Genomic DNA, 72,089 nt, shown 5'->3' with positions numbered 1-72,089 from the left:
TTTAAGATAATCGTTAACAAGATCAGCATTTTATTCCAGATTGTTAAGTTACTGAATTTAAATTCCTTCGGCTGCTTTGACGGGATTGGAATTCAGTCTCTGCAGTGTTAGTTCAGCCCTTTGGATTACTAATCTAGCAACATTTACCACTGTGCTACCATCCACTCATCTTGTCATTTATCTCAATAGAGTTGCAATTCAGAAGTAGGGAAGTGATACTTCCCTGTACACGACTCCTGCTGGAGTATCGCATTCAATTGCTGCAGAGCATGGAACTACAGGAAAGTTACCTTGACATTGGATGGGCTATAGTACTGATTCACCAGAATGATAATAGGGCTTAAAGGGTTAAATTATGTGGACAGTTTGTATAAAATTGATCTACCCCCTCGAGTTTAGCAAGCCATAAGGGGATTTAATTGGGGTATTTAAGATGGTTAAAGATAAATAATGGTAGAATTATCTCCTCTCTTGGGCTGGGAGGGGGAGGGTGATGTGGGGGCAGTGGCAGGGAATCCAGATGAGGTCATGATCTTAAAATTAGAGATATACATTTAAGAGTGAAAACGGGAAGTATTTTTCCATACAAAATGTAGTGGAAATCTAGAACCACTCACCCAAAAAATCTGTGAATCCTGAATCTTTCAAGGGTGAATTCAATTGAATGTTGTTCATAGAATTCTACAGTGTAGAAGGAGGCCGGTTGGCCTATCCAGTCTGCATCGACCACAATCCCACCCAGGCCCTATCCCCATAACCCCATGCATTTACCTTAGCTCGTCCCCCTGATACTAAGGAGCAATTTAGCATGGCCAATCCACCTAACCCGCACATCTTTGGACTGTGGGATGAAACCGGAGTACCCGGAGGAAACCCACGCAGACACGGGGAGAATGTGCAAACTCCACAGAGACAGTGACCCAAGCCGGGAATCGAACCCCGGTCTCTGGTGCTGTGAGGCAGCAGTGCTAACCATTGTGCCACCTTGCCACCCAATGGTGTTTGTGGACAAGAGCATCAGGGGATCAGGCAAATGGAGTTCAGGTACAGATCAGCCATCATCTAACTGAATGTGGAAGCATCTTCAAGGGCCTGAATCCTATGCTTCTATGGTGTAAAGTGAAATGCCTCTCAATTGTCAAGTAGTTACTCCATAAGTGAGATTTAGCTCAATATTTTCTTAACTTTTAATCATGTCTCCTGGTTCTATAGTGATAACTTCTCTGTACTGACCTCGCTAATTAGCTTCATGGTTTTGAAACATATGTTTAGTTTTTAATTCCCCCAAAAGAACAAATTTATGCTACGACAAAAACAGAAAATTCTGGAGGAACTCAGCAGGCCTGACAGCATCTGTGGAGAGAGAGAATAGAGCCAACATTTCCAGTCTGGACGATCCATCGTCAAGCTCTGTACATGGATTGTCAATAAATTTTTGATAATATGTTGTTTATTGCAGTAGCTGATGAAAAATTTAAAGCATATGATTTTGAAGGGATTGTGGAAACTTGGATAAAAGTCAGATAAATGATCAGGACTTCGGGATAGTGACCTAGATATCGAAATTTGTATCGGACAGTAGGCTAACATGAATGTGAATCGATTGATTGATTGATTCATTCATTATTGTCTAAGAGGCGTGAGAAAAGGGCATTCACTGAAACGAATAGATGGTCATTCCAGAGAGCTAGCACAAGTTGTATGGGCCAAATGATTTCTGACTGTGCTGTTAAATTGTCTGAATCCATATAATGGGAAAACAAAATTAACATCCCGAAAATGAACAAATAACAGAAAAAATGATATTTCTCACTGATTAGTAGAACAGACTTTCAGTAAAACAGTTAACACTGCATGGATTAATCGCTTTAAATGAACTTGCAACAATATCTGATTAATAATGGAGGTGAAGATTAAAAGGATATTGTTAATATATGTGTCAGACTTGGCTCAGTACTCTCGCTGCTGAGTCATAAGGTTGTGCGTTGAAATCCCACTCTAGAAACCTGAGCACATAATCTTGGCTGGCAATTTAGCACAGTATTCAGGGAATGCTCCACTTGGATGAAGGAATGTGGAACCATATATCCAGGTTTGTTGATGACAACAAGTCAGTTGGCACCGAAAATAGGATAGATGGCAGCCGAAATTTGCAAAGCAACATTGGCAGATGAAGAGAGCGGGCAAAACTGCTGTAGGCGGAAGTCAATGTGGGAAAATATGAGAACATTCATTTTGGACGTAAGAAACCTAGGGTGGCATGGTGGCAGCGGTTATCACTGCTGCCTCACAGCTCCAGGGCCCCAGGTTCAATTCCAGCATTGTGTGACTGTCTGTGTGGAGTTTGCACATTCTCCCCATGTCTGCATGGGTTTCCTCCGGGTGCTCCGGTTTGCCTCCCACGCTCCAAAGATGTGCAGGTTAGGTGGATTGGTGGTGCTAAAATTGCCCGTTAGTGTCCCAAGATATGTAGGTTAGATGGATTGGTCATGGTAAATGTGTGGGGTTACAGGGATAGGGCGGGGGAGAGGGCCTGGGTAAGATATTCTGTCAGAGAGTCGATGCAGACTCGGTGGGCCGAATTGCCTCTTCTACACTATAGGGATCCTATGATAGGCTAGATCGGAACATTTACTGAATGGTTAGATGCTGGGAACTGTGGAGAAGTAGAGAGATGTAGGAGTTTAGGTTCAGAAATCAGTAAAAGTTAATGGATAGGTTCAAAAGAAAATTCTAAAAGCTCAAGGAATGTTGACCTTTATTTCAGTGAGGTTGGAATACAAAGGGGTGAAAGTTGTATTTAGTTATGCAAAGTTCTGGTTGGACTCCACTTAGAATACTGGGTTCAGTTCTGGGCATTGTACCGCAGGAAGAATTTATTGGTCTTTGAGGGGGTGCTTGTGAATTCACCAGAATGATACAGTTACGAAGGTAGGCTACATAGACTTGTATTCCTGGGAATACTGAAAACCAAGAGATGAGCTAACAGAAATGAAAAAAAAATGTAAAAGTTTATTTATTAGTCACAAGTAGGCTTACATTCACACTGCAATGAAGTTACTGTGAAAATCCACTAGTCGCCGCACTCCGGCGCCTGTTTGGGTACTAAAGGAGACTTTAGCATGGCCAATCCACCTAACCTGCACATCTTTGGACGGTGGGAAGAAACCAGAGCATTCGGAGGAAATCCACGCAGACATGGGGAGAACATGCAAACTCCACACAGACAGTGACCCAAGCCGGGAATCGAACCCGGGTCCCTGGCACTGTGAGACACCAATGTTAACCACTATGCTACTGTGCCAATGTTTAAGGTAATTGAAGAATTTGATTCCATTGATAGAGAGAAACTTTTTCTTCTGGCTTGAAGAGGTCAGAACAAAGAGGCATAACCTTAAGATTAGGTTCAGAGGTGTTCTCGCAAAGCACTTCCAAGCACAATGGGTCGCGCAAATCACAAAAGTTCAGGTGGGGCCAGGTGAACTGAAATTGAGAATTTCAAACTGAGACTCATAGATATTTGTTTGTTAAAGACATTAAAGTGCAGATTACCTTATGTTACAAGCCAGCCATGAGATAAACGAATGGCAGAATGGGCATGAGGGACTGAATAGCCTACTCTTATTCCTAAATTCTATGGTCAGAAGTGTTTTCTTTAGATGAGACATTAAACCAAAGCCCAAACTGTCCTATAAGGTGGGCATGAAAAACCCTTGCTACTATTATTGTTTCTATTTCATGGGATGTGGGCACCGCTAATCAGACCAGCATTTGGTTCCTGTCCCCAATTGCCCTTAAGCAGGTGGTGGTGAGCCACCTTTTTGAACTGCTGCAGACCACGTGGTGTAGGCACATCCACAATGCTGTTAGGGAGAGAGCTCCAAGGTTTTGACTCAGCGACAGTGAAGGGACGGTGATATATTGCCAAGTCAAGATTTAATGTGACTAGGAGGGGAACTTGCAAGTGGTGGTGTTCCCATGTGCTAACTGCCCTTGTTTCCATAGGTGGTAAAGGTTGCAGGTTCAGAAGATTTTGCCAAAAGAGACTTGACAATTTACTGCAGTGTATTTTGTAGATAGGATACACTGCTGCCACATTGTGTATAGAGGGAGTCAATATTTAAGGTGATGGATAGGGTGCCACTTAAGCAGTCTGTTTTGTCCTGGATGGTGTTGGCTTCCTTCACTGTTGTTGGAACTGCTCATCCAAGCAATTGGAGCATATTTTGTCATCCTTCTGACCTGTGCTTTGTAGATCGTGGGAAAGTTGATGGGAATCAGGTATGTCACTCCCTCAGAATATCTAGGCCAGGATTTATAGGAAGGTGGTATTTCCCTTCCTGAGGATGGTGGGATTTCCTTTTCTGTCATTCGAAGAGTCACCACCAAACACATCCCTGCCAGTACTGGTTGCCCTGCAGACATTTTGCATTCCAACAAACGTCAACTGACTGAAGATAGAAGTTCCACCCCGGACTTGAGAGCAAGTTCCGCCTCAGAGATCCACTAGGCATTCTGATTGGTTGGCAACTCTCAAGCCTCAGCAGCATCAGACGTTGCATTGGACAGGACTGGGACTGCATGCAGACCCCAGAATCCTGGTGGATCCAGCATTAGGTAGTTGCAGGAGAGGCCAGTAGGGGGGTGTGGGGAGCACTTTTGGGGGCAAGACCTAGCAGTGGGTGGGTGTACCTCATGTTGAAAGGAGGCTGCTAATGGAAGTGCCCGCTCCCTTCCCAAGGCTCTAGATTGGTCTCACCAATGCCCTGTACAACTGTAGCAATCCTTGCAATAAGCAACAACAATCCATTTGCCTTCTTAATCACTTGCTGTACCTGCACACCAACTTTGCCTAATTCATGCACCAGGACACCCAGATCCCTCTGTACCTCAGAGTTGTGCAATCTCTTTCTCCATTTGAAGAATATGCTGCTTTTTCATTCTTCCTGCCAAACTGGACAAGTTTACATTGGCCAATGTTAAACTTCATCTGCCAAATCTTTGCCCACTCACTTAGTCTATCTATGTCCCTCTGCAGATTCATTATATCCTCTTCACAACTTACTTTCTTACCCATCAGGGAGCACCTGACATTTGGCCAAATTGAGGCCCTTGTAAGGAGCTCAGCTTGTTGCCTATGGTATTTTACCAGTGACGGGTGGAGTGTGGAAGGGTGTTGCACGCTACCTGGCGAGGTCACCATGAGAAACCTAATAGCTTTGTTGCTGGCTAGTCAGAGTCTCTCTATTCAGGCACCCTGTGCCCAAAGGAGGCCCCACCCCAGCCCCCACAAGGTACTCCCCTGCCACCCCATCCCCCTTGAAACCTCTAACTTTGCACTGGCTCCATGGCTCCTCGGCATGGTGGACTGCCTGCCGTACTGGCAGCGGGTAATGCTCCCTTACTGCTGAAACTGGAGAGCTTCTGATCATCTGATTAACCGATAGTCATGGGGCCCTCTTCCCAGATTGCTCAGTGCAAAATTCAGCCCCATAAGTTGCTGCATGCAGGCACGGACTGGTTCATTATCTGAGGAGTTGTGGATTGAGCTACATCCTACTTCTAACTTTATGATGAAGGAAAAGCCATTGATGAATCAGTTGGAGATGATTGGGCCTAGGACGCTGCTGTGGGCAATTCCTATTGTGATGTCCTGGAGCTGAGGTGATTGGCTTCCAACAACTGCAACCATCTTCCTCTGTGGAGAGTTTTTCCCACAATTCCCTCGATGCTTCACTGGGTCAAATGCTGCCTTGGTGTAATCTTTAGATTACAGCTCTTTTATCCATGGTTAGACCATGTAATAGGTCTGAGGGCAACCGGAACTCAAACTGAGCATCATTGAGCAAGTTATTTGTGAGTGAGTGCCTATTGATAGCACTGTTGCTGGAACCTTCCATTTACTTTGCTTTTCATTGTGAGTAGATTGATGGGGTGGTAATTGGTTGGATAGGATTTGTGGACAGGAAACACCTGGGATCTTTTCAACTTTGTTGGGAAATGCAATTTTTGCAGTTGGATTGGGACAGCTAACGTACAAACATGCGAATTGGGAGTGTTAGGTTATTCAGCCCCTCATGTCTGCTCCACCATTCAATAAGATCATGGCTGATCTGACTGTAACCTCAATTCCACATTCCCACCTACCCATGATAACCTTTCACTGCCCTGCTTCTTCAGAATCTATAACGTCTACCTTAAAAATATTCAAAGACTGTGCTTCCACCCCCTTTTGAGGAAGACAGTTCCAAAAACTCATGACTTTCTGACAGATAAAAATCCTCCTCATCTCTGTCTTAATGGGTGACCCTTTATTTTTAATCAGTGACCCCTTCTACTAGATTCTCCTACAAGAGGAACAACCTCTCCTCATCCACCCCATCAGTTACCCCTCAGGGACTTATTATTTTCTTCCAAATCCTTTTGCTCTTCTAAACTCCAGTAGATGCAAGCCCAGCATTTCTTCATAAGAGAACCCGCCCATTCCAGTAGTCCAATAAACCTTCTCTGAACTGCTTCCAATGTGTTATATTCTTCCATAAGTAAGGAGACCTATACTGTACACAATACTCCACAAATGGTCTCTCCTGTACTTGGTATAACTGTAGTATAACCTCCCTACTTTTGTATTCAATTCCCCTCACAATAAATTTTAACATTTTGTTAGCTGTCCTAATAACTTGCTGTACCTGCATTGCTAACCTCTGTGATTCATGCACTAGGACACCTAGATCCCTCTGCAGCTCAGAATTCTGCAATCTCTCACCAGTTAGATAATAAGCTTCTTTTTTATTCTTCCTGCGAAAATGGATAATTTCACTTAGAACATAGAACAGTACAGGCCCTTCGGCCCTCGATGTTGTGCCGAGCTTTGTCCGAAACCAAGATCAAGCTATCCCACTCCCTATCATTCTGGTGTGCTCCATGTGCCTATCCAATAACCGCTTGAAAGTTCCTAAAGTGTCCGACTCCACTATCACAGCAGGCAGTCCATTCCACACCCCAACCACTCTCTGAGTAAAGAACCTACCTCGGACATCCCTCCTATATCTCCCACCATGAACCTTATAGTTATGCCCCCTAGTAACAACTACATCCACCCGAGGAAATAGTCTCTGAACATCCACTCTATCTATCCCCCTTATCATCTTATAAACCTCTAATAAATCTCCTTTGCACTCTTTCCAATGCTTCCACGTCCTTCTTATAATGAGGTGACCAGAACTGCACACAATACTCCAAATGTGGTCTGACCAAGGTCCTGTACAGTTGCAGCATAACCCCACGGCTCTTAAACTCAAACCCCCTGTTAATAAACGCTAACACACTATAGGCCTTTTTCACGGCTCTATTCACTTGAGTGGCAACCTTCAGAGATCTGTGGATATGAACCCCAAGATCTCTCTGTTCCTCCACATTCCTCAGAACCCTGCCATTGACCCTGTAATCCGCATTCAAATTTGTCCTACCAAAATGAATCACCTCGCACTTACCAGGGTTAAACTCCATCTGCCATTTTTAGGTCCAGCTCTGCATCCTATCAATGTCTCTTTGCAGCCTACAACAGCCCTCCACCTCATCCACTACTCCACCAATCTTGGTGTCATCAACAAATTTACTGACCCACCCTTCAGCCCCCTCCTCCAAGTCATTGATAAAAATCACAAATAGCAGAGGACCCAGCACTGATCCTTGTGGTACACCGCTGGTAACTGGTCTCCAGTCTGAAAATTTTCCATCCACCACCACCCTCTGTCTTCTATGAGATACAGTAAGAGTTTTAACAACACCAGGTTAAAGTCCAACAGGTTTATTTGGTAACAAATTCTATGAGATAGCCAGTTACTTATCCAATCGGCCAAATTTCCCTCTATCCCACACCTCCTTACTTTTATGAGCCGACCATGGGGAACCTTATCAAACGCCTTATTAAAATCCATGTATACGACATCAACTGCTCTACCTCCATCTACACACTTAGTTACCTCCTCAAAGAATTCAATCAAATTTGTGAGGCAAGACTTACCCTTCACGAATCCGTGTTGACTATCCCGGATTAAGCTGCATCTTTCCAAATGGTCATAAATCCTATCCCTCAGGACCTTTTCCATGAACTTACCGACCACCGAAATAAGATTAACTGGCCTATAATTGCCAGGGTCATTCCTATTTCCTTTCTTGAACAGAGGAACAACATTCGCCACTCTCCAGTCCTCTGGCACTATCCCCATGGACAGTGAGGACCCAAAGATCAAAGCCAAAGGTTCTGCACCTCATCCCTTGCCTCCCAAAGAATCCTAGGATATATCCCATCTGACCCAAGGGACTTATCGACCCTCAGGTTTTTCAAAATTGTTAATACATCTTCCCTCAGAACATTTACCTCCTCCAGCCTATCAGCCTGTATCTCACATTCATCCTCAAAAACATGGCCCCTCTCCTTGGTGAACACTGAAGAAAAGTATTCATTCATCGCCTCTCCTATCTCTTCTGACTCCATGCACAAGTTCCCACTACTGTCCTAGACCGGCCCTAACCTCACCCTGGTCATTCTTTTATTTCTCACATAAGAGTAAAAAGCCTTGGGGTTTTCCTTGATCCAACCTGCCAAGGACTTCTCATGCCCCCTCCTAGCTCTCCTAAGCCCTTTTTTCAGCTCATTCCTTGCTACCTTGTACCCCACAAGCGACCCAACTGAACCTTGTTTTCTCATCCTTACATACGCTTCCTTTTTCCTCTTGACAAGACATTCAACCTCTTTTGTGAACCATGGTTCCCTCACTCGGCCATTTCCTCCCTGCCTGACAGGGACATACTTATCACGTAGTATTTGTTCCTTGAACAAGCTCCACTTTTCATTTGTGCCTTTCCCTGACAGTTTCTGTTCCCATCTTATGCTCCCGAATTCCTGCCTAATCACGTCATAATTACCCCTCCCCCAATTATAAACCTTGCCCTGCCGTATGGCCCTATCCCTCTCCATTGCAATAATGAAAGACACCGAATTGTGGTCACTCTCTCCAAAGTGCTCTCCCACAAACAAATCTAACACTTGGCCCGGTTCATTACATGTTCCCACATTATATTCCATTTGCCAGATCTTTGCCCAATGACTTAACCAAGCTACATCCCTTTGTAGCCTCCTATGTCCACTTCATATCTTACTTTCCTACCTATCTTTGTGTAATCAGCAAATTTAGCAACTATACCTTTGGCCCATTCATCCAAGTCATTTATATAAATTGTAAAAAGTTGAGCCTCCAGTACTGATGCCTGTGGCACACCATTCCTTACACCTTGCCATCCAGAAAATAACCTGTTTATGCCTACTCTCTGTCTCCTGTTAGCTACCCAATCTTTAGCCCATGCCAATCGATTGGCCCCTACACCATGAGCTTTTATTTTCACAATAATCTTTGATGTGGCACTTTATCAAATGCCTTCTGGAAATTTAAGTACAGCATATCCATTCATTCCCCTTCATTCACAGCACGTGACTTCTTCAATAAATTGGTTAAACATTATTTCCCATGCACAAAACCATGCTGACTCTGCCTAATTACCTTGAATTTTTTAAGTGCCCACAGACAGATGTTATGTATTTTCTGCCTCTCTCTCTTTTAGAATAAAAGGAATTACATTTGTCATTTTCCAATCTAATGGAACCTTCCCCAAATTTAGGGAATTTTGCAAAACTACGATCAAATGCATCAACTATTTCAATAGTCACTTCCTTTAAGACCCTAGCATGAAATCCATCAGGACCTGGGGACTTATCAGCCTGCAGTTCCAACAATTTGTTAACTTTTCTTATTTAGATATCTATATAAACTCTTACTATCTGTCTTTATATTTCTAGCTCTCTTTCTCCCGTGCTCTATTTTTTTCCCTTCTTATTAATCTTTGAGTCATTCTTTGTTGTTTATATTCTTTCCAATCTTCTGGCTTGCCACCAGTCTTTGTGCAGTGTATGCTTTTTTCTTTAAGTTTGATACTCTAAACTTATTAGTTAATTAAGAATAGTGGGTTCTCCCTTTGGAATTGTTCTTTCTCTTTGGAATGTACCTATTCAGTGTATCCTGAAGAATCCCCTTAAATGTTTGCGATTCTACCTCTATTGATCTATCCCTTAACCTAATTTGCCAGTTCACCTTAGCTAGCTCTACTGTCATGCCTTCATAAGTGCCCTGATTTAAGTTTAAAATATTAGTCTTAAACACACTCATTTCTCCCTCAAACTGAATGTAAAACTCAATTATATTGATTGCTGCCACCTAGGCGTACCTTTACTATGTTGTCATTAATTCATCCTATCCTGTTGCACAATCGAGCTTGCCTTTGTCATGTCTCATGGCTGAGTTATGTCATGTGATCCTTCTATTTTATTTTTCTAATTAGAGATTTTTGTGATATAATTTGCTGGGACAATGAAAAGTCAACCAGATCACAGTGGGTAGGAGTCACATTTTGGCCAACTATGTTTGAGGATGGTAGATTTCCTGTCCGAAAGGACATCAATGAACCAAATGCGTTTTTACAATAAATCATTAGTTTCATGGTCACCATTGCCAATGCTAGCTTTTTATTCCAGCTTTTGTTTAATTGACTGAATTGAAACTTTCTGGCACGCTGGTGGAATTTGAATTCATACCACTAGATAGTTTAAAATGAGATTTCTTTAATAAAAAATGGAAAATGCTGGAAATATTCAGCAAGTAAAGTTGAGAGTTAATGTTTCAGATCAATGATATTTCATCAGAAACTCTAGATTGCTTTCATTGACTGTAAAAGGACACCCTGGGGTTACGGAAAGCACTATATTAACGCAAATTCTTCAATGACCAAATAAGATACCAAGCAAGTTTGTTCCAGTCCTTATGTGGCTATGGAAATATCACTAGTGGAAGACAAGCAGTAAAAGTTCAATAATCTTAATTTCGATTAGATTAATATAAAAACTCTGTTTTTTCCTCAATGACTTTTGTAACAGAGCCAGAGTAGAATAGACATTCACAGCCAAACAAACTGAGTCAGAGAACAGATTCAGTGTCAAAGACTCACATTTATACAAATTTGCAAAGTCATATACTCACCGTCACAAACTCAGAGTCATAGACATAGAACAGTACAGCACAGAACAGGCCCTTCGGCCCACGATGTTGTGCCGAGCTTTATCTGAAACCAAGATCAAGCTATCCCACTCCCTATCATCCTGGTGTGCTCCATGTGCCTATCCAATAACCGCTTAAATGTTTCTAAAGTGTCTGACTCCACTATCACTGCAGGCAGTCCATTCCACACCCCAACCACTCTGTGTCACAGACACAACGTCACAGTCACTGTCACAGATTCACAGACAAAGAGTCACAGACAGTGTCACAGACACAGAGTCACATTCACTGTGTCACAGACACAGAGTCACAGAGTCACGGACACAGAGTCACAGACACAGAGTCACAGTCACTGCCACAGAGTCGCAGACACAGAGTCACAGACACAGTGTCACAGAGTCACAGACACAGTGTCACAAACACAGAGTCACAGACAGAGTCACATTCATCGTGTCACAGACACAGTGTCACAGACAGTGTCACAGACACAGAGTCACGGATAAAGTGTCACAGTCACTGCCACAGAGTCGCAGACACAGAGTCACAGACACAGTGTCACAGAGTCACAGACACAGTGTCACAGAGTCACAGACACAGTGTCACAAACACAGAGTCACAGACAGAGTCACATTCATCGTGTCACAGACACAGTGTCACAGACAGTGTCACAGACACAGAGTCACAGACACAGTGTCACACAGTGTCACAGACACAGAGTCACAGACAGTGTCACAGACACAGAGTCACAGAGTCACAGACACAGAGTCACCCAGTGTCACAGAGTCACAGACACAGTGTCACAAACACAGAGTCACAGACAGAGTCACATTCATCGTGTCACAGACACAGTGTCACAGACACAAAGTCACACATTGTCACAGGGTCGCAGACACAGAATCACAGAGTCACAGGCACAGTGTCACAGACAGTGTCACAGAGTCACAGGCACAGTGTCACAAACACAGAGTCACAGACAGAGTCACATTCATCGTGTCACAGACACAGTGACACAGACAGTGTCACAGACAGTGTCACAGACACAGAGTCACACAGTGTCACAGACACAGAGTCACACAGTGTCACAGACACAGAGTCACAGACACAGAGTCACAGACACAAAATCACAGACACATTGTCACAGAATCACAGACACAGAATCACAGAAACAGAGTCACAGACACAAAATCACAGACACATTGTCACAGAATCACAGACACAGAATCACAGAAACAGAGTCACAGACACAGAGTCACAGATACAGAATCACAGACATAGAGTTACAGTCACAGTGTCACAGACACATTGTCACAGGGTCGCAGACACAGAATCACAGAGCCACAGACACAGAGTTACAGACACAAAGTCACAATCACAGAGTCACAGCGTCACAGATACAGTCACAGAGTCAGTCACAGTGTCACAAACACAGAGTCACAGAATCATAGACACAGTCACAGAGTCACAGACATAGTGTCACAAACATACTCACAGACACAGTATCAAAGAGTCACAGACACAGAGTCACAGACACAGAGACACAGAATGACATAGTTACAGTGTCATTTAGAGTCAGATTCACAGTCTCAAAGTCAGAGAGTCACGGTCACGTACTCACAATCATATAAATAGAAACCTTGCACTGCCATGGCCTCTCTCAGAACCATTGACACAGTCACATACAGAATCATATGCAGATTCTGCTGTGGCCCAGTTGTTTGCATTCTTGCCCTGGGGGGCACAAGGTTCTGGGTTCACCACCGAACACAGAAAACTGCAGGCTAGCCTTCCAGGGCAGTATAGAAGCAGCAATGCCAGTGACACAGTGCTGCCTTCATCATTGGGATGGATACCCCATCTGCCTGTTCAGGTGGGTGTAGAAGATCCCACATTGGAATAGTTAAACCCTGTGCCCTGACCAGCATCTGCCCCTCACTCAAAAAATCACCAGAAACAGGCTGATGTGGCCATTCACTCATCGCACCCTCACATCTCACAGTTCAGCACATTGGGAATGTACGGATGTTAGACCAGTCTGTGTGATACCAACACAACCCAAAGTAGAGGACTCACACCCAGAGTCTGGCATGAACACACAACAGTCCATTTCACTGCAGCTTCCATTGGTTTGAGTCTAAAACAAACCAGAAACATCGCAAGGCGCTGATGGTTCCGCATTCCGGGCTGGTCGAGCGAATTACACGGAATGTTTGGAAGTGTGAAAAGGTAAAACCTTGGGACAGGCGACAAGAGCCGGAGCCTCACCGGGACAAGATGTGAAGTTGCCACTTTGCGTGGTTTACAGAGACTCGGGCTTTACTTACGGCTACCAGCGACTCGAGCGGAAGGGATCCCAGGTTCGTTCGGCAGCGAGTCCGGTTAATGATTCACCGGGCAGGGAAATGAAAACAACGCCTTCAAATCAGAGTTTGTCTGTTTCAACACTTGAGTGTTTCCCCTTCGTGTCTTCCCAAACACTCTTATAGGACTAACAATACACAGCTCAAGCTTTGTTTTAAACTCGCAGACCCTGACTCAAACAAGCAAGGACAAAGATACCTTTTTGGAGAGGGAGCAAGCTTCCTCCGAAACAGGTGAAATGTCCAGACATAAACAACTCGAGGAACTTTGCTGAGTTTACTGTGGATAGCTTGTTGTCTCACCATTACAGGTGTCCAGTGCAAAGGTAACTTGATAAGTCTTTCCGTGACGCCTGTGTGTCGGAGGTTATAAAGAATTTGATGAACAAATATTTCCTCTCGGCGTACTCGAACAAACTCCAAATCCACCGCTTTAGTGTGAACACAATCACCAAGAATAAGGCAGCCCCCTGAACAGAGGTACGAGCAAGATAGACCACGCTCTCCATACTGTTACTCAATGCAATCATGGCTGATCTTAGGTCCCCAACTATTTCCATATCCCTTCATTCCGTTACTGTTGAAGACTCTATTCATCTCAGTCTTGGATAGATTCGTCCACTGAGACAGTGATTCACAATTCTCTGAGTGAACAAATTCTTCCTAATTCCAGTCCCAAACAGGCAACCCCTTATCCTAAGAGCCTAAGTTCAGGATTCTCTTGCCAAGGTAAAACCGCTTCTCCGGATCTAGCCTCTTAAGCGCACAAAGAGTGTAATACAAATTTTAACTGCCCTTATAAGTGACAAAATGGTTCACTGGTAGGGCGGCACAGTGGTTAGCACTGCTGCCTCACAACACCAGGGACCCAGGTTCGATTCTGGCCTTGGGTGACTGTAGTGTTTGCACGTTCTCCTTGTGTCCACGTGAGTTTCCTTCGGGTGCTCTGGTTTCCTCCCACTCTCCAAAGATGTGCAGGTTAGGTGGATTGGCCATGCTAATCCTTAGTGTCCCAAGATATGTAGATTAGTGGGATAAATAAGTGGGATTATAAGGATAGGGCCTGGGTAAATGGTCTGTTGGCGAGTTGGTGCAAACTCGATGGGCTGAATGGCCTCCTTCTGCACTGTAGGGATTCTATGAAATCCCTGACCTAGTGATCTTTGGGGGAGGGGCAGCAGAATCAGATCTTCCCTTTCACTGTTTTCAGAATGTTTCCTTCACCCACTTTGGAACACCTGCATCGAAAATCTCCGTCCTCATTCGCAGCTGGGATCTTCCCCTGTTCACTGAAAGTGAATGGAGTTTTGGCTGGAATGCCAAATTCAATGTTCTCACTCACAGCAGCGTGGCCACGGATGAGACCGGATGAATCCCAGCCCTGATGTCATGTAGAGGTGGACATGTATTCTACATCTGTAGTCAGCACTATGTAAAAACAAATGGAAGGAAGTAACAGACTAGTAATACCAATTCAATGAAGCCCACACAAGGAGCAAGCATAGCCCCGATTTTACCATTGTGTTGTGCCTGCTTTTGGGTGCGCAAACTTGGTAAAGTCGGGCGTGAGGCTAGTAGCGCGATCCGCGCCCACCTCCGCGCCAGTTCTCCCTTTACCAAGGCCTGAAAATGGCCGCAATCGGGGCTGTGCCCAAAATGGGCGCGACGTCCATTTAAATGCATTTGCATTTGCTCCATGTAAGTCCGATGTGCAAATGCACATGCTCCATATAAGTCTGAATCGGGTACTCCATCGGTGAGGGTTAGTGAGGAGGTAAGTGCCAAGTGTCCGTCAGCCTCTCTGCTTGGGATCAGTGGGGGTGAAAGGTGGGTCCGCTGCCACTCTGCCTGAGATCAGTGAGGGGGAAGGGAGATCCGCTGCCACTCTGCCTGAGATCAGTGGGGGTGAAGGGGGGGTCCACTCCACTCTGCCTGAGATCAGTGGGGGGGAAGGTGGGGTGTCTGCTGCCACTCTGCCTGAGATCAGTGGGGGTGAAAGGGAGTCTGCTGCCACTCTGCCTGTGATCAGTGGGGGTGAAAGGGGGTCCGCTGCCACCCTGCCTGAGATCAGTGAGGAGGAAGGGGGGGTCCGCTGCTACTCTGTCTGAGATCAGTGGGGGTGAAAGGGAGTCTGCTGCCACCCTGCCTGAGATCAGTGGGGTGAAAGGGGGTCTGCTGCCACCCTGCCTGAGATCAGTGAGGAGGAAGGGGGGGTCCGCTGCCACTCTGCCTGAGATCAGTGGGGGGGAAGGGGGGAGGGGGCCGTGATTAGTCTGGGTGGCGGGGATGGGGGGGATAAGTGGGTCAGTAGTGTTGTGGGGGTTGGGCAATGTCTGTGGGGGCTAGGGGGAGGCATTATCCGGCCCGGGAGGGGAGCAGCATTCTATCACTTTTTTTCTGCGCATGTGCAAATGGCAGCGCCGATCGGAGCTGCAGGATTTTGGGCATGTTAAGCCCCGCCCACAGGCTTGTGCAGCGCGATTCAGAGTCGCTGATATTTTTGCAGGCAGAGTGCGTACGGGGGCGCCTGAGAACGGGTCTAAAAGTCGGATCTTTGAAGCACTCCCAGTTTCAAGTCTGCCCAGCACTTAGATTCAAAATGGTAAAATAGAGCGCAACACCTTAGAAACTATTTGCACCGTGTATAACACAATAACATGGGTGAGCACATAACGATATTCCAAACGATTCTGAACCCAAATGAATCTAATACCATGAAAATCATAACAAGGGACAAGTAATGCAGAACAGTACAAACCAAGACTCAATATTTATTTAAAATCGTGTTTTTTGTATATGGGTAATTCCTTCATGAAGATCACTTCGTATGATGGTTACTTTAAAGAAGAAAAGATTTGCATTTATACAGCATGTTTCATGACCTTGAGACACCCCCAAGCACTTTACCACCTGTTAAGTTTTTGAGTATTGCCCCTCTTGGAAATACAGCAGATTAAGTTGCACACAGAGTGCCCTGGCAAAGCAATATACTTATGGTCGGGTAATCTGGTGGTTTTAGTGGTGTTGGTCGTGGGAGTAATATTGACCAGAACACCAGGGTAACTCACATGCTCATCTTCAAGTAATGGCATGGGATCTTTTATATCCACCTCAGAATGTGGACAGAGCTTTGCTTTAACTGCTCATCACTTCCAACAGCACTCCCTCAGTAATGCAACAGAGTGTCAGTCTAGATCATTGATGGGCAACCTAGGCTGGTGTGTGAGCCACATGAGTGGCCCTCCTTCCTCTGAGTGGGCCAAAAGATTGAAATCAGGCTTGTTCACTAACCATGAATAAGGTTAAAATATTTAATACATGCTGAATATTCCATAATGAGTTAGAGAAAATGTTTAATCATTCAAATATTAATAAAACTATCAACTTCAATTGGAAAACACAAAAAAATTACAAATTGAATGGATGCAGAGCTCTCACAGTCAATGTTGCTCCTCCTGCACCTCACCTCATACGCCCTCGCTTTACGTGCATATCATTGTAGTCATACTGTTAGGAAAAAAAACTACGCAAATGGAAATCAGCAGAGTTTGGCAAACCCTGCGCTTGGGCAATAAAATGTCTTATGGGCCACACTCAGAACTCTGATAGGCTGCATATGGCTGCAGGTTGCCCACTATTGGTCTAGATTGTGCTCAAGTCTCCAATATGCAAGGCCATATCATAGAATCATAGAATCCCTACAGTGCAGAACGAGGCCATTTGGCCCATCGAGTCTGCACCGACCACAGTCCCACCCAGGCCCTATTCATTAATAAAGCCAAACTTATTTCACTGTGGCAAGCCTGTCATCACTGCACTCTCATGATATGATATTCTCTAGATGCATAGGGGAAGTTGCTGAGAGTGCCAGAGGAGGTGGCATGCCACAGTAACCCCAGGTGGAGGACCAGCATTTCTTGCATGGTGATTTCTCACTTTGGCTTTATTAATGAAGCAGAAACTTCTTCATGGGAGGGGTGTCAAAAGAATTGAAGGAAAGCTACCAAGAAACCATTCACATGCTTACCCTAACACCTGGGTCTAGAATGGCAGAGATGCTGTGTGGGAAGTTTAGTCCTGAGAAGGTGAGGGGGCTTCTGAGCAGGTGGTAATTTACAACAGCAGAGATAAAAATATACTTTATTCACAAAATGTCTGCAAGAACATTACACACATTCTAAATCGGCCATCACACAAAGTACAATAATATTCAGGTTCTCTACATACGTTAAGTAACACTCTGAGATGCTTCAATACAGTCAAGGAAGCATTACAGACATTTTACAATGGTCCTTAAAAATGGTGATTAGCATGGCATTGACAGGGTCAATTTAGCATGGTCAATCAACCTAACCCGCACACCTTTGGACTGTGGGAGGAAACCGGAGCACCCGGAGGAAACCCATGCAGACACGGGGAGCAAGGGGAGAGGGCTGCGATCGGTCTGGGTGACAGGGGATGGGGGGATAAGGGGGTCAGTAATGTTGTGGGCATTGGGCAATGGCTGCGGGGGCCAGGGGAAGGCGTTATCCTGCCCGGGAGGGTTGTGGCAGGGGAGCAGCATTCTATCTTTTTTCTGCGCATGCGCAGTTGGAGGCACCGATCGGTGCTGCAGGGTTTCGGACGCGTTAAGCTCCGCCCACAGGCTTGTGCAGTGCAATTCGGACTCGCTGATATTTTTGCAGGAAGAGTGTGTGTGGGGGGCGCCTGAGAACGGGTCTAAAAGTCGGATCTGAAACACTCACAGTTTCAAGTTCACTCAGCACTTAGAATCAAAATGGGAAAATAGAGCGCAACACCTTAGAAACTTTGCACCGTGTATAACACAATAACGTGGGTTAGCACATAATGATATTCCAAACTATTCTCAACCCAAATTAATCTAATACCATGAAAATCATAACAAGGGACAAGTAATGCAGAACAGTACAAACTAAGAGTCAATATTTATTTAAAAATCGTGTTTTTTGTATATGGGTAATTCCTTCATGAGGATCACTTCACATGATGGTTACTTTAAAACGTCTTATGGGCCACACTCAGAACCCTGATAGGCCGCATATGGCTGCGGATTCCCCACTATTGGTCTAGATTGTGCTCAAGTCTCTAATATGCAAGGCCATTCTTTATACACATCTATTATTTAGATTATTATTCTATAATCGCATGGCTAAGATCAGGAAATCGCCTTTGGATAGGGAGAGATTTTCTCTCAGGTTAAGGAGGCAGCCATTTTGGACTGAGGTAAGGACAAATCTCTTGACTGTTGTCATTCTGTGGAGCTCTCTACCCTGGGGTGGGGTTTCAAAATGCTCTGTCTTTGAGTATTTTCAAGGCAGAGAAGTTTGGACCCTGAGGCAACCAAGGGACATGGAAATTGGACAGGAATCAAGGCGAGGGGTTGTAGTTGAGCACCAGCCATGATCTTCTTAAATGGTGAAGCAAGCTTGGGAGGAGACACATGGCCTATTACTGCTCCCATCTCTTAGTGTCCAAAGAGAATAAGCACCTTATTCGCAATTCTGCATGTAAAGGGATTTCTTTCCATATTTGGGAAGTAATGAGCATAAATAATGGGCCTCTATTCTCTGTGGCATGCCACGCTACAAACACTAGGGATAGTATTTTCTGGAAGTATAAGGTTACTAAAGAACTTATATATTTATTTATGTGGACATTATGGGAGCAGAAGGAACAATTGTTTGTAAAGAAGTTTAGTTTGCATCAAATAAAAAATCTAAAATGTTATATTGGTTTTTTTGGGGACTATGGGGAAAGTTAACCAGAATCAAAGGGCTAAATACTTAACTCCTAACCGAGACAACTTAAAAAGATACCTTTTCTCGATAACAGTAGGCCGATCAAACTACAGCCTGGAATGACTAATATCTCCACTGCAAAGGTAAGTTTTGTAATCCTATCCACCTTCATGTGAAACCAGAGAGATCAAACCAGTACTTCTGTTTCTCTGTTGTTAAAGGGATAATTTTCCGACTGAAAAACACTGGTCTTTTATGTTAAGTTTACTTCAGTGTTTGGCTGTGTATGTTGACAGGTTTGTCATCTAACCTTCCTCACAGTACCGCAGTATTACTGCTTTGGGTTATGAAGCCTGGTTTCATTTTTTTAGCGACAGATTATCCAGGTACAGCCAGCGACATGGGATAATGGTGCACATGTGTCCTGTATCTAAAAGCAGAAGTTTAATCCGGACAAATGCGAGGCGATGCATTTTAGAGGATCAAATTTAGGTGTGATTTAAACTGTAAATGGCAGAACCCTTAGGAACATTAACATACAGAGGGATCTGGGCGTGTAGGTCTACAGTACCTTAAAAGCGGCAACACAGGTGGCCAAGGTGATTAAGAAGGCATATGGCATGCTTTCCTTCATTGACTGGGGCATTGAGTACAAGAGTTGGTCAATCATGTTGCAGCTGTATAAAACCTTGGTTAGGCCGCATTTGGAGTATTGCGTTCAGTTCTGATCGCCACACTACCAGAAGGATGTGGAGGCTTTGGAGAGAGTGCAAAGAAGGTTCACCAGGATGTTGCCTGGTCTCGAGGGCATTGGCTATGAAGAGAGGTTGAATAAACTAGGATTGTTTTCACTGGAAAGACGAAGGCTGAGGGGAGACCTGATAGAGGTCTACAAAATTATAAGAGGCATAGACAGCATGGATAGTCAGAGGCTTTTACCCAGGGTGGAAGTGTCAATTACAAGGGGGCACAGGTTGAAGGTGAGAGGGGGAAAGTTTAAGGGAGATGCATAGGGGAAGTTGCTGAGAGTGCCAGAGGAGGTGGTGGAAGCAAGCACATTAGCAACATTTAAGAGGCATCTGGAAGGGTACATGAATAGGGAGGGAATAGAGGGATACAGTCCGAGTAAGGGTAGAAAGTTTTTTTAGTTTAGTTTAGGACATTACGATCGACACGGGCTTGGAGGGCCGAAGGACCTGTTCCTGTGCTGTACTTTTACTTGTTCAGAAAATATTCTTGTCCTTCCTCCTCTTGTTTCCCTGACAACCCCCTGCCCTGCGTAGACTGAGCTCCAGATCCCACCTCAACCATCTGAAAAAGTACCGAGAGAGAGTGCAGTGATGACAGGCTTGCCACGGTGAAATAAGTTGAAGATGAGGACCAGCATTTCCTGCATGGTGATTTCTCACTTTGGCTTTATTAATGAAGCAGAAACTTCTTCATGGGAGGGGTGTCAAAAAAATTGAAGGAAAGCTACCAAGAAACCATTCTCATGCTTACCCTAACACCTGGGTCTAGAATGGCAGAGATGCTGTGTGGGAAGTTTAGTCCTGAGAAGGTGAGGGGGCTTCTGAGCAGGTGGTAATTTACAACAGCAGAGATAAAAATATACTTTATTCATAAAATGTCTGCAAGAACATTACACACATTTTAAACCGGCCATCACACAAAGTACAATAATATTCAGGTCCTCTACATAAGTTAAGTAACACTCTGAGATGCTTCAATACAGTCAAGGAAACATTACAGACATTTTACAATGGTCCTTAAAAATGGTGCAAAGGTATTAAAAAGTTGTCTACTTAGAACAAGTTGCACTCCAAGGTCCTTCAATACAACTGAGAAACATGTAATATTCACTGTATACATTCAGTGAATCTTTCAGCCCGAGGGGGTTCTGCTCCCCTCAGTTCACTGTGGTTAAAAGGTCTTAGACAGTGACCTCCCCCATTGTACCTCTGCGGCTGCTGTTCCAAACTTTATCATGTCCCACAGCACGTAGCCCTGGGCTTTGGACTGTACCAGTCTGCAACACTCAGTTGGGGATGACTCGTTGTACCAGAAGACCAAACGTTTCGAGCAGACCGAAGATGTCTTTTGATGAGTTGATGATCCTCCAGCAACATCTGATGTTTGTCACAGAGTGCATCCCTGGAAACAGCCCACAGAGCACAGAGTCCTGCGTCACAGAGCTGCTCGGGGTGAACCTCAAAAAACAATACCTTATCTCCAGACCTTTCTTGCAAAGGCACATTCCACAAGGAGGGGAACAATGATCTCTTGCCCACTACAGTCACCTCGAGGGCAATGTGCATAAGACCATAGGACATAGGAGCAGAATTAGGCCACTCGGCCCATCGAGTCCTCTCCACCTTTCAATCAGGGCTGGGTTTTTTTCTCATCCCCGTTCTCCTGCCTTTTCCCCATAAGCCCTGATCCCCTTATTAATCAAGAACCTATCTCTGTCTTAAAGACACTCAGTGACCTGGCCTCCACAGCCTTCTGTGGCAAAGAGTTCCACAGATTCATCACCATCCGGCTGAAGAAATTCCTCCTCATTTCTGTTTTAAAGGATCATCCCTTTAGCCTGAGGTTGTGTCCTCTGGTTCGAGTTTTTCCTACTAGTGGAAGCATCCTCTCCACGTCCACTCTATCCAGGTCTCACAGTATCCTGTAAGTTTCAATAAGATCCCCCCTCATCCTGCTAAACTCCAACGCGTACAGACCCAGAGTCCTCAACCATTCCTCATACGACAAGCCCTTCATTCCAGGGATCATTCCTGTGAACCTCCTCTGGACCCTTTCCAAGGCCAGCAGATTCTTCCTTAGATATGGGGCCCAAAACTGGTCACAATACTCCAAATGGGGTCTGACCTTATACAGCCTCAGAAGTACATCCCTGCTCTTGTATTCTAGCCCTCTCGACATGAATGCTAACATTGCATTTGCCTTCCTAACTGCCGACTGAACCTGCACGTTAACCTTAAGAGAATCTTGAACAATGACTCCCAAGTCCTTTTGTGTTTCTGATTTCCTAAGCATCTTCCCATTTAGAAAATAGTCTCTGCCCCCATTCCTCCTTCCAAAGTGCATAACCTCACACTTTTCCACATTGTATTCCATCTGCCACTCCTTTGCCCACTCTCCTAACCTGTCCAAGTCCTTCTGCAGCCCCCCTGCTTCCTCAATACTACCTGTCCCTCTACATATCTTTGTATCATCTGCAAACTTAGCAACAGTGCCTTCAGTTCCTTCCTCCAAATTGTTAATGTATATTGTGAAATGTTGTGGTCCCAGCACTGACCCCTGAGGCACACCACTAGTCACCGTCTGCCATCCTGAGAAAGACCCCTTTATCCCCACTCTCAGCCTCCTGCCAGTCAGCCAATCCTCTATCCATGCCAGGATCTTATCCTTAACACCATGGGCACTTAACTTATTAAACAGTCTCCTGTGCGGCACCTTGTCAAAGGCCTTCTGGAAATCTAAATAAATCACATCCACTGGTTCTCCTTTATCTAACTTCCTTGTTACCTCCTCAAAGAACTCTAACAGATTTGTCAGACATGACCTCCTCTTGACAAAGCCGTGCTGATTCAGTCCTACTTTATCATGCACTTTCATGTACTCTGCGATCTCATCTTTAATAATGGACTCTAAAATCTTGCCAATGACCGAAGTCAGGCTAACCGGCCTATAATTTCCCGTCTGCTGCCTCCTTCCCTTCTTAAACAGCGGTGTTACATTAGCTACTTTCCAGTCCTCTGGTATCCTCCCTGCCTGAAAGATCACCACCAATGCCTCCACAATTTCCTCAGCTATCTCTTTTAGAACCTTGGGGTGTAGTCCATCTGGTCCAGGTGATTTATCCACCTTGAGACCTTTCAGTTCCCCCAAAACCTTCTCCTTAGTGATGGCCACTACACTCACTTGTGCCCCCTGACTCTCCTGGAGCTCTGGCATCCCACTGGTGTCTTCCACCGTGAAGATTGATGCAAAGTAACTATTCAGTTCCTCTGCCACTGCTTTGTTTCCCATCATTACTTCTCCAGCCTCATTTTCCAGTGGTCCAATGGCTATTTTTGCCTCTCTCTTTTCTTTTATATATTGAAAAAACTCTTCCTATCTTCTTTATTACTAGCTAGCTTACACTCATATTTCATCTTCTTCCCCCTTATTCCTTTTTTAGTTGTCCTCTGCTTGCTTTTAAAGGCTTCCCAATCCTCTGGCTTCCCACTAATCCTCGGAACTTTGTATGCTTTTTCTTTTGCTTTTATGCTGTCCTTGACTTCCCTCATCAGCCATGGATGCCTCGTCCTCCCCTTGGCATGTTTCCTCCTCCTTGGGATGAATTTCTGTTGTGCTTCCTGAATAACTCTCAAAAACTCCTGCCATTGCTGTTCCACTGTCTTCCCTGCTAGGCTCCCTTTCCAATCAACTCTGGCCAGCTCCTCCCTCATGTCTTTGTAGTTACCTTTATTTAATTGTAATACCATTACATCTGATTCCAGCTTCTCCCTCTCAAACTGCAGGGTAAATTCTATCATATTGTAGTCACTGCTCCCTAAGGGTTCCTTCACCTTAAATTCCCGAATCAAGTCTGCCTCATTACACATCACCAAATCCAGAATTGCCTGTTCCCAAGGAGACTCTGTCACAAGCTGCTTCAAAAAACTATCTCTTAGACATTCCACAAATTCCTTTTCTTGGGATCCATTACCTACCTGATTTTCCCAGTCCACCTGCATATTGAAGTCCCCCATAATTATTGTAATATATGCCTTTTTTATTTTCCTTATCTGCAGATGGGGTGAGACTCCGAGCACGTAGGGAGGATCTGTCGGGGAAGGGCCTTTCTCACCACCAGCCAAGCTAGACCTTGGTGCTTCTTTGAAAGTACTGCTGATGAGGCCTTCTGCCAAATGACTCTGACGGTCGGCTCAGCGAACCATCCGACTGGACCTACCATCTCCTTTTCCCATAGGGCCTCTGGGACGTTATGTGTAGACCACTGCTTGATGGACTTGTAGTCAAACTGCATAAACTTCTGCATAAGCTTTTCACAAGGGACTGGTGGTACAGCATGATCCAACTACTTGGAGTGTTCCATGGCGGCATGGCCAGACTCATCCTTCACAACACTGGGGACAGGTAGAGCATCAGTACTAAGAAACCAGAAACTTTAAAAAAAATTTCAATCAATTCTCAGAGTGGACCCGGCAAACCCAAATCCATTCCTTGCTTGCTCCAAAAACCAAATTCAAAATCCAAGTGAATCCAATTCTTGGTCCCCATAAGGCAGGCAAATAAACAATATCCAAGCTAACAAGATAAGGCATTGCACTCCAACTTGGGCTTGATCTGATGCTTGATCCTAGCCAAAAGGCCAAGACATAACACCAGAAACATCTGGTGTGTCGTACTGGCTTCTGTCATTAAACTGCCTATGATCTGTTAGTGGAAAACCCCTTTTGGGACAGGCTGTTCAGTGATTTGAATATGTAAATTGCTCATTAGCTGTTTCTTTAACAGTTTAGACTAACTGTGAGCACACATGTTTACTGGAACTTGAGAGGAAAACATGAGAGGACAATCAGATTCAATGAGGCTGAGCAGGTGAACTGGCAAGGAATATTTTAAATACTGAGATCCCATAGAATCCCTACAGTACAGAAGGAGGTCATTCAGCCCATCGAGTCTGCACCGATCATAATCCCACCCAGGCACCCACGCCATACCACGTATTTACCCTGTTAATCTCCCTGACACTAGGGGCAATTTAGCATGACCAATCCACCTAACCCGCACATCTTTGGACTGTGGGAGGAAACCAGAGCACCCAGAGGAAACCCACGCAGACACGGTGAGAATGTGTAAACTCCACACAGACAGTGGCCCAAGGTCAGAATTGAACCTGGATCCCTGGCGCTGTGAGGCAGCAGTGCTAACCCACTGTGCCTTGGAGATCTGGCATTTGCTTCCTTGTCCAAATGAAAGACTTGCTCACAGAACTTTGTGTCGCAGATCTCCTCCTGTCCATGCGGATCAGTCTCCACCTGCCCTTCCACCCCATCATCCTCAGGGATGTATTACTGAACCATGGTGTTGCCTTGCTACATTGAATCTCAATTTCTGCAGTTTCTTTCTCTATCTACAAATCTCTACCATTCTTCAACTCTGACCCTTGCAGCATCCTTTTAAATAGAGGAGTTTCAACAGTCTGATGAGGAATCGTCACTCTAACTCACACCATTTGGTTGAGATAGCTGCATGTAAACCCAGTGGCTGAATACAATCATAGAACCCTACAGTGCAGAAAGAGGCCATTCGGCCCATCAAGTCTGCACCGACCAATCCCACCCAGGCCCTACCCCCATATCCCTACATATTTTACCCGCTAATCCCTCTAACCTACGCATCTCAGAACACTAAGGGGCAATTTTAGCATGGCCAATCAACCTAACCCGCTCATCTTTGGACAAACTCATGACAAACAATGACAAACTCATATCAATTGGCAAGGCTTCTGAGGAAATCCATTAATCAGATGAGGCAGTTCTAAAGGTCTCAGATGATATATCTTGGTTCATAGTTCATAAGAAATAAAAGTTTGGACTAAACTTTCCTCCCAGGGCATTGATATTCATGGTAAGATTGTTTCAGTCTGCTGAAAAGTAAAAGAAAGTTAAAAATCTGAATATAAGTAACAAAGATAAACTTGAAGGGTGTCAACTAGGCAGTTCTTTGACAGCTGGACAGCTCTTTTACAGCATGACAGATCCTATGAGTTTGTGCATTGAAAATGCATGATTATGAACACTTTTAATAATCCTCAAAGGCTGCCTTACCTCTTACAAAGAATGCCTTACCTCTCCCACAGGTGTACCGGGACCCTATTCAAAGGGCACGTTACACCTACAAAAGGGGTACCCTAGCTACCCAAATGAATCTACCAAGTTCAGACATCCTCTTACCTGTTTTAATCTCCTCGCTCCAGTCTTTCCAAAATCCCACTTCAGTGGAGGCAACTGTTTAAATGGTCAGTTGACTCCACAAATTGCACATGTACAAACCTTAGCCCAACTTCATCCTGGCTCCAGCGAAGATGAAAAATGCTGAGTTCAAGGGAGCGACTTAGAATTTTTAGCTATTTTCCAGATTTGTACCACAACAGAGAGCTTCTCTAGTGTGGAAAAAAATCCAAGCCTTTTGTGTGTGCATATGCGTGCATGCATGTGGCTGAATATGTGATGTTGCAAGAAAAGAATGAGAGAATAAATAACCTTTATTTTAAACTCACAAAAACTTGCTGCTGAATTATTTAATTGGAATGCACAACCCAAAAGCAAGAAAAGACAGTTCTTTCCACACAAAACATACTGAATACTGGCAGTAAGGGAGCAAATACATTCTGTCAGTGACACTTCACAATATTACAAAACACCAGTTGAAACGGATTTCTCCTTTACCCAGCAGAGAAGCAATATTTTCTTTAAAGTTTATTTATTAGTGTCACAAGTAGGCTTACATTAACACTGCAATGAAGTTACTGCGAAAATCCCCTAGTCACCACAGTCCGGCGCCTGTTCGGGTACACTGAGGGAGAATTTAGAATGGCCAATGCACCTAACCAGTGCGTTTTTCGGACTGTGGGAGGAAACTGGAGCACCTGGAGGAAACCCACGCAAAGATGGGGAGAACATGCAGACTCCGCACAGACAGTGACCCAAGCTGTGAATCGAACCCAGGTCTCTGGCGCTGTAAGGCAGCAGTGCTTAACCACTGTGGCACCATGCCATCCTTTTGGAGAAAGAGCTGCAGTTATTAGAAGAGTAACATAAAACAGAGCTCACTTTTACAGAAAAGGACACATTCTCAATATGGTTATGATCTTCAGTGGCTGAATCCTTTCTGTACTTCTATCTTTTAAACATGGGGACATTTATATGTTTATAAACATAAATAGATAACTTCCTTAAATAATGTACTTCAGTAGGGGAAGATTTATATCTTAAACAAGGGCAGGTGTTCATTACCCCTTGCATTCCTGTTACAGTGATGGCGTTGATAGAGCCCGGTATCCTTTCAATTTAATGAGACACCTGCAAGCAGCTTGGATTCTGTTCAGCTCCACTAACTCCTTTCAAATGCCACACTGATGTCACCTCAGTGTCCACAGAGCAGGCAGAGGCCCCCGCCAGGGAATAATGCAATGAAATATTCAACATGGTAACCTTAAAGCTCTACTTAGGAAAATTACTGCCTACCACGACCTCCCAGACTCTTGGCCTATTTTTAAACTAACACCCAAATAATGGAGCCATTCAGTCTTACAATTATTTTTCCCCCTGTCGCAATTGCATTAGCACAGGTCTTATGTGGTATAAAAGCAGATAATCACACGGGGTTTGAATAAAGTATCTTAAGGATGACATTGCATTAGGTTACAAACGCTTACATTGTGATCATCATTATTTGAAGAAATCCACGTGCAAGAACACGTATTATACTTTGTTGATAGTATCAGAATAAAACGGCAGCAGGTCAGAACGGAAGCATTACAAATCAAAAGCCGTGAAAGAGGCTAGAAAATTGTCAATGAGAAGTTACTACAGACTTAAAGTCCTGAATGTCCAGTCAGGGGAACCTGACTAAAACAGAAAGGGGGTGTTACAATCACTTCACAAAACAGGAAGAAAATGGAGGGGTGGGGAAGGTGCCAAATGCAAGCCTCATTAAAGCCCAGATTTCTTCTAAACTATATAAAAGAGAACATGGTATCATAGTATGGATTTATACTATATTTATAATGGCTCGGTTTCTCTCTTCAGCAACCTTTGAAATGATAGCAAAGGAAGCCCTGTGTGCGCAGACGGAATAGCTCAGTAATTTTCCTTTACTCCCAGTTCTTATAGTACAGTTTTAGTACATTGCTGTTGCTTAGAGATCTTTTTTGAGTTTTCATTTTTAAAGAAACATTACAGAAAATTTTGATGGGTTATTTTTTTTCCATCCCTGAAGGTAAAAAGTCAGTTTCCAAATGCAATACCTGTGGTTTAGCAAAAGGAGGATACTAACTAGATCAGCAAAATCCAGGCCAGATCTACAGACCTTGATGCAGCCACTAGCCAATGCCTGAAAAGATTTGTTTCCCCTTCTGGGAGATGGGTAGGTGTAAACTGCAGACTCTTATTTTTCCAGAGCAAATATACTTACAGGCAAATTGCAACATAGGGAAAGTGTTACACTCAGCTGTTCTGCTTTATTGTTGACTGGCACTGCAATGTCAGCTGATCACAAGTCAAACTGGTGCCTGATGCAAGAGTTAGCATGGCCTGCACTTTCACCTCTTGTAATTAACACAGTTGTCCCATGTTGTTGCACTGCTGTATTTCCCAAAGTAGAAGAGGCCATTATGGCAACTGTCTGCACTGCTTGAATTGTTTACTGGGAGTCAGGAAGTGGCAATGTTTGTGGTTGCAGTGTTTTGATGAGTAAAACACTTAGAAACTATGCAGTGTTCGGAAAACAAAGGTAGTTGTGAGACTTCATACTGCGCTCACCCCAGTCCAATGCCGGCATCTCCACTTCATGGATTTTAACTGTTGAAATGAATTAGTTTTGAATGAGTTAAAATCAGGCACAACACATTAAAAAATGGCTTTCTGGAATATTTTTCTCCCTCAGCTTGACTGCTAAATTTAAGTAGTTTCATAGTTCCAGAAGTTCTTAAGTGTCATAACCATAATGTGGTGTACACTGTACTGCAACTCTGTGTGCACCATGCACTACATACTGGAAACGCTACAACGAAACTTAAATTAGTTGACCTTTCATCTTCTTACTAGAACACCAATTGCTTTCAATATGTGCACATGGTACCTAATAAGCAGCAATCCTACTGCTACCACAGAGCATTGTGTTCTTGGTACCATAATCTATAATGATGATGGAAAATATTCTTTGAAAATTCAGGCAATGGGTGGCACAGTGACATACCATATTGAGAATTCAGCAGACAGCACCATGTCAATGTACAAAGGTTAAAGGCTTGGCCATGCAATGTAGAGTTAAATGAGAGGTGATATACATATAAGTCAGTGTTGAAAGAGTACAAGCGGTGAGTACAATTGGAGTAGATTATATAAGTAAAATAGGGTAAGGTCCATTGAGGGATTTGCAAACAAGGCCAAACCTTTGAATCAATAAATCCATTTTAATCTTATTCGCCGAGCAGAAACCACACAGGTGGACAAGAAAGTTACCAAGTTTATTCATTCATTCGTTCACTAAACTGCCCAGAATATACTGATAAAGTTTTTAAAACACAAGTTTCTGAATGAGTGAGGTCTAGCTTTAAATATGGAGATAACAAGGGGGTATCATAGCAGCAGTTTTGATTTGATTTGATTTATCATTGTCAGATGTATTAACATACAGTGAAAAGTATTGTTTCTTGCGCGCTATGCAGACAAAACATACCCTTCATAGAGAAGGAAACGAGAGAGTGCAGAATGTAGTGTTACAGTCACAGCTAGGGTGTAGAGAAAGATCAATTTAATGCAAAACTTTCATTCAAAAGTCTGACAGCAGCCGGGAAGAAGCTGTTCTTGAGTCGGTTGGTACACGGCCTCAGACTTTAGTATCTTTTTCCTGAAGGAAGAAGGTGGAAGAGAGAATGTCTGGGGTGCGTGGGGTCCTTAATTATGCTGGCTCCTTTGCCGAGGCAGCGGGAAGTTAGACAGAATCAATGGATGGGAGGCTGGTTTGCGTGATGGATTAGGCTACATTCACGACCTTTTGTAGTTCCTTGCAGTCTTGGGCAGAGCAGGAGCTACACCAAGCTGTGATACAACCAGAAAGAATGCTTTCTATGGCGCATCTGTAAAAGTTGGTGAGAGTCATAGCTGATATGCCAAATTTCCTTCGTCTTCTGAGAAAGTAGAGGCGTTGGTGGGCTTTCTCAACTATAGTGTCGGCATGGGGGGACCGGGACAGGTTGTTGGTGATCTGGACACCTATAAACTTGAAGCTCTTGACCCTTTCTACTTCGTCCCCATTGATGTAGACAGGGACATGTTCTCCTTTACACTGGGGGGTGGAGTACAAATCTGCAGGAGAAGATCACTTTATAATTGCAGTGATTAGCCTCTAATTGGTGACAAAGAAACCACGAACTCTTCATACTTACTATTGAAATGAGGATGGTTGGGGCACAGAGAGGATCAAAGGAAGCTGTTTGGGTGGAGTGGAGGTTTGGGGATTCTGGAATGATTTTGTGTAGAAGAGACCAAGCCAACTCTGATGGTATCCAACCAGGTTAATCTCATACCATGTGCTCAGGCCGGCAGCCGATTTAACAATGACAAAATGAGAGTTTTATAAAAACAAAGAGTCGGGGCGTGGATTCATTTGAGATGGAATCTCTTGCTGACAGCAGAAAGAAAGGAGATGTGAAGCAGCACGAGAAAAGAAGATGGAAGGTATTATTCATTTTCGGGAGGTGGGCATCGTTGGCTAGGCCAGCATTTATTGCCCATCCCTAATTGCCCTTCAGAAGGCGGTGGAGCTGCCATCTTCAACTGCTGCAGTTCCTGTGGTGCAGGTACACCCACGGTGCTGTTATGGAGAGGAGTTCCAGGATTGCTACACAGCAACAGTGAAGGAACGGCAATATATTTTCAAGTCAGGATGGTGAGCGACTTGGAGGGGAACTTCCAGATGGTGGTGTTCCTATGTGTCTGCTGACCTTATCCTTCCAGATGGTAGCCATCATGGATTTGGATGGAGCTGCCTAAGGGGGATCTAGTAATTAGGCTCCCATGACGGAACCGGAGTAGTGGGCTGGGGGGTGGAGTGGGGGGGTGGCGGCGAGGGGGGGGGGGGGGGGGGGGGAGTTATTTTCCAGCATAACAATTCTCAGGGCAGGATTTTCCACATGCCAGGTTGCCTGTGCTGTCTGTTCATTTTCTAGTCCCACCATTGTCAACGGGGTTTCCTACTGCTCAAACCGTCTTCCACCAGGTAACCCACAGTGAAGGGGGGTGGGGGGGGTGGGGGGGGGGGGGGGGGGGTTGGCATCAGTGGGGCTGGAAGAACCCACACACAGGCACAGTCAGATAAATCTCAGCCTCAGTACTCTTTTTAAAGATGGCCAGTACAACAATATGTTAAATTCTGATTTCAGACATGCTTTGTACCAGGATTGAAGAAATCTGTTCCTTTACAATCAAAAAGCCGTCAGAATGCATCCAAGTACGTTAGTTTTGTTGACAATTGCAACAAGAAGTTGCATTTAAATATTATCTTTAATAAGACATCATAGGTGGCTTCACAAGATAGGCATGGGGAAAGCAGATGCTGGAAGGGAAACATTAGAAAAGGTGGCAAAAGCTTAGTTGTATAGAAACATAATAACATAGAAAATAGATGCAGAAGTAGGCCATTTGGCCCATCGAGCCTGCTCCACCATTCATTTTGATCATGGCTGATCATCAAATTCAATATCCTGATCCCCCCTTCCTCCCATATCCCTGGATCCCTTTAGCCCCAAGAGTTGTATCTAATTTCTTCACACAATGTTTTGGCCTCAATTATTTTCTGTGGTAGTGAATTCCACACATTCACCACCCTCTGGGTGAATAAATTTCTCCTCATCTCAGTCCTAAAGGGTTTACCTCTTATCCTCAAACTATGACCCCTAGTTCTGGACTTCCCCCCATCGGGAACATTCTTTCTGAATCTACCCTATCTAATCCTATTAGAATTTTATATGAGATCCCCTCTCACTCTTCTAAACTCCAATGAATATAATCCTTACTGACTTAAGTCTCTCCTCATACGAAAGACCTTCATTCCCTTAACTGAAGAAGGTGATTTTTAAAAAAAAGTTTTTGAAGAGGAGGAGAGAAGGTTTAGGGCAGGAATTGCAAAGCCAGCTGAAGGCTACGTGAATAGTGTGTAATGATATTAAGTTTATTTTCCTTTTGTAACTTTGCCAATGGACACTTCCTTCATTACGTGCACATCTCATGTTCTTTTTTAGAATTGAATCCCAAATATTGAATGGACCAAACACCTTTCTAGTGTTCATTATAAATTCCCTAAATTAATATTTAAATGGTGCGTGGTTCATGCCGGCTGTTTATCTACAGTTTCCCGAAAGCTTTGTGAAAGCACACAGTCTCATGCAACGCCAGTTATGTATTTCACAGGATTTGAGTTCATGTTGCTTCCAAACATCATTAATCACCTGTCAAGAAGTATGACGCAGCTTTTCAAAATGCTCTCTTAATGCTTTTCCACTGGATTTTTAAAACAAAAATCAGAAATAATTTGGGACAGGCTATTTTATTCATCTTTACTGAACTGGAAATGAAATTTTCAACACCAAAACTAGATCAAAAAGGCATTTTGTTTCACTTTACCATAACTGGATACTTACAGAAACACACAGACCAGTCACTTTGAAACCGAAATAGAAGTTTCAAATCCAAACTTTAAAAAAAAAAGCCCCATCATTGTTCGAACTTGTAAAGTCACCATCCCTTTAACGGGTTTGAATAGTATCAATGCACTCCCATCTCCACCCCAGAATGTTCAAACAGAAGCTAATGGATTAAGCAGAGCAGTACATACCTGGAGTATCAGGTGAGCGTACTGCCCATTCATCAAGGAATCTAATTGACGTGCGTTCCAGAAAGGTTTATTCAGCAGCCCGAATGGAAATAGCCTTGTTTGGAAGTATAATTAACTCAAGAAACATTGTAAATAGGAAAGGTGTGACAATCGACCTTGGATTGGAAAACATTTCTAAGCTTTCCTTGGGCACTGGTCCAGATGATGAGAAAGGCTGAAATTTGTGCCCTACCCAAATTGGCAAAGGTGCAGCTTACAATCTGATATTCAAACACAGGCTTGGCATCCAACAGGATATGCAAAAGTTGTGGTGAACGTGAATAAATTTAAATAGTTTACCAATTCATAATAATGTGGAAAACTGGAAATCTACAATCTAAAATTGACAAATACAGAGTAGATTTGACAGGCAGATCAATGAAGTGTCTCCACATGAAACTTGCAATGGAAACTAATAGTGTGCGAGTCCTTCAGCGAAGTAAACGTAGAATTAAAACCTACCTACAATGAAGAAATTGTAAACACAGACACTAGCAATTCTGTAGATGCTTTGCTGAAAAAGAAAACCTGTTTGGAAACCAATCTAAAATGTGGGGAGCTGTGCTCAGAGGTAATGTTGTTTACAGACAAGACTGTCCCCAAACGTCAGGGTTTTTAGGAGAAATTCACTGGGTGGGGGGGGGGGGGGACAATTGCTCATGTGTAAACAATAAGAGAAAAAAACGTATTACACACATTCTCCAACCTGTCCTCCCTACGAATGTGTCTGGCTACTGGGAACACAAGATTTACGCCAGCAATTTTGATTGGGCGGACGGGTGCAAAAGCACGTGAAATCATGCAAAAAGATGTGAGCATGCATCCCGACATCATCACACACACGCACACTATTTCGGGTAGCGATGCGTGTGAGAATCAGAAGAGTGCTCACCGACAATCAAGCAGGAAATTTAAGGAGAAAGTGCTGGAAAATCTCAGCAGAGTCTGGCTGAGATACAGATGCAGCCAGACCTGCTGAGATTTTCCAGCATTTTCTCTTTTGGTTTCAGATTCCAGCATCCGCAGTAATTTGCTTTTATTTAAGCAGGAAATTTAGCTCCTTAAGGGGCCAACCGGGTGCTATTTTACATGGCCTATCTGCTTTAATGGTTGGCAGGCAGGCCGACTAGCCAGGCGGCCTTTACATTTTAGTTTCAAGGGCGGGATGAACTGTCCAGGCAGGAATAAAATTTAAAATGGTCTCTGGGGACCGAGGTTTGTGTTTGAATGTGCTACATCATTGAATCATAGAATCCCTACAGTGCAGAAGAAGGCTATTCGGCCCATCGAGTCTGCACCGACCACAATTCCACCCAGCCTCTATACCCACAACCCCACATATTTACCCTAGCTAGTCTCCCTGACACTAAGGAGCAATTTAGCATGGCCGATCCACCTAACCCGCACATCTTTGGACACTGGGAGGAAATCGGAGGAAACCTACACAGACACAGGGAGAATATGCAGACTCCACACAGACAGTGACCCGAGGCCAGAATCGAACCCGGGTCGCTGGTGCTGTGAGGCAGCAGTGCTAACCACAGTGCCACCGTGCCACCATAGACAAGCTTTGTATAGTTTTTCCCTACTGCAATGTAATTATTTATTTTTATGGGTCTGCAGCTCCCTGAGACAGCACTGCAGTAGCTTTCCCCAATAGAGCACATTAGAAATGCCCATCCCACATCCTCCCTTTTCTCAGCGCCTGCCCTCTTCCCTCTGACCCTTACCCAGCACACATTTCACGCTGGCTGCCACTGAGCTAACCAGTGTGAAATCACACTCCAGTGCGTTTTGCACCCACTTTCAGGCCCGCTGAGTGTACCTGCTCGACCGACAAAGAATTCAGGCCTTAGTCTGAAGAGAGAGGATGACTTTGCCAAATAAAAGCTTGGCTACAAACTGCTTCCTCGGATATGTTTATATATTTACGACTGTCAGGTGTCCATTTCATTTAGGAAGGAGAGCGATCATCCTGTGATCCCGAAGTACCATAGAAACCATAGAAACCCTACAGTGTAGAAAGAGGCCATTCGGCCCATCGAGTCTACACCGACCACAATCCCACCCAGGCCCTACCCCCATATCCCTACATATTTACCCGCTAATCCCTCTAACCTACACATCCCAGGACACTAAGGGGCAATTTTTTTAGCACAGCCAATCAACCTAACCCGCACATCTTTGGACTGTGGGAGGAAACCGGAGCACCCGGAGGAAACCCACGCAGACAATGTGCAAACTCCACACAGACAGTGACCCGAGCCGGGAATCGAACCCAGGTCCCTGGAGCTGTGAAGCAGCAGTGCTAACCACTGTGCTACCGTGCTGCCCCAGTATCTTCTTAGTGTTGGGAGTTGCACTCTCTAACCTTATTGAAAGCCACCCACCCTATATTTCTTAAGGTTAACTTCATTAAATTAAAATGACCCTTGAAGTTTTTTTTAGTCCCCCAAGGAATTTTTGTAGAATAAATTTCTATTTGTTTTCTAGGGTTTCATCCGCTCACATAACATTCCCTGACTAGCCAATCAAGACAATGGAGATTGTCCACACAGAGATTCTGTTTGTTTATTTACAATTAAACATTCATTATGAAGAACTATGATAGTCCATAATGTGTTAAATGCCTGCTTTCTTGCACAACAATTTGCTGTCTAATGAAACTTCCTACCCCAACAAACTGTATCACTGAAGCTGACGGCAGGATTTTCCGGCCACGCTCACCCCAAGACCGGAAAATCTCGCCCAAGGTCAATGGACTTTTGCATGGTCCGTGTCCCGCTCGCTACGATTCCCGTGGCGGGTGGGATGGGAAAATTCCGCCCCGAGAGTACTTTGATCTTTTTGTCTTTCAACACTAGAATGTTGAGAACTCCAAACAGGTTTCAAATTCTTAGCATTCAAAGTCCATAGGGTAGGTGTGGAGCGGATGTTGCCCCTTGTTGGAGGTTCTAGAATGAGAGGCCATAGTTTTAGACTAAGGAGTGACAGATTTAAAACAGAAATGAGGAGAATTTACTTCATTCAAAGGGTCATGAATCTGTGGAATTCTTTACCCCAGAGTGCGGTGGATGCCAGAACATTGAATAATTCAAGGAGATAGAAAGGTTTTTAATTAGTAAGAGGGATGAAGGGTTATGGGGCAAGAAGTGGAGATGAGGCCAAGGTGAGATCAGCCAAGATCATATTGAATGGCAGAGAAGGCTTGAGGGGTTGAATTGCCCACTCCTGCTCCTAGATTTTATGTTATGTCCTGGTGCGCTTCACTAACTTTTTTCACTTATTGCAGGATGACCAATTATCCTGTATTTTTATGGGATTGTCTTGTTGTTTCACTCTTTGTTTCCTGCTCCATTCTTTGGCTCACTGCGTTGCCATTGTTTTGCCGAGAGACAGTTGGGGAGTTTCCCCTTGCCACTATCCCTGTGTCTTAGCTGGAGGAAACGTGCACTGTACACATTCTGCCGTTGGCCTAAATCAGCCAGAGCTGGAGACACAACAAGATTGGGGGAGAGATTGGAATCTGAAAAGAAACATTTCACTTTTTAAAAAGAACAATTCTCCTGGAGTTCTGTATAATTCCACAGGTTAAAAAGAAGCCTTCCTCCTGCATACATCTACTCTCCGTTCTGCCAAACCACAGCTTTCCTGTACCCCACACCAGAAAGCCTGGTCCCCACCTTGTCTCTGTCTCCCAACCCCACAGCTATGACCGCAAACCCACCTCTGTCTCACCATAAAGTCCAGGCCAGCTTCAAACCTCCCTCTACCTACTGCTCCTTTACTGGGCTCCAGCAGATCTTCAAACAAACTTATCCCTTCTCCACCTGCTTTTCTCCCTCATCTTAGCCTCTTAATTGTATGACATCTCTGGCCTAAACCGCCAAACGCAGAACTTTTGCTACATATGATTGGAGCGGTGAATGGAGCGGTAACTAGGGGGCATAACTATAGGGTTCATGGTGGGAGATGTAGGAAGGATGTCCGAGGTAGGTTTTTTACTCAGAGAGTGGTTGGGGTGTGGAATGGACTGCCTGCAGGGATAGTGGAGTCAGAAACTTTAGGAACATTTAAGAAGCTATTGGATAGGCACATGGAGTACTTCGGGATGATAGGGAGGAAATAGCTTGATCTGGGTTTCAGACAAAGCTCAGCACAACATCATGGGCCGAAGGGCCTGTTCTGTGCTGTACTGTTCTATGTTCTATGATTATTACATTAAACCTGGGCAGCACAGTGGCACAGTGGTTGTTACTGATGCCTCAGCACCAGGGACCTGGGTTCAGTTCTGGCCTTGGGTGATTGCCTGTGTGGAGTTTGCACATTCTCCCTGTGTCTGCATGGGTTTCCTCTGGGTGCTCTGGTTTCCTCCCAGAGTCCAAAGGTGTGCAGGTTAGGTGGATTGGCCATGTTAAATTGATCCTGTCCAAAGATGTGCCGGTTAGATGGATTAGCCATGGGAAATGTGAGGGGTTACAGGGATAAGGCGAGGGAGGAGGCTTGGGTAAGACACTCTGTCAGAGAGTTGGTGCAGATTCAATGGGCCGAATGGCCTCGTTCTGCACTGCAGGGATTCTATGATTAAACACTTGTGGACCTAGATGGAGCTCACACAGCACAAAGAATTATAGAAACCTGCTTGTGGAGCTACACCCACAATTGACATGTTCCAAACAAACAAGCCTAATTAGACAAGTGTGAACAAGATCTTCATCGAGGAATATCAGTTCTTTTGGTCACAGGAGGTTCCTGTTAATTAAAAATCAATTAATAAAAACAGCTCAAGGACGCTGTTTGATCTTTAAGTAAAACAACCAATTCACACTTCGCGACAGAAGGTAAGGAGATTTCCGTGACGAGGGATGATGCCCTCATCCTTTGGCATAATGAATCCTTAAAAATCAGGAAAGAGAATTAAAAATAGTAAAAGACTTAAAATACAAGAAGGATGGTCAGATGTGGAACATAATCTGACGAGTAACTTCGTCAAGACTAAACCCACAAACCTGAAGAATGCTTTCCAGGAGACCAGTTTTTTTTAAAATCAGGAAATTAATCATTGAGAATTATTGAATGGGATTATTTGGACATTTGGGGCAGAACTTTAACTGAAAAGGTGGGGGTGGAGGGGATGTTAGCATCCAGAAAAGTGAACTTCCTTGTCCGGCTTTCACAGACCTGGGTTTGGAGGGAAGCTGTCACATTTTCCCCCATCTCCACACCGCCCCCCCTTCCCCCCACCATGGATCTGCTGGGCAAATTAGTTAACATTTGATTCGGCAACTGATTCATTCAGCCAGGATAAAGGTTTCCCAAGCTGTACAGAACTCAGCAGGTTCAGCCAGGTGAGAACTTTTTTTTAATACTTTTCCAATTCAATCAAATCAAATCCAATTCAGAGTCTCAACAAGTTGAGACATTTCCGATCCAGGCTGACAAGACAGGGCAGGCGACCAAACCACCCTGTCCTGGGCCCGATCTACATGAGCCAAGCTGATTGGAGAAGGGGGAGGTTCCTCCTCCAAGACTTGGGCTCATTTGCATCTTAGCCAAAAGGCCGAGATGCCGCTTTTAAAAATTGCTTCATATGGCCAGGTGAGAACTCAGCAAGTTCAGCCAGGTGAGAACTCAGTAGGTTCAGCCAGGTGAGAACACAGCAGGGAGCCATTGCTCTTTGAAATGGACAGGCATCAAACCAGTGATAGGCAACCTAGGCGAGGGAGTGGGCTGCACGAGTGTCCCTCCTTTATCTCAGTGAGCCGTAAGATTGTAATTAGGCTTGTTCACTAACCATAACCCCATGAATAAGACTGAATACATTTAATACATGCCGAATATTTCATAACGAGTTATAAAAAATGATCATTCTTGTATCAATAAGACAATTCAAAATGGTAAAGACAAAATAAATGTTTACTCTTTTCAATGGATGCAGAGGGAGTGCACGGCTCTCGGTCAATGTTGTGCGTACATCTCGATTCACAATCTCGATTCACAATCCCTTGCTTTATGTCCATATCACTTTAGTTATATTGATAGGGGAAAAAAACTATGTGTGGAGAGGAACCAGCCAAATGTGGTAACCCTGTACATGGGAAAGAGTCAACAAAATATCTCATGAGCTGCACTCAGAGACCTGATGGACCACATGCGGTGCTGGGGCTGCAGGTTGCCCACCACTGTTTCAAACAGTGAACCTGTGAGCTGTAGCCCTGCCTAGATGAGAGGCTGGTGCTCAAAGTACTTCTGAGGAGGTACTTTCACTGCTTGACAGATGAATTCCAATTTCTTGAAAGTCATGTCACCGGTCTTGAACTGGCCTTGATCTGCACTTTCCTGCTGTCAGCCTTCACTGTGGCATGCTAGCAGCTTACGCAGCTCTGTCGTGTGTCTCTGACGAGAAACAAGAGGAACAGCAATAAGATTGCCAACAGCACCAGGAGCAACACAAGCAACAGAACCAGTCGCCTTCTCCTTAGTCACATGCCCCTCCACAGATCCGTGCAGATGAACACAGAGAGCCAGCTGGAAGGACACAAGATCCTCAACACAGGGCCTGCGGGCAGAGAATCAGCTCTCTTGACATGTCTGAATGCCAATGCCTCAAAGAGGCTCAGGCGTTCCAGGCTGATCATTACTGACATCTGCAGCCTCTTGGAACAAGACCTCCTTCCCAGTGGACCAGCATCAGTGGCCATCAAGGTGGCTAATTATGTTGAGGGTTTCTTCAACTATCCCAGTTCTCTGCCTCTCCCTCTCTTCACCCCTGCAAGTGGAGAAAACAGAGTTGAGAGGGAAGGACATTTGTGGATGGTACTGTGGGTGTGATGGCACAAAGAGCAGCGTGAATTTCAGTGTTGGCAGTTCAGATGGGGATGTGAGGAAGTGTCTGAAGATTGAGGAGTGAGTGGAGTTGCACTATGTAATGGTTTATGGAGTGTAATGCAGAAAAATGCTGCAAAGGTCAGAGTGGGGCTTGGTACCTGCAGTGTCACTCACCTTTCTGGCCCTACTGAGGTTCTAGAATATCTCAGGACACCGACTCCTGGCTCGAAATACCAGAATCCTGCTTCCTCTGCCACTTCTATCCATGCCTACTTATTTTGAGAATTTGGCTTCTTCCTCCTGTCCTTACATTACAACTTCAGTCCCTTGGATCCCACAACAGAACCTCTGGGTGAGAGTTGGAGACCCTGGGGTGGTGACTTTCCCAGCTTGCCTTTCCATTTCCATGGTTACTGAACTCTCAGTAATCAAAGCGCAGTTCAGCCACCCTGATTCCTGCCAGCGTTCCTTTAATTAGAAACTCTTCCTTTGACAGACTCACTGGGTCCATCTGCCCACTCACTCTAATGGGGTGGTGGGCGGGGTGGGGGGAGAACCTGGAAGTGGAATGCTGATTGCTATGGCTGAGTTAAAGTGCCTCAGCAAAGCCGGATTGAATTACAAACAGGTTCCCGGCCTGCGTCATGTCCCACTACATTCAGACCTGTTTGGAAGAATTTCCACCCTTAGTGCATATTAATCATTGTTAATTGCTCCACCACTGGTGACAGCTCCTTCAGTTGCTTAGGACCCAAGTTCTGGAAAACCCTCCCTATCGCTCTCCACCTTTCTTTTCTTTCAGATCCTCCTTAAAACCTACTTCTTTGACCAAGCTTTTGGTCATTGACCCAATATTTCCTCAGGTGGCTCGGTATCACACTTTGTTTTAAAACACTCCTGTGAAGTGCCTCTTGGGACATTTCAGGCAATGCCACAAGTTGTTATTCATGACATTTCACACTTCAATATTTTAATAGAGGAGATGATATTGGATTAACATCTTTGTTAGCATAGTGAACATCTCCAGCATGGGTACAATGGGCCAAATGGCCTTCTTCTGGTGTTATATCATTCCATGGTTCACCAAATACATTAACTTCTGCACATTCATACTACTAGCACTCATTCCTGGCAATAGAAATAGTTGGGATGGAATCTCCGCATAGAACAAAACTTGCTGTTTAAACAATTGGCCAAATTATTCTTTCCCCCCCATCCCCCCACCCCCCACCCCCCTTCATCACCTTTCCTTATTTGTAAAAAAAAACTTTGCATTTATAAAACCATTCCATTATCACGGATGTCTCAAGTGTTTTACAGCAATAACGAACTTTTGAAATGTAGGCAACTTGGCAGCCATTTAGAATAGGCTTTTTCCAAAGTGGGGTCGCGACCTGCAAGTGGGTCATGGGATGTTGAGAAAGGGTCCCCATCCTAAATGATGGGGGAGCCCAGCACAACTGTGCAAAAGATAAGGCTGAAGTATTCGCAACAATCTTCAGCCAGAAGTGCCGAGTGGATGATCCATCTCGGCCTCTTCCAGTGGTCCCCAGCATCTCAGATGCCAGCCTCCAGCCAATTTGATTCACTCCACATGATATCAAGAAACGGTTAGAGTAACTAGATACTGCAAAGGCAATAGTACTGAAGACTTGTGCTCCTGAACTTGCCGCTCCCGCTCTTCCAGTACGGTTACAACACTGGCATCTACCCAACAATGTGGAAAATTACCCAGGTATGTCCTGTACACAAAAAGCAGGACAAATCCAACCCGGCCAATTACTGCCCAATCAGTCTACTCTCGATCATCAGTGAGTGGTGGAAGGGGGTCATCAACCATGCTATCAAGCCGCACCTGCTCAGCAATAACCTGCTCAGTGGTGCCCAGTTTGTGTTTCGTCAGGGCCACTTAGCTCCTGACCTCATTACAGCCTTGGTTCAAACATGGACAAAAGAGCTGAATTCCAGAGGTGAGGTGAGAGTGATAGCCCTTGACATCAAGGCTGTATTCGACCAAGTGTGGCATCAAGGAGCCCTAGCGAAACTGGAATCAATGGATATCAGGGGGCAAACTCTCCGCTGGTTAGAGTCATACCTGGTACATAGGAAGATGGTTGTGGTTGTGGAGAGTCAGTCAGCTCAGCTCCAGGACATCTCTGCAGGAGTCCCTCAGGGTAGTGTCCTAGGCCCAACAATCTTCAACTGCTTTATCAATGATCTTCCCTCCATCATAATGTCAGAAGTGGAGATGTTCGTCGATGATTGCACAATGCTCAGCACCATTCGCGACTCCTGAGATACTGAAGCAGTCCATGTTCAAATGCAACAAGATTTGGACAATATCCAGGCTTGGGCTGACAAGTGGCAAGTAACATTTGCACCACACAAATGCCAGGCAATGACCATCACCAATAAGAGACACTCTAACCACCGCCCCTTGACATTGAATGGTGTAACCATCACTGAATCCCCCACTGTTAACATCCCTGGGGTTACCATTGACCAGAAACTCAACTGGACTCACCACATAAACACAGTGGCTACAAGAGAAGGTCAGAGGCTAGGAATACTGTGGTGAGTAACTCCCCAAAGCCTATCCACCATCTACAAGGCACAAGTTAGGAGTGTGATGGAATGCTCCCCACTTGCTTGGATGGGTGTAGCTCCAACAACACTCAAGAAGCTTGACACCATCCAGGACTGCTTGATTGGCACCACATCTATAAACATTCAATCCCTCCATCACCGACACTCAGTAGCAGCAGTGTGTACTATCTACAAGATGCACTGCAGCAATTCACCAATGATCCTTAGACAGCACCTTCCAAACCCATGACCACTTGCATCTAGAAGGACAAGGGCAGCAGATACACCACCACCTGCAAGTTCCCTCCAAGCCACTCACCATCCTGACTTGGAAATATATTGCCGTTCCTTCACAGTCGCTGGGTCAAAATCCTGGAATTCCCTCCCTAACGGCATTGTGGGTCAACCCACAGAACATGGACTGTGGCGATTCAAGAAGGCACCTTCTCAAGGGCAACCCAGGGATGGGCAATAAATGCTGGCCAGCCAGCAACACCCATGTCCCAAGAATGAATAAAAGAAAAAAATCTTATCTAAAAGATGGATAGTTCTTGCTGCATTATTTCCTGAGGAAATTGGACAATGGGCTATTGTATGCGTCATCCCCAATTTTACAGTTCCCATTTTATTAAAACAAAATTCCTTAGAAATATTTGCAACTATCATGTATTTCTTAAATAGCTTGGGTACTTCAGTCACAAGGGCTTCTAGCAATACCAACTTGTCCTGGTGTAGAAGTCATGGCGCCATAATTTATAAACAGGCATGCAGATGCAACTACAGGTTGTTTCTCTTTCATTTACATGTGGCTATAAAATCTTATCATTAACTGTACCAGGCTCTAATGGGCCCAAAGATTATTTGAAAGAAAAGGTCTGATCACATATTAAGGAGGAAGTTGAAAAGGAGCCAGGAAGGTAAAAGTATTATCAGCAAGGTGAACAATGCTCATGAAAATAACTTTGCCAAACAGTTTACAGGGGCAATGTGCTTGTTATGGTTTCGAGTCCATCTTAACTCGAGTCTTCGCAGCTCAAACATCCTGTGCTTTGAGAGTGTCTTCAACAATCCTACTGTCGCTAAAGGATATGTAATCTGCCCAGAATAAAAGCCAGAAAATCCCACATGGTAATCATGGACAAGAGTAGAATAGAATAGAATCCCTACACTGCAGAAGGAGTGCCCATCGTGTCTGCACTGACCACAATCCCAGGCCCTATTCCCGTAACCCCATATATTTACCCTGCTAATCCCCTGACACCAAGGTCAATTTAGCATGGCCAATCAACCTAACCCGCACATCTTTGGTCTGTGGGAAGAAACTGGAGCACCCGGAGGAAACCCACGCAGACACAGGGAGAATGTGCAAACTCCACACAGACAGTCACCTGAAGCCGGAATTGACCCCAGGTCCCTGGTGCTGAGAGACAGTAGCGCTAACCACTGTGCCATCATGCCGCCCTACAAATTACTGGAATTATACACATCTCCACATCGTTTTGTGGAGGTTCAAGTTGATGGTTCCACTAGGAGCTGTCTGAGTGTGAACTTGATTGATTACCCTATAATTCTATTTCTATTTGTGCCGATTTATTTAAGGCTGATCCAAGCAGCTGTAAAGCTCAGTTTCCATCTACTCTTTGATTTGCTTCCAATTAGCAGAAATCTAGATATCCTACTAGGAGATAAAATGATCACAGTTGCTACACAAGAGATAAATATGCTAAAACAATTAAACATAAAATCTTTTCATTTACTTAAAACAGTAGGAAAATGTCCTGAGATGTTAATGGACAGTAATTACTTCATCACTATTCATAGGGGGAAACATCAAGACATAGATCATTTTTGTTTGGGTCTATGTAAAAATCTATATAAATTTAATATTAATGAGACAGAATCTGAACACAGCCGGAAAGCCTCAAAACAAAAAAATAGCCATGGAGAATGTTGAGAAAGACCAGTAGGTTTCTGAGGCACTGAAAAGGAGAATCAATCATGGACATGAGGAATGTGCTGGTAGATTGGCAGTAGACCAACAATGCCCATATCTAACGATGATGGCAAAACAAACATTGATAACAATGAAACCCACGATCAGGAGTAGATTTGAGGATTATCTGCTCAGAAATCTAGTAAACTAGCAGCCAGAAGATCCTGTCTGACCAACCTCATCCACTTTGAGGAAGCGATATGACAAATAGAGGGCCCAATAACATGGCATATATAAGACTTCCAACAAAAGTTACTCCCAGAAGACATTTAATTCAACCCAAAACTGTACGGATTCACTATAAACTGGGGAATGGATAAGCAATAGTGACTGCCCATTAGGAGGAATGATTGAGTGGTCCCAGTGCTCAGTCTCAAGACCACAACTGTTCTAATTTAGGTTGGATTAAGAAACAAAATGCTGAGTGATCAAACGTTCAAATGATGTAAAATTAGAAGGAACGTTGGAGTTAGCAATACCGACATTACAGATCGAGTCAGTCAGAATACATATCTGGGCAAATAATACCAGCTGAAGTTTATTGGGGACAAGTGCAAATGTTTGCATATGGGAAGGTAACACACTCCATGAATCATCTTAAAATAGCCAAGGATAAAAACTTAAATAGCCGAGAAGTCTCACTGAATCAATACTAACCATGTCAATAATACACAGCAATAATTAACAGTGAATAGAATTTTGAACAGCATAGCCAAGGCAATAGGATAAATGTCAGAGGAAGTTGCGACCAATACACAGTAATAAGTAACAGTGAATAGAATTTTGAACAGCATAACCAAAGCAATAGAATAAATGTCAGAGGAAGCTGTGACCAATGTATAAAGTGCACTGGTCAGGTGAATTGCGTAATGTGTGCAGCTCTGGTCACTGAGTGTAACAGAGACATTGAAGCAATGAAGAGAAGAGCCACAAGGAACACCTCTACTAAAAGTCTGACTTATGAAGAAAAACTTGTGCTCTTCATTCCAGAAAGGAAATATCTGAGAGTTGATCTTTTATGGCTATTTAAAGTTAGGGAATTGAAAACGTAAATCCAAAATATTACATATCAAAAGTAAGCAAGGAGACAAAAATAATTTTTAAACAAATAGCAGGAGATTCAACTCCAAATGAAAAGTGACTATTAACCATATAGTTTCGAATTCTGGATAAAATAGGAAACATTTAAGAAAGATTTGGACTCTGTAATGAGAGGTCTTCTGAATGGGTGGATTTCGGTAGATAGAATACCTATCCTTATCATAACTACCTTGTGACTATCTGTGATTGTGGTCCTTAAAATCTTTATGTGGAGCAACACAAGACAGAAAGGAATGAATCTACAGTACAGTCTATAACTCATTGGTTTGCTGCCCTCTATAGGATTATTTTAATCTCAAGTTTTGAAAACGTCAATTGACCTGGCTTTAACAGCTCTTTGAAGGAGTGCATTCCAAATTTCCACTACCCTTTTAAAAAGAAGTGCTTCAGGATTTCTTATAAAGCTACTGTTAAAGATTGCTCCTCCTTGTTCAGGATTCCCCTACCCTACATGTTCCCTGTATCACATCAAAACCTTTCAAACTCAAACCAAGTTCATGCAACTGGTCAATTTAACCCTTTAAAAGATGTCACATTCGGGTGATTCTGCACTATTAACTCTTCCAATGCAAAGTAATATTTCTCTGGAGATGTGATGCTTGAAATAAAATTTCCACATTTCAGTTGAGGTCCGACAGGCAGTATACTGAGGCATCACCTCCTCACTTTTGCAAGTCAACTTCTTTGAAGTATAGGGCATTGTGAACATTTAAAACCAGGGTATTATATCACAATCTAAAAAGCAGAACAGGTTACAATCTGTAAGCATTTAAAAACAGAACAAAACACAGACTTCTGAAAACAGAAATACCATATAGGAATCTCTTAAAAAGTGGTAGGTGATGTACGTTAATTATTCCTCAGGAATGGATGGTGTTCCATAGTCCCAAACTCTTCAGCTGCTTCATCAATGACCCATCTTCCATCATAAGGTCAGAAGTGGATATGCTCCTTCATAATTTCACAGTCCCATTCACAACTCCTCACGCAATGGAGCAGTCCATACTTGCATTCAGCAAGATATGGACAATATACAAACTTGGCCAGGCAATTAGCATCTCCAACAAGAGATGATCTAACCACTTCGCCTTGACATACAATGTCATTCTGATCATAGATTGCCCCAGTGTTAACATTCAAAGAGACACAATTGACCAAAACGTGACTGAACCAGCCATGTAAGCACTGACTAAGAAAAGGTAGAGGCTGGATATCAGAATTATTATGGCGCAGAAGCAGTTCATTTAGCCCATGGTATGAGCATAGCCTCTCCAAACGAGCATCATGGCTGAGTGCCATTCCCCTGCCTTTTCCTCGTACCCCTGCACAATCATCTAATGCCTTCTTGAATCTGCCTGCCCCACACTTCCAGACAATGGACTCCAGACCTGAACCACTCTGAAGTTTTCTTTCTCATCACATTTGCTTCTTTTGCAAATCACCTTAAATCTGTACCCTTTTATTCCTTCTCCTTTTACAATCGGAAAGTGTTTCTTCCCATCTACTCTGTTCAGTCCCCTCATGATTTTGAATCTCTATCAAATCTCCTCTTAGTCTTCTTCTCTCCGAGGAGAACAGTCCCATTCTATCTGCATAACTGAAGTTCCTCATCCCTGGAACTATTCTTGTAAACCTCTTCTGCACTCTCTCCAATGTATTCACATCCTCCGGTGCCCAAAACAGTACACAATATTCCAGCTAAGTCTAACTAGTGTCTTGTATAAATTCAGCATAACCTCCATTTCTTGTATGCCCCTTAATAAAGTCCAGAATGCTATATATTTTATTAACTGTTCTCTCCACCTATCCTGCCACCTTCAATGATCTATGTACATATACAACCAGGTCCCTCTGCTTCTACACCCCTTTAAGAATTTTACCCCTTATTTTATATTGTCTCTCCCATATCCTTCCTACCAAAATGCATCACCTCACAATTCTCCACATTGAACTTCATCTGCCACCTATCTGCCCAGTCCACCAACTTGTTTATGGTCTTTTGAAGACCTACACTGTTCTCCTCACAGTTTACAATACTTCCGAGCTTGGTATTATTGGAAAACTGTGAAATTGTCCCCTGCACACCAAAATCAAGATCATTAATATACATCAGGAAAAGCAAGGGTTCCAGTATCAACCCTAGGAAACACTAGTACAAACCTTCCTCCAGCCTGAAAAATATCCACTGACCATTACTCTCTGCTTCCTATTATTCATGATGTGGAGATGCTGGCGTTGGACTGGGGTAAGCACAGTAAGAAGTCTCACAACACCAGGTTAAAGTCCAACAGGTTTATTTGGTAGCAAATACCATAAGCTTTCGGAGCACAGCTCCTTCGTCAGATGGAGTGGATATCTGTTCTCCAACAGTGCACAGACACAGAAATCAAGTTACAGAATACTAATTAGAATGCAAATCTTTACAGCCAGCCAGGTCTTAAAGGTACAGACAATGTGGGTGGAGGGAGCATTCAACACAGGTTAAAGAGATGTGTATTGTCTCCAGACAGAACAGCTAGTGAGATTCTGCAAGATCAGGGGGAAAGCTGTGGGGGTTACTGATAATGTGACATAAATCCAACATCCCGGTTTAGGCCATCCTCATGTGTGCGGAACTTGGCTATCAGTTTCTGCTCAGCGACTCTGCGCTGTCGTGTGTCGTGAAGGCCGCCTTGGAGAACGCTTACCTGAAGATCCAAGGCTGAATGCCCGTGACTGCTGAAGTGCTCCCCCACAGGAAGAGAACAGTCTTGCCTGGTGATTGTCGAGCGGTGTTCATTCATCCGTTGTCGTAGCGTCTGCATGGTTTCCCCAATGTACCATGCCTCGGGACATCCTTTCCTGTAGCGTATCAGGTAGACAACGTTGGCCGAGTTGCAAGAGTAGGTACCGTGTACCTGGTAGATGGTGTTCTCACGTGAGATGATGTCATCCGTGTCGATGATCCGGCACGTCTTGCAGAGGTTGCTGTGAACAAAGAACAAAGAACAAAGAACAATACAGCACAGGAACAGGCCCTTCGGCCCTCCAAGCCCGCGCCGCTCCCCGGTCCAGGATTGAATCCTGAATCCAGGATCCCCGCCCAATTTTCCAGCCTATCTACATACCAATATCCTATCCACCGAGCTGTCCCTCACAGCTACGATGCTTTGTTCATTACAACCTATTAACTCACCTCCACCCCCCCATTCCAGACCATGTGATCTCCAGGGAGAGGCGAAAACCCAGAGTGAAAAACCCCAGGGCCAATATGGGGAAAAAAAATCTGGGAAATTCCTCTCCGACCCCCTGAGGCGATCGAAACGAGTCCAGGAGATCACAATGGCCCTGATCGGGAAATGCTTCCCAACCCTAGTCATTTCCACTTCCACGAACACCATATGAATTCCCTGCCCCCGAGACAGGTTCCCAACTATCCGCAGTCTCGCTCTGTACTGGCACCAGCAAGATGATCATAGAATGAAGCCTTGAAACGAGAAACAAGGAACAATTAGCCCGCGCCGCTCCCTGGTCCAGACTAGACCACTCTTTTGTATCCCTCCATTCCCACTCCGTTCATATAGCTGTCTAGATAAGTCTTAAACGTTCCCAGTGTGTCCGCCTCCACCACCTTGCCCGGCAACACATTCCAGGCCCCCACGACCCTCTGTGTGAAATATGTCCTTCTGATATCTGTGTTAAACCTCCCCCCCTTCACCTTGAACCTATGACCCCTCGTGAACGTCACCACCGACCCGGGGAAAAGCTTCCCACCGTTCACCCTATCTATGCCTTTCATAATTTTATACACCTCTATTAAGTCTCCCCTCATCCTCCGTCTTTCCAAGGAGAACAACCCCAGTTTCCCCAATCTCTCCTCATAACCAAGCCCCTCCATACCAGGCAACGTCCTGGTAAACCTCCTCTGTACTCTCTCCAAAGCCTCCACGTCCTTCTGGTAGTGTGGCGACCAGAACTGGACACAGTATTCCAAATGCGGCCGAACCAACGTTCTATACATCTGCAACATCAGACCCCAACTCTTATACTCTATGCCCCGTCCTATAAAGGCAAGCATGCCAGCTGTGGCAGGGTTGTGTGGTGTCATGGTCACTGTTCTCCTGAAGGCTGGGTAGTTTGCTGCGGACAATGGTCTGTTTGAGGTTGCGTTGTTGTTTGAAGGCAAGAAGTGGGGGTGTGGGGATGGTCTTGGCGAGATGTTCGGCTTCATCAATGACATGTTGAAGGCTCCGGAGGAGATGCCGTAGCTTCTCCACTCCGGGGAAGTATTGGACGACGAAGGGTACTCTGTCTATCGTGTCCCGTGTTTGTCTTCTGAGGAGGTCAGTGCGGTTTTTCGCTGTGGCGCGTTGGAACTGTTGATCGATGAGTCGAGCGCCATATCCTGTTCTTATGAGGGTATCTTTCAGCGTCTGGAAGTGTCTGTGTGGATCCTCCTCATCCGAGCAGATCCTGTGTATTCGGAGGGCTTGTCCGTAGGGGATGGCTTCTTTAACGTGTTTAAGGTGGAAGCTGGAGAAGTGGAGCATCATGAGGTTATCCGTGGGCTTGCGGCACAGTGAGGGGATGAGGTGACCGTCCCTAATGGAGATGAGTGTGTCCAAGAATGCAACCGATTCCGGAAAGTAGTCTATGGTGAGTCTGATGGTGGGATGGAACTTGTTGATGTCATCATATAGTTGTTTCAGTGATTGCTCACCATTGCTCACCACACAACTCTGCCACAGCAACCTCTGCAAGACGTGCCGGATCATCGACACGGATGACATCATCTCACGTGAGAACACCATCTACCAGGTACACAGTACCTACTCTTGCAACTCGGCCAATGTTGTCTACCTGATACGCTGCAGGAAAGGATGTCCCGAGGCATAGTACATTGGGGAAACCATGCAGACGCTACGACAACGGATGAATGAACACCGCTCGACAATCACCAGGCAAAACTGTTCTCTTCCTGTGGGGGAGCACTTCAGCAGTCACGGGCATTCAGCCTTGGATCTTCAGGTAAGCGTTCTCCAAGGCACACGACAGCGCAGAGTCGCTGAGCAGAAACTGATAGCCAAGTTCCGCACACATGAGGATGGCCTAAACCGGGATGTTGGATTTATGTCACATTATCAGTAACCCCCACAGATTTCCCCCTGATCTTGCAGAATCTCACTAGCTGTTCTGTCTGGAGACAATACACATCTCTTCAACCTGTGTTGAATGCTCCCTCCACCCACATTGTCTGTACCTTTAAGACCTGGCTGGCTGTAGAGATTTGCATTCTAATTAGTATTCTGTAACTTGATTTCTGTGTCTGTGCACTGTTGGAGAACAGAGACCACTCCATCTGACGAAGGAGCTGTGCTCCGAAAGCTTATGGTATTTGCTACCAAATAAACCTGTTGGACTTTAACCTGGTGTTGTGAGACTTCTTACTGTCGTATTATTCAGCCATTTTGTACCCATGTTACTACTGTGCCTTATATTCAATGAGCTATGGCTTTTCTCAAGCTAGTCGTGTCGCACTGTATTGAATGCCTTCTGAAAGTCCATGTACACCACATCAACAACATTACTCTCATCAACCCCGTTATCTCCTCAGCAAATTAGTTAAAACATGGTTTCCCATTTAGAAATCCATGCTGACTCTTACTAATCAATCCAAATTTTTCCATGTAGCTATTAATTCTATCCCAAATAACTGTTTCTGGAAGCTTGCCCATTGCTGATGTTGAACTGACTGGTCTGTAATTACTGGGGCTATCCTTACAACATTTTCGAACAAGCAATTCTCCTGTCTTTTGGCACCTCTCCAGAATCTAAAGACTGGAAGATCATGACCAGGCCTCTGCAATTTCCATTCTCCCTTCAATATCCTTGGATGCATCTCAACTGGTTCCAGTGCCTTATCAGCTTTCAGGACTGACAGTATATTCCACACCTCCTCATCATCAATTTTGGACCCTTCTGGGGGACAGAGTTTCCTCATCTGTTGCGATGGCCTGGGTAGCATCTACCTCCTTGGTAAAGACAGATGCAAAGTATTAATTTAATACCTCAGCTATTCCCCCTGCTTTCATGTGTAAATTCAATTTTATGTCCCTAAGTCAGCCTTATCTTTTACTATTGATGTGACTAAATTTTGAAATTAGTGACTGGTTCCTAACTTGCTAACAAAAACAGAAAATGCTGGAAAATTCAGCAGGCCTGATAGCATTAGTGGAGAGAGAACAGAGCCAATGCTTCGAGTCTGGATGACATTTCGTCAGAGCTAAAGGCAAAGAAAATCATAAAAGATTTATACTCTGAGGGTGGGGTTGCTGTAATAGGACAAATGGAATGTAAATAAGGTAAAGATGGCTGAGAGAGGTGCTAAAAGTGTCCATTAAGTGATCAGAATGTGTGACTGGCAGAACCAAGATACAGATGGTTATGTCAGTTGGTCGGGGTGGGGGTGGGGAGCAAGAAGGAGAGCGGGAATGGAGAATTGCAAAATATAGGCCAGACCAAGTAAGGACGGCAGATTTCCTTCCCGAAAGAACATTAGTGGACCAGATGAGCTTTTCCGACAATCATCAATGGATTCCAGATTTTTTTTAAATTCAAATTCCATCATCTGCTGTGGTGGGATTTGAAGTGGAGATGCCGGCGTTGGACTGGGGTAAACACAGTAAGAATAACCTGTTGGACTTTAACCTGGTGTTGTTAAACTTCTTACTGTGGGATTTGAACCCAGGTCCCCAGAACATTAGCTGAGTTTCTGGGTTAATATTCTAGCAATAATACCACTAAGCCTTTACCTCCCCACCACCACCTTCTGAAATCCAGTGAAGAATAGGGAATAAATGCTGACCCTGCCAGTGACACCCACATCCTGGAGAATAAGTAGGAAAACAAATATATTTTTGCATTATGGTATTTGCAAAACATTTTGGAAAACATAAATAAAAGCAGAAAATTGTGGAAATACTCAGCAGGCCTGGCAGCAATTGCGGAGAGAAAACACAGTAAAAGTTTCAGAAGAGCTGTTGAGAGAACTCATTAACCACCTATTTTGAACTAAAATGATCATGAAGTGAATAACTGATCCTGGTATGTTCCAGTTTGGGTATTGGCATAGTGGCACAGCAGTTAGCACCGCTGCCTCACAGTGCCAGAAACCTGGGTTCAATCCCCAGCTTGGGTCACTGCCTGTGCGGAGTCTGCATAAACTCCCCGTGTCTGCGTGGGTCTGCTCCCACAGTCTGAAAGGATGTGCTGGTTAGGTGCATTGGCTATGCTAAATTCTCCCTCAGCGTACCCGAACAGGCACCGGAGTGTGGTGACTTGGGGATTTTCACAGTAACTTCACGTAAGCCTACTTGTGACACTAGCAAATGAACTTTGAAGTTAAAAATAAAACTTGACCAAAAAGAGCAGTATGTTTCTGTTAAACAAACACCGTCAAGTAACTCATGGGCAACATCAATAGCTATGCAGGGGTTGCAGCAGCTGATAAGGATTAACTAGGGAATGGAAACAGGAGTCTGGAGCATTAATGGGGTTAACAGGGGCTCAGAATCAATGTTGGAAACTAGAGGATGTAAGCCCTCGACTGCAGTAAGGCATTAGGCCTCTTTTTGGGCAAACCAAATAAAGTAAGGCAATCGGAACCACTAAAAACTCAAATATATCAATGGTGGAGGGGTGTCAGCATTCATTAAATTCCCTTCTAAAGCCCTGACAAATAATTACAAAGTCTTACTAATATAGCCTTGAAGTGTTAACTACATCCTGAGTCACTTCTCAAACCTGTTTCTGATTGGTGCTAAAAGACTGTAATGCACATCCCACCTTGATTATATAAACTCTGTTAACCATCTAAAGTCCTCTTCCATCAAGGTGCTAATACAATTTCAGCGTTCTTGCGTCTCCTTATGGACATCTTTTGGTGCGTATCCCATTATGGAGGAGCTGTAACTTTGTGGATTATTAAATGATGTATCTTAATGACCTTATTAAAATCGGTGCACCTGAAGCCCCTCAGAGCCTCTTTATGTGCGCCGGAGACCATGTGTCTTCACTTCTATTGAGCTGAGCAACTTTATCGAGTGTGTTGGGAAGCTACAACATTCCCCACAAGAACTATGTGCCTTGTGAAAGGTGTAATTATGTGTCTTCACTGTAGCGTTTGGTTGGTATTGTTAAGTAGCTATGTCTCTCCCACCACTCCGATCAGCTCCGCCGGTCGAAGGGGAACCCAAAATCTCGAGGATTATGTTGCGGTTCCTCTTCTCAAAGTGTTAATGGAGAAAACTGCCTGGCAGCGTCAGATTCCTACAAGACCCGATGCGAAATATCTAAAATATATGAAAAGATTATATACTAAATCCGCTACACAGGACGGAATACCCAAAAGACCGGCAGATCGTCGCTATAATACCGTGAGGCTACTAACCCCGCGGATTGAATCCCGTGATAAGGAAGGTAAGGTCCAATTTGGATGGAGAAAGTTGTGCCTCAAGGGGTTGTATTTACAAGGTTCTGGTCTCAAGTTAAATCTTAACCCTGGCTATTGTGTGATTCACAGATTAATTGGGATTATCACATCTATTAATCATGTTGTACCTTTGCAGATTCACTTTATAATGTCATTTTTATGAGGGGAGATTTCTTCGGCGAGGAGATAATACAGTAATTGTAACCAAACTGATTTTTGCCTAAGTGGGAGGACACTAATATTCAACGTGAATTGTAAGATGAATTTGGAGGACCTAGTTTTTACAGCACAGAAAGAGGCCGTCTGGCCCATCTCTGCACTATCTAGCCTAATTCCAGCAGTACGTGGTGTTTGGCCTTGTATGCTTTGGCATTTCAAGTGCTCATCTAAATGCAACTTCAATGTTGAGGGTTCCTGCTTCTACCAAACTTTCAAGTAGAGTGCTGCAAATCCCCAACACCCTCAAAGTTTTGACTCTAATCTCCAGCTCCTTGCCTTTTAATCTATGCTCCGATTACTGATCCCTCTTACTAGGGTGGAAAGGGGTTGGTGTTAAAATTCAAGTCAAACTCCAGTATTTTATGAAGCCTGCCTGGATCATAAGTTTTACACGCTGAATTTGGCTGGGATAAGCATATGTTTCACTTCAGGAATGATTCAAATGACCCACTAGGGAGCTTTTATCAAACAAAGCTTACTTAAGAGTATAGTTAATTTGTATGGAAAGAAAATTAGCAATTTATATCAATTACAACCCCAATGTATAAACATTTAACAAATGTCAAATGTTCCAATCAAGCAAACTTCCCATAGACAAACCCTTTCCACAAGTTTAACAGCAAAGACTAATGCTCCAGTGATACTGGAACAATCCTTTGACTGGGGAATTGAAAATCCCTGCCACCACAGCCTTGTCACTTGTAGCAACCCTCTGGATACATCCAGAATACAAGGGAGAGTCTCTGGCCAAGCCACCAACAGTAGATGTTCTACTCCAGGAAGGCAAGAAGCCCTGCTTTCAACAAAACAGCAGAATTTCCTAAAACTGGGAGGGTGAAAGAAGAGAATACTTTGCAGCTTGATGGCCCTTCTAAAAACTAAACTGCTGTCAGCCAAAACACAAGACCTTAAATTCACCAAGAAAAAACTATCCAAAACACGTGACCTTCCTCCTAACGCAGCATCATAAAGATGCCAGAGTAACAACCCCCATTTAAGTAGCAACAAAACTCAGCTGCAGAGAACACTTAAAATCTTGAGGTATACTAATGTCACGTTAGTTTAGTTCAGTTGGTGATGCAGAGCAAAGACAACAGTGGGTTCAATTCTTGTACTGGCTTGAGGTTATTCATGGAGACCTTCCTCAACCTTGTCCCTTTGCTGGCGGTATGGCGATTCTGGGGTTAAAATTACTACCAGTCTCTCTGAGGGGAGAACATTAGTGGTAGTCCACAGGGGTCAGTGTTGGGACTGCAACCTTTCACTACACTAATGAGCTGGAAGATGGAACTGAGGGCATGGTTGCTAAACTTGAAGATGATGGCATAGAGACAGGTAGTGTTGAAGTGGGGGAGGCTGCAGAATGGCTTGGGGAGTGGGCAAAGAAGTAGATGGAATACAATGTGGGGAAAGTGAGGTTATGCACTTTGGTAGGAAGAAGAGGCATAAACTGTTTTCCAAATGGGGAAAGGCTTTGGCATGCTTGGCTTCAGAAGTCTGAAGCACAGGGACTTGGGAATCCTCGTTCAGGACTCTTGGTTAACATGCAGGTTTAGTTGAGGCAAATTCAATGTTGGCATTCACTTCTAGAGTTCTATAACACAAGAACAGGTATGTATTGCTGTGATCAGACTCCATTTGGAATACTGTAAGCAGTTTTGGGCTCCATACCTAAGGAAGGATGTGCTGTCCTTGAAGGGGGTCCAGATGAGTTTCGCAAAGACCCAGAACCCTTCATCGAGATGGAGTTTAGAAGGGTGGGGTGGGGGTCTGAATTGAAACCTGCACAATACTGAGGCTGAGATAGTGCATATGGTGAGGATGTTGCCACTAGTGGGAGAGACTAGAACTCAAGGGCACAACCTCAGTGAAGGGATGTTATGGGGATGAGAATCATGTCAGCCTTGATTGAGCCTGCTCTGCCAATCAATGGGCCAAATGACCTAATTCTGCTCCTATATCTTGTGATCTTGGAGGGCAGCAGTGGTTAGCACTGCTGCCTTGATGCCAGGGACCCAGATTCAATTCCCTGCTCGAGTCACTGGAGTCTGCACATTCTCCCGATGTCTGTGGGTTCCCTTCGGGTGCTTCAGTTTCCTCCCACAGTCCGAAAGATGTGCTGGTTAGGTGGATTGGCCATGCTAATTTCTCCCTTGGTCTACCTGAACAGGTGCTGGAGTGTGGCAACTAGGGGATTTTCACAGTAAGTTCATTGAAGTGTTAATGTAAGCCTATTTGACTAATAAATAAACTTAGTCTATGGTTGTCTGAAACTAATGGCCTTTTGGCTAAGATCAAGCCCAAGGTGGGGTGCAATGCCACATCTTGTCAGCTTGGATCTTCCCCCCCTCCCCCCCCTCCCTCTCCCCCCCCCTCCCTCTCCCCCCCCTCCCTCTCCCCCCCCCTCCCTCTCCCCCCCCCCTCCCTCTCCCCCCCCCCTCCCTCTCCCCCCCCCCTCCCTCTCCCCCCCCCCTCCCTCTCCCCCCCCCCCTCCTCTCCCCCCCCCCTCCCTCTCCCCCCCCCCTCCCTCTCCCCCCCCCCTCCCTCTCCCCCCCCCCCCTCTCCCCCCCCCCTCCCTCTCCCCCCCCTCCCTCTCCCCCCCCCTCCCTCTCCCCCCCCCTCCCTCTCCCCCCCCCCTCCCTCTCCCCCCCCCCTCCCTCTCCCCCCCCCCCTCCCTCTCCCCCCCCTCCCTCTCCCCCCCCCCCCTCTCCCCCCCCCCCTCTCCCCCCCCCCTCCCTCTCCCCCCCCCCCCCCCCCCTCCCTCTCCCCCCCCCTCCCTCTCCCCCCCCTCCCTCTCCCCCCCCCCCCCTCTCCCCCCCCTCCCTCTCCCCCCCCCCCTCCCTCCCCCCTCCCTCCCCCCTCCCTCCCCCCTCCCCCCCCCTCCCTCTCCCCCCCCCTCCCTCTCCCCCCCCCTCCCTCTCCCCCCCCCTCCCTCTCCCCCCCCCTCCCTCTCCCCCCCCCTCCCTCTCCCCCCCCCTCCCTCTCCCCCCCCTCCCTCTCCCCCCCCCCTCCCTCTCCCCCCCCCCTCCCTCTCCCCCCCCCCCTCCCTCTCCTCCCCCCCCCTCCCTCTCCCCCCCCCTCCCTCTCCCCCCCCCTCCCTCTCCCCCCCCCCTCCCTCTCCCCCCCCCCTCCCTCTCCCCCCCCCTCCCTCTCCCCCCCCCTCCCCCTCCCTCTCCCCCCCCCTCCCTCTCCCCCCCCCCTCCCTCTCCCCCCCCCCCCCCATGGGGATTGTGAATTGGATTCCATTGCAATCGTTTGGTTTGATTCATTCTGAGCAATGCCTCCTATGTGCGTCTCTTAGTGGGTCAACCCATAGCACATGGACTGCACCGATTCAAAAAAGGTGACTCACCAGCACCTTCTCGGGGGGCAACTAGGAATGGCCAATAAATGCTGGCCGGCCACCCTCATGTCGTACGATTTAAAGTCTCATTATAAATGTGCATGGTGCATTCTTTGTCAATGTTGACACTTTAACCTGGTATTGTGAGACTTCTTACAATATTGACACTTGCAGACCTGTTGACATTGTAAATCTTTTTATTTTTAGGAGTGTTCGAGCAGGATGTATTTTATGGTCTGGATCCTGTGACTGCTGGAGAGGAATTGCTGCGATCAGTGCTGTTATACTCTGTGGATAATAAATCCTCCTTTCCGCAGCTGTGTAGCTGTAACCTAACAGTGCAGGAGCGCAGCCCACTCTCCGGCCAGACTTGCTCTAGCCCCCTCCGCTCGTACAGCTTCGGCATCCGCCTGGAAGGTCGGAAGAGGCAGAAGTGGGTGGAGGTGGAACTGGCCTCTTTCCTGTCGCCCTTCCTGGGGCCGCGGCGGGGAGCCCTGCACATAGTCTTCACCTACCGCTGCGTGAGGGGCGCCCGGCGGCGGGGAGGGAACCGGAGCCGTGCTCTCCGGCCTGGGGGAGCGCTCCGAGCCCCCTCCCTGCTCCTCTTCCTCAACGACACCCGCGAACAGGTCGGCCAGAGCTGGCTGCCCTCCCAGCCCGGGGTCCAGCTGCCGGGGAGGAAGGGCAAGGCGGCTCGCCGGCGACGGGCCCCAGAACGGGAGCTGCCCCAGCTCCGCTTCCCGGACCCCGACCAAGAGTGCCAGCTGTACGATTTCCACCTCTCCTTCAGCCAGCTGAGCTGGGACCGCTGGATCATCGCCCCGCACCAGTACAACCCGCACTACTGCAAGGGAGGCTGCCCTCGGGCGCTCAGCCACCGCTACGGCTCCCCCGTCCACACCCTCATCCAGAATATCCTCTACGAGAAGGTGGACTCCTCCGTCCCTCGCCCGTCCTGTGTCCCCTCCAAGTACAACCCCCTCAGCGTGCTCACCCTGGAGAACGACGGCTCCATTGTCTACAAAGAATACGAAGACATGGTCGCCACCACTTGTACCTGCCGCTAGTCCCATAATGAGAACCACCACTTGCTTGGACAAGCCAAGAAAATCGCCATGTGTTAACTTTAGACATTAATAACTTTTTTCTTTTTTAATTTATTATTTCTTTGCTGTTTAATTCTCTGGTTTGTAAATACAGAATGTTGTGCCAGTGTGACTGACTACAAACTTTTTTTAAACAAACCGTTTGTTTAGGCCAAAAGTGTTGTGCGCCCAGTTCTGTCTGACAGTAACTAATCTTGTTTTTAAATGTTGTTTTTGACGGTGTATAGGCGATCTGTCCGAAATGACGTTTTTCTTGGCCATGCAGGCGTGGAAAGTTGAGTGCACCCAAGATGCCTTCACTGCCCCATTCCCCTTCCTTTAACTTTAACTTTGTCCCTATTTTCCCCTCCCTGTAACTTTTTTATGCAAAGTATTCGGTGATGTAGCAATTTTATTTGGGTGTTACCAGTATTTATTCGGAGTGGATTAATTAAATACAATTCTAATGAACTGTCACAAAAAGCTTGTGCATAACCAGCAGTGAAATGAGAATATTTCCTTTTTTTGGGCTGAAATTCACTGACATTGTAGCTTACTATTGCTGCTGATGGTGTTAAAATTAAAAGATGTAACTTTTTAAAACCATGTTTTTAAAGATACATGAGTGAGAATGGACTTTTTGCACAATTTGATGTGGTACAAAACCCTGGTGGTACCTGGTGAAGTTTATACTAATGTTACAAACCCTTTTGAATAAGCAGGTGCAGGTTCTGTTTGGCAGACCAAGAGAAATAAATAACCATTGCAAATGATTGGAGTCTCTGCTTTTGTTGCCTTTGAGGAATTGGGTGGAAAGTTTTCATGTCTCAATGTGACTTGGGCAACATGGAGTAGGAGCAGGAGGCCATTCTGCCCTTTGACCCTGCTCTATCATTCATCATGATCATGCCTGATCATTCAACTCGATAGCTTGGTCCTACTTCATTCTCCCTCACCCCCACCTTTTGATCTCCTTCACCCCATATGCTATATCCAACTGCTTCTTGAAAACCTACAATATTTTGGCCTCTACTACTTTGTGGTAGTGAATTCCACAGGCTGACCACTCTGGTGAAATTTCTCCTCACTTGTAAATAGACTACCCTGTATCCTTGAACTGAGCTCTACCCTGTTCTAGTCCTGTTGGAATTAAATTCTCCCCCCCCCATATGGAATTATTAATTCCGGTGCATACAATCCTGATTCTCAAACCTTCTTGGAACACCCTTGGATAAGGGTGCACAATTCCAGGTGTGGCCTCACCAAGGCAGTATATAATTGCAGCAAGATATTTCTAATCCTTCCAACATGCCATTTGCCTTTTTTAAACTGCATGCTTCCCATCAATGACTGGTGTACAAGGACACCAGATCTTGTTGCACATACCCCCTCCTAATTTACATCATTCAGATAGTAATCTGCCTTCCATTTGCTACTAAAGTGGGTAACCTCACTTATTCAAATCATACTGCATCTGCCATTCACTTGTCCAAATCACACTGAAGACACTCTGCATACTCCTCACAGCTCACCCTCCCACCCAGCTTTGTTAGCTGGAGATATTTTATCCTTCATCTAAATCAATATATAGGGAATGGCTGGGGCCCCAGTACTGATCCCTACAGCAGCCTGTACCTACCATTTAGAAAAAGACCTATTTATTCTTACTGTTAGTGCCTTGCAAAATGTGCTAGAGTCAATGCCAACCCTATGGTCATTGAGGTGTTTGAACTGGAGGCTCTATTTGCTGAAGAATGCTGGGGTTCATTAGCTGTCAGGTGGACATGCCTCAAGTCTATTCTGTACTTGGCATGATTTGATCTGAGACCAACCCTGAGGATGAAATTGTCATAAATTAGCTGACAAACCCCCATCCCCAACTGCGATCAATACTGATGACCTCCAGAAATGTTTAATATTTGGATATCAGAGGGATCTAAACTCTAGTAGACTTGTATACCATGATTCATCTCCATGAGAGGACAGAACATCTGAGTGGCTTGTAAATAAGCCTTAGGCTGTTGAGGAAGGAAATGTGAGAAACCTGAATATAGATCTTTGATTTTGTCTATGTCCACTCTTAATGGCCATGAGTAATTTATCAGTCTATCATCCAAAGATGTGTGGGTTAGGTTGATTGGCCAGGTTAAAAATTGCCCCTTAGAATCCTAAGATGTGTAGGTTAGAGGGATTAGTGGGTAAAATGTGGGGGTAGGGCCTAGGTGGGATTGTGGTTGGTGCAGACTCGATGGGCCGAATGGCCTCCTTCTGCACTGTAGGGATTCTATGATTTCTATGACTAGGGGATCATTAGAAGCATAAATGTTCTTGCTATTCCAAAGGAATTTGCATTTATATTGTGTTTTAACACAGTAAAATATGCCAAGAACATTGTCATACACAATTCAACCACATCAGATATTAGGATAAATATTTATATTTGGAAAAATAAATTTAAGGACTAAAATAGTCATAACTTTGGTGCTCAGTATCTGGCCAGATGGAAGCTCAGCCAACAATGCTGGAGTGATTATGCTTAAGGATGCACAAGAGGCTAGAATTGGACTAGCACAAGGGTTGTGGAGGTGACTACAGAGATTGGGAGGAGGGGAGATGATGATAATTTTAAATTTGTTACAAACACATGGCTACGAGCATAGGTGACAATTTAACTATGGGGCTGTTGTTCTGCAAGTGAGAAAATATCAAGTCTGTTCTGAAGAATCATATTCAACTCAGAGCTTCACTCTACAGAAATGCTACCAGACCGGTTGAATTTTTTCCAGCTGTGTTTGTATGGAGCCTAATCATATTCTTCGTCAATGAAGAACGTTAATGCCAATAAATAGACTCTCAGAGCAAGAGGGTAAAACAAAACTCCAAACTGAGCAGCTCCAACACCTCCACTTTCTCAGGAGGCTAAGTAAATTCAGCATATCCCCTACGACTCTCTCCAATTTTTGTACAGATGCACTATAGAAAGCATACTTCCCAGATGTATCACAGCTTGGTATGGCTCATGCTCTGACCAAGACCTCAAGAAACTACAAAGGGTTGTGAACATAGCCCAGTCTATCATGCAAACCAGCCTCCCATCCATTGACTGTTGACATTTTCTGCTGCCTTGGAAAAGCAGCCAGCATAACCAAAGGCTCCATACATGCCAAACATACTCTCTTCCACCTTCTTCCATCAGGAAAAAGATGCAAAAGTCTGAAATCACGTACCAACTGGCTCAAGAACAGCTTCTTCCCTGCTGCTGTCAGACTTTTAAATAGGCCTACCTCATATTAAACTGATCTTTCTCTACACCCCAGCTATGACTGTAAAACTATATTCTGCACCCTATCCTTTCCTTCTTTCCTTGTGTACTCTATAAATGGTAGGTTTTGCTGTATAGCCAGGAAGAAACAATACTTTTCACCTTATCCCTCAATGTCAGCAAAACGAAGGAGATTACCATCAACTTCAGGAAGCATAAAAGAGAACATGCCCCTGTCTACATCAATGGGGGCAAAGTAGAAAGGGTCAAGAGCTTCAAGTTTTTAAGCGTCCAGATCACCAACAACCTGTCCTAGTCCCCTCCCATGCCGACACTATAGTTAAGAAAGCCCACCAACGCCTCTACTTTCTCAGAAGATTAAGGAAATTTGGCATGTCAGCTACAACTCTCACCAACCTTTACAGATGCACCATAGAAAGCATTCTTTCTGGTTGTATCACCGCTTGCTATGGCTCCTGCTCTGCCCAAGACTGCAAGAAACTACAAAAGGTCGTGAATGTAGCACAATCCATCACGCAAACCAGCCTCCCATCCATTGACTCTGTCTACACTTTCCACTGCCTCGGCAAAGCAACCAGCATAATTAAGACCCCACGCACCCCAGACATTCTCTCTTCCACCTTCTTCCGTCGGGAAAAAGATACAAAAGTCTGAGGTCACGTACCAACCGACTCAAGAACAGCTTCTTCCCTGCTGTCAGACTTTTGAATGGACTTACCTTGCATTTAGTTGATATTTCTCGACACCCTAGCTGTGACTGTAACGCTACATTCTGCACTCTCGTTTCCTTCTCTATGAATGGTATGCTTTGTCAGTATAAGCACGCAAGAAACAATACTTTTCACCATATGTTAATACATGTGACAATAATAAATCAAAATCAAACGTGATATCGAATCAAAAAGGATCTAAATTGGGTGCAACCTCTTACACATGGACATGGGAAGCTATGTGTTTGCACCATTAGGGTTTGCTCTCATTCGCAGCAGCTCCTGACTGGCACGTGCGCTTCGCTGCACGTGACTGCTTCTCCCGCGCCGTTAGGTTACATCAGACGTAGCGTGCGTGCGGGTGACGTAAGCGCGTTCGGCGCGGGGGCGGGGCCAGCCTGCGGGAGAGAGGAGACACCGCCAGCGCCGCCATTAGAGCCACAGCCAAGGAGACGGCAAGGTGAGGCAAGGACGGGAGAGGAACCGGGGTATCAACGGAATTTGGGGGGGAAACGGGGATTGAAAAGGGAAGCGGCTGCCGACACAGGCTCCGGTGGTGAGGGGGGGAGGAATGTTCGGAGCGAGAGCTTAATGGGTGCGGGGGGGGAGGAATACGGAGAGTAATGGTGGTGGGATAGACTGGGAATGACGGGCCGCACCGCCTCATTGACTGCCCGCCCGGGACAGGCTTCGGGTTTCAATACGGAGAAACCTACACATCCCCCCTCATGCAGAAACACAGCTGAGAATGCACACGAAACAGCAATGTTAAATTGTTAAAAGTTTATTAGTATCACAAGCAAGGCTTACATTAACACTGCAATGAAGTTACTGTGAAATTCCCCTAGTCGCCACAGTCCGGTGCCTGTTCGGGTCAATGCACCCTAACCAGCACATCTTTCAGAATGTGGGTGGAAACATTGGGTTTCAGTCCCATCCTTCAGTGTGTTCCCATATTCCTAATGCAGTTTATAACCCTCCATCTGATGTTCCCCCTCTCCATGATATTCCCCGCCTGACTTCAGTTTTGTCCTTGGAGGGTGATTTGGACTTGCTGGCTGCATGAAATTGCTGCAATTTACTCCTTCCCCTTAGAGGGCAGACAGTTACAGTGTGTTTGCTTCGGTAGAATGGGAAAGAGAGTTGAAAATGGCCAAGTGTGTGATCCCACCAAGTCACTATTTTTAAGAAAAATGTTAGAAAAGTCCTGTCAGTTCTTCCCCTTGGGAAGGCTGATTCATTTAAACCCAAGTTATTTTGATTCTTATCGCCCAGTAATGTGTTGCAAGTGATAATGAGACCATTGATGTTCATAGTGGTTATAACATTCCTGTGAATCCCTTGCATCTGATTCCATTTTACGCTGGAGCTCGGTTCCATGATTTTCACCACATGAACTTTATTGGAAACTATGCATCAACATTTACCTACTGGGACAAAATCTTTGGAACTGACTCCCAATTCAGCACTTACTACGCAAAGTTAACCAACAACGAAAAACTAGAAGATAAGATGAACTGAAGCCAGCCAGAATGAGCAGTCTTCTTTCCAAGTCTCTGAATCAGGCCAGGCAGATTGATTTGTTTGTCCTGGGCTTCTGCTAAGTCTCCCCGAGCCACCTCCTTCTGTCAGCAGTATTATTTATGCTGTGCTGGATTTTTTTTTGTCAGCTGTATTATATGACAGGTTTAGATCGCTTTGTGTAACTGCAGAAATCTTTGAGATCTGGGGGTACGAACTCCAGTTCTTGGGGTCCTAACATCTCTTCATATTTGACCAGCTACTATTGTTCTACAATTCACCAAACCAAACAAAACGTTTACAGTATAAAATGAAATGGGGCGCAATGTCATTGCCACTTCTATTCTTTCAGACTAGTAAAAAAAAAAGGGCGGCACGGTAGCACAGTGGTTAGCACTGCTGCTTCACAGCTCCAGGGTCCTGGGTTCGATTCCCGGCTCGGGTCACTGTCTGTGGAGTTTGCACATTCTCCTCGTGTCTGCGTGGGTTTCCTCCGGGTACTCCGGTTTCCTCCCACAGTCCAAAGATGTGCGGGTTAGGTTGATTGGCCAGGTTAAAAATTGTCCCTGAGATGTGTAGTTAGCGGGTAAATATGTGGGGGTAGGGCCTGGGTGGGGTTGTGGTCGGTGCAGACTCGATGGGCCGAATGGCCTCCTTCTGCACTGTAGGGTTTCTATGTTTCTATGTAAAGTAGCAAAAATAAATCCGATCTGACACAGTACTGATTTTTAAGGCTTGTAGAACATCAAACTGGGAAAATGAACTGCAAGTACAAAGCAAATTGGTCATTGTCTAGACTTCAGCATACACAGTGGGCCATGGGACATCAAGGTTAAATTATAAGTTTTTTTTAAAGCTCCCATCAGAGCTGATTAACACAAACTAGTATTTGAAGCTGGGTTCCTCCAGGACCTTATAATGTATCTAAGGCCACTAAGCCAGATGGTGTATTCGGCTACTAATTTGTCAGGGAAACCATGGACCCTAAGGCTGACTATATCCAGGGGTATCAGCTGAACACATTAACAATTTGTGTGGAAAATATTAGCACCTGGAGATTAACATATTGTTTAATCTGATCTTGTAAAGTGAAAACACTTAACCCATCCAAAACCCCAAATTTATTTATGGCCCTGTGATCACCCTGTGTTCTTCAGTAGGGTCACTTCATTAAGGTTTTGGCCATCTTGTGATTTTAAAAATCAAAGACAGTGATCCATCTGGCATCATTGAAGTATAAACTTCACCAGGGTTGTTTAAACTACAAAATGTATCTCTTCCCTAAGATCGCAAAACCTAAAGCCCCATTGCCTTTCAAAAAAAATGTCCTAAATATTTTTCTTGCCGGTATCCAGAGCAGAAATTCCAGTGGGAGGAGGCAAGCAAAGCACTGTCTCAAATTCAGCTCCTCATACCCTCATTATGGGGTAGATAGAGAAAAACTATTTGTTTTAGTGCAAGAGCCCAGGACAAGGGGACATTTAGAGGTGATTTCGGAAAGAATGTCTTGATGTAAATGTAGTGGAAATCTGGAACACTCGTCCAAAAAGCTGTTGAGATGAGGTTAATTCATAAAACAGCAGCGATTGATAGATCTTTGTTAGGTATCCATGTTCAGGCTTCTGGAGCCAGCAGGTAAACTGAGTTTAGGAACATCTTAGCCATGATCTGCATTGTGGCACTATCACCATGATAAATGGGATAGATTCAGCTGGAATCCATGAGCTCAAAATTGGGCAGCCATAAGGCACCATGGACCAGCAGCTGAATTATATTCAATCACAGTCTATAATTTCATGCCCTGCATATTCCTCTATCAACAATTACCATAATTCTAGGGGCCAACTCTGGTTTAATGAGGATTGTGCATGCTTTATAGAACCTTAGGCTGCACTTGGAATATAGTGTTCAATTCTGGTCGCCACACAAGGATGTGGAGGCTTTGGAGAGGGTACAGAAAAGATTTACCAAGATGTTGCTTGGTATGGAGGGCATTGGCTATGAGGAGAGGTTGGAGAAACTTGGTTTGTTCTCACTGGAATGATGGAGGTTGAGGGGCAACCTGATAGAAGTCTACAAGATTATGAGGGATATGGACAGAGTGGATAGTCAAAAGCTTTTTCCCAGGGTGGAAGAGTTAATTAATAGGGGGCATAGGTTTAAAGCAGATGTACAAGGCAAGTTTTTTTACACAGGGTGGTGGGTGCCTGGAACTCTCTGCCAGGGGAGATAGGGGAAACAGATATGATAGTGACATTTAAGGGGCATTTTGACAAATACATGAATAGGATGGGAATAGAGAGATATGGTCCCTGGAAAAGTAAGGGTTTTTAGTTCAGTTGGGCAGCATGGTCTGTGCAGGCTTGGAGGGCCAAAGGGCCTGTTCCTGTGCTGTAATTTTCTTTATTCTAATATGATGGGTGCAGCATTTCTAGGTATATCTAGAAATAAGGTGCCAGTCTGGTGAAGCTACAACGCCTACTAAACAGTGGAAGCAACGAGCTGTGGGCAATGCTACGTAATCCCACCAGAGACAGATCAGATTAAAACTCTGCAGTCCTGTTATATTCAGTCTTGGATGGTGCTGGACAATTAAATAGCTAACTGAAGGAAGTGGCTCTGTGATCACCACATCCTCAATGATGGTGGAGTTCACCAAGTCAGTGCAAAATACAGGGCTGAAACGTTTGCAATCATCTTCAGCCAGAAGCATCAAGTGAATCATTCACTCCCATGTACTATCAAGCTGAGCGCACTAGGTACATCAAAGGCATATTGGCTGTAGCTCCAAAAACCTGTGCCCCAGAACCGGCCACATGTCTAGTATAAAAACAGAAAATGCTGGAAATACTCAGATGGTCAGGCAGCATCTGTGGAAAGAAAAAACGTTTGAGGTCTCGGTCTGTTTTCCAGCTGTACTTTAGCCACCTCTACCCAAGCTGTTCCAACACTGGACCTAACTTGTCTACACTAGCCACATAAATAACTACATGGACAGGTCAGAGCTGGGCATTGTTTAGCAAGTGACTCATCTCATTCCCCAAGTCTTTCCACCACATACCAGGTGTATTTCAGGTGTGTGATGAATGATTATAGCTTCTGCAACACTTGCGAAACTCAACACCCCCTGAGACAAAGTTGCCTGCTTGTTTGGCATCAAATCCACCACCTTAGACATTCACTTCCTTATCACTGACACAGTGACAGCAGTGTACATCATCTACAAGATGCACTGCAGCAACTTGCCCAAACTTCTGAGCACCTTCCAAACCCGTAACCTGTACTGTCTGAAGACAATGTGGACAGAAAGCGCAGACTGCAAGTTACCCTTCAAGGCAAGCAGTTTATAGCACTTTTTCCTAAGAAAATTCATTTTGCTATCTTTCTCCCTCTTTTAAAAGTATCTTAAAAAGCTTACTTCTCACTCAGCATTTTATTGCCCCTCCCAGATTATCAGACTTTCAACTGTCCAGCAAAGTTCTCTTGAGACCTTTTCCTAAGCAGCTGTATTTTGAAGGAATCAATATGTTAATAGTTTACTTGAATGGGACCCTTTATTATTGACTAGGAGCTGGTGATGGTGGGTTAACATGTGCTTTGGCTAGTGCAGAAAATACAGCATTTGTGGATTTCAAAATTGATTGATTTGTGTATGATTTGCAGTTGCAGTTTACATGCCTGAATGATGCATGACACTTTTGTACTTCTGTTTTCCATAGAACTTTGGATTTAGTGGCTGCAAAATGGGTCGCCACTTTGGAAACTTGACCAGGTTACGACACATTGTCACCTACACCATCTCTCCCTTTGAACAGAAGGCATTTGCAAATTATTTCTCCAAAGGCATTCCCAATACGTGGAGGCGATTCAGGGGTCAAGTGCTCCGGGTTGTTCCTCGTATGTATAATCATGTTTCCAAAAGCAATACAAGCATTTTCTGTACTGAAATGAATATAAAACTTTGGGTTTTACTCTACAAGTAAAGTGTAGGTTACATTCCTGCTGCCACACTATTAAAGATTCCCATTTGTATGGGTCTAGTTTGATCTTGTGTTAATTTTGAACAGATACATGCATAGGATTAAGGGATGATGAATTGGTGTGGCTATGACAGTAATAGCATATTAACAATTTGTACCGATTTAGATAAAGGTAAAATACTGCGGATGCTGGAATCTGAAACAAAAACAAAATGCTAGAAAAACTCAGCAGGTCTGACAGCATCTGTGGAGAGAAAATAGAGCCAACATTTTGAGTTTGGGTGACCCTTTGTCAGAGCTTTGACGAAGCTCTGACAGAGGGTTATCCAGACTCGAAATGTTGGCTCTTTCCTTTCTCCACAGTTGCTGTCAGACCTGCTGACGTTTTCCAGTATTTTCTGTTTCTTTACCAAGTTAGTCTTGTGTACGCTCACAATACAGGTAAACATAAAGTTAATACAAATGAAATAACACCTACCACCATTCAGGAAGTTAAGCATTTAAAAAGAAACATTCATATACTTTGCTATTCATCTTGCCCATTTATCAACAAAGGCACGAAGCTTGATGTACCAGTGCATATGCCATGTGAATATGGGTATTGAGATCACAAACTCCATTTAATGCAGGAATCTGGTACATTGCATCTACTTTGATTTAGGCAAGAAGCATTAATCGTGGTGGTGTAAGGACAGAATAATCTTTCATTTTTAGGACCACCCCAAGTAGAGCAGAGATAGTTTCACCTCGTGTGCTGGACCTGAACTGTTTCACGCTCGGAATGGATTTGTCAGTATGATTTTTTTAAAAAACTATTCTTATGGATCTGATTTAGAAGTTGAACTGTTGCATTTTTCCTTTCCAGCCTTTGTGTTATCGTATCTTATCTATACCTGGGCCAACCGTGAACATGAACTGTCACTGAGGAAAAACCCGGCTGACTATGTGAACGATAAATGAACGGTGGTATATGGAGGGTATAATTTCTGATGATGCACCAAGGATATTCCTGCCTAACTGTTCACTTTCAGCGAAAACATTGTCTCTCTCTCTGTTCAAAAATAAACTATTTATAGTGTACAACCTGTGCAGTCTCTTCAATTCTACATCTAATAGTAAAGAATTGTGAGCTGAAGTACTCTGTCAAATGGGGAGCAAGAATTTGAATAGTTCACTTGTGTCTGCTCATGTTTTAACACTTTGAAGTCCAAACAGAGTGACTGACATGTCAACTGGTTTCCTGTCCTCTCATTTGTGTCCACATGAACCACAGGTTGAAGGTTTAAAAGAAGCTCCTGCTTTGGTAAAACTGGATTTTATATATCAAAATACAAACAGAATTTGTTCTTTTTTAATTTTTGCTCCATTCTTAAAATTACTAAACCAATGCTCAAGAGTAGACCAGGTGGACACAAATCCATCTTCTTGCTTCAAAAATTCAAATTGAATCCAATTCATGGTCCCCACAATAGAGACAAACAAGATCCAAGCTGACAAGATTTGACATTGCACCCTACCACATTTGAGCTTAGCCAAAAGGCCGAGATGTGATAAATGCTTGAAGAACATTCCCATCTGCTGGGTTGTGCATTGCTTCCACCCCAGGTCTGAGATACTCTGTCGGCCACCCAGTCTCATCCTTAAAATGTGAAATATACCGAGTGTGTTGTACTTCAGTTGAACGTGACTGTAACTCTTATTGCACAATTGCTCAAGCTGTCTTAGAATAAGTGTGATGCTTTTTCAGGAATCCTGGTCTGCAGTTGATTTTTTTTTAATGTGCAAGTTATGAGTGAGTCTCAGTGTCTACCTAATGACCAATTCTGGAAAACACTTCATAGTTTGATGGCTTGTGCAATTTGGGATCAAGAGTTAATACAGGACTTTTGAATTTTAAAGCATCAGTATGTGTCCTTGGCAGAATTTGATAACAGTGGAATTAATAATACGGCCTTAAATTGTCTTAGCTAAATGCATCAAATACCAGCAATTAGCTGTCAGGTTAGGGAAGTCCATATTTCCAAATGGTTTAATAATCTCAGCTCTAGCATTGTGGGCAGAGGCAAAGTGTTTTCTTGTACAGAAACAAAACTTGCCTGTTTTATCTTGCACTGATTAGAAGGAAGACCCAGTTCCTTTCAGACCCAAAAAGGCACTTTATGAAGCCAAGAATGTGCATGGATGAAGACAGAATGGCAGCATGTAGTTAAGTGATAATAGCTACTTGTTGACTTCAGAGACATGAAGAATTCAGACTCGTATCGCCTGCAGCCATGCTAGACTGAAAGCCTACGACCATACTAGTGTGAAAACGCCTGATCTCGGAAGCTAAGCAGACTCGGGCCTGGTTAGTACATGGATGTGAAACTGCCTAGGAATACCAGGTGCAGTAGGGTTGGACGGCACAGTGGTTAGCACTGCTGCCTCACAGCACCAGGGACCCGGGTTCGATTCCTGGCTTGGGTCATTGTGTGGAGTTTGCATGTTCTTTATGTCTGCATGGGTTTCCTCGCATAGTCCAAAGATGTGTGGGTTAGGTGCATTGGCCATACTAAATTGCCCCTTAGTGTCCCAGGATGCGTAGGTTAGAGGGATTAGCAGGGTAAATATGTGAGGTGATGGGGATAGGGCCTAGGTGGGGTTGTTGTCGGTGTAGACTTAATGTACTGAATAGCCTCCTTCTGTACTGTAGATTTCTGTGTTTCTATGTAATTGAAAGGATTAAGATTTTTGAATCTCCCTTTCGATGGCGTTGAGAGGATAAAGATATAACAATTCAGCTCTCTCACATCAAGAATGGAATTTGCACCTTCTGTCTCCAACAAGCTGTATAATGTGGGATTGATAAAATTCAGCAAGCAGTCTGCGTGCATATCCCGTGGGCTGGAGAGTGGCAAGTGGAAGAGAAATCTAAAGGAAAATAAAGTAAACAAAGTGGTGACTTGATAGAAAATTGAACAGGTAATACAAGAACAGGAAAATGAAAGCTGAATGCATCAAAGGAAGAAAGGCAGAGTACAAGTAAAAATATTAACTGGATCTAAAAAAAACCAAAACAATGTTATAAAATCAAAGGTCTTTCCAGTGGCTGTTGGAGGACAAAGGTCATCGAGTGATGTCTCTGAATAAGGTTTAGTGTGATTTATATAAAGTAATAGGTGATCGGGCAAAGGTAACAAAAGATATTAAAGTCCATCACTCAAACAAAAATTGGCATTGCTAAATGGAAACATGGAAGTTATGATGGTGAGAGACACGTTGGAGCTCCAACAAGATGTGGCAGGGAGGGCGGGTTCTCACCTATTGCTGCTGACAGAGTTGGCAGCATAAGTGTGAAAGATAGGTAATTGTCCACCAGATTCTTATAAGGAAATATGGTCAAAAATCATCCATAGATTACATTAGATTTAGGGTTGGTGTGATTTAAGGTTAGGATCAGAATCACGGATTAGCATTAAATTTAACACTTGTTACAATCCTAGTAGAGACCAATGACTTTTAGAAAGACTTGAATTTCCCAGTGACCAAGGTGCCACGTATTCAGACTTTTACTGTAATAAACAAACTAAAATCAACATAGCTCAAACATTTTATAGAAAACTAATACACCAAACTAAAGCAAAAGTAGTTTCACATCAAATAAAATTTGTTCCAAAATTCACCACAAAACGGAGGGCCCTGAGGGGATGGTGAGGTTGAGGGCATATGGGAAATTCGAAATGTAATTGTAATAGGATCACAAGAATGCCCTCTGTGAAATGTATCTTGTCAGGGTTAAATAATGTAGATCGTAAAATTTTCAGTCAATTGCAACAGTTAGGGATTAATCATAGAATCCTATAGCGCAGAAGGAGGCCATTCGGCCCATTATGTCTGCACTAACCACAATCCCACCCAGGCACTATCCCCATAACGCATGCATTTACCCTAGCTAGTCCCCCTGACACTAAGGGAAAATATAGCACAGCCAATCCACCTAACTCACACATCTTTGGGCTGTGGAGGAACCCGGAGCACCTGGAGGAAACCCTCACAGACACGGGGAGAACGTGCAAACTCTATACGG

At 44.6% G+C, this 72,089-nt stretch overlaps 2 protein-coding genes across 2 annotated transcripts; both read left to right on the top strand.

The window, feature by feature from the left end:
* The first annotated feature begins 53,688 nt into the window (after nucleotides 1-53,688).
* Nucleotides 53,689-59,295, top strand: gdf9 (growth differentiation factor 9). The gene is made up of 3 exons (XM_078231691.1): nucleotides 53,689-53,826; nucleotides 57,479-57,515; nucleotides 57,652-59,295. The coding sequence occupies exons 1-3, from the start codon at nucleotides 53,689-53,691 to the stop codon at nucleotides 58,509-58,511; spliced, it is 1,035 nt and encodes a 344-aa protein (XP_078087817.1). The 3' UTR covers nucleotides 58,512-59,295.
* A 3,575-nt stretch (nucleotides 59,296-62,870) lies between these two features.
* Nucleotides 62,871-69,106, top strand: LOC144505458 (cytochrome b-c1 complex subunit 8-like). Its single transcript, XM_078231564.1, has 3 exons — nucleotides 62,871-62,982; nucleotides 67,763-67,940; nucleotides 68,889-69,106. The coding sequence occupies exons 2-3, from the start codon at nucleotides 67,787-67,789 to the stop codon at nucleotides 68,981-68,983; spliced, it is 249 nt and encodes an 82-aa protein (XP_078087690.1). The 5' UTR covers nucleotides 62,871-62,982; nucleotides 67,763-67,786; the 3' UTR covers nucleotides 68,984-69,106.
* The last annotated feature ends 2,983 nt before the right edge of the window (nucleotides 69,107-72,089 follow it).

This window comes from Mustelus asterias, chromosome 16, assembly GCF_964213995.1.
Source record: "Mustelus asterias chromosome 16, sMusAst1.hap1.1, whole genome shotgun sequence".
NCBI classification, from domain to species: Eukaryota; Metazoa; Chordata; class Chondrichthyes; order Carcharhiniformes; family Triakidae; genus Mustelus; species Mustelus asterias.
Note: the sequence above shows the minus strand (reverse complement) of the source record. Positions and strands in the feature narration are given on the sequence as shown.

Coding starts and splice junctions, on each gene's coding strand:
- gdf9 (XM_078231691.1), top strand. CDS start 53,689: ATGGAGAAAACTGCCTGGCAGCGTCAGATTCCTACAAGACCCGATGCG. Junction 53,827..57,478: donor CAGATCGTCGCTATAATACC/GTGAGGCTACTA, acceptor GGGGGCAACTAG/GAATGGCCAATAAATGCTGG. Junction 57,516..57,651: donor TGGCCGGCCACCCTCATGTC/GTACGATTTAAA, acceptor TTTTATTTTTAG/GAGTGTTCGAGCAGGATGTA.
- LOC144505458 (XM_078231564.1), top strand. CDS start 67,787: ATGGGTCGCCACTTTGGAAACTTGACCAGGTTACGACACATTGTCACC. Junction 67,941..68,888: donor AGTGCTCCGGGTTGTTCCTC/GTATGTATAATC, acceptor TTTCCTTTCCAG/CCTTTGTGTTATCGTATCTT.